This window comes from Leopardus geoffroyi, chromosome D4 (genome assembly GCF_018350155.1).
Source record: "Leopardus geoffroyi isolate Oge1 chromosome D4, O.geoffroyi_Oge1_pat1.0, whole genome shotgun sequence".
Taxonomy (NCBI): Eukaryota; Metazoa; Chordata; class Mammalia; order Carnivora; family Felidae; genus Leopardus; species Leopardus geoffroyi.
Genome location: NC_059342.1, coordinates 21692936 through 21765024, shown reverse-complemented (window position 1 = coordinate 21765024; position 72089 = coordinate 21692936).

Sequence of the window (72089 nt, the reverse complement as noted above, 5' to 3'; positions counted from 1 at the left end):
CACATATCCACCCTTACGGTAGATTTACTGCTCTAGAGGGCCACCTGTGCTCCACTTATTAATCTCTTTCTCCCTCCCCCAACCTCCGGCAACCACTGATCTTTTTACTATTTCTATAGTTTTACCTTTTCTTGAACTTCATATTGTTGGAATCATGCAAGATGTAGCCTTTGAAGATGGCAATTTTCACTTAGCAATATCCATTGAAGCTTCTTCCATCTCTTTTCATGGCTTGATAGCTTTTCTTTTTATTGCTGAATACTATTCCTTTGTATGGATATACCAATGTTTATCCATTCACCAAAAAAAATCTTGGTTGATTCCAACCTTTGGTAATTATGAAAAAAAGCTGTTATAAACACCCATATGCAGATTTTTATATGGACATTACTTTTCAACTTCTTTGGGTAAATTCCAAGAAGCATGATTACTAGATCATATGGTGAGATCATTTAGTTTGGTAAAAACAACAAAACAAAACAAAACAAACAAAACAAGACAAAAAAACCAAAACTGCTAAACATCTCACAAAGCAGCAGTAAGATTTTGCATTCCAACCAGCCATGAATGTGAATACCTGTTGTTCTGCACCTTCACCAAGTCCTGCCACCACACGTTCTGCCAATACTGCTTTTCTCAGGCAAGTGTGCCTAAGGACCAGCACAGGCACGTCCCTTCCCCAGAAGACCAGCAGAAACCCACATGCATAACTGCAACTCCAGGCCAGAGAGTTCTGCAAGGCTTCAGTTCTAGTGGAAGTAGCATCTGGTCTCATGTAACAAGCAGACAAGAGCACACCTAGTAAAACTTCACCACACTGGCCAAGGACCAAACACTGTCCACTGCAGGCAAGAGCTTCTAAAGACAACTGGCCCGAAGGATAGAGCAGCCAAAACATAGCAGTAGAGCTCATGCGGCACACATGAGAGACACTCCCTGAAGCACCAGGCCCTGGACACTATATGACCTCTTCTTCATAAAACCATTACTCTCAGGAGCAGGAAATAAAACAGGCTTTTCTAAAACACAGAAGAAGACAACGACTTGGACAAAATGCCAGGACAAAGGAATTCATCCCAAAAGAAAGAACAAGATAAGGTCATGGCCAGAGATCTAACCAAAACAGGTATAAGTAATATGCTTGATGGATAATTTAAAGCAACAACCATAAGGATACTTGCTGGGCTTGAGAAAAGCAGGGAAGACTTCAGGGAGGCCCTTAGTGCAGAAATAAAAGAGTTAAAAAACAATCAGAAATGAAAAGTGCAATAACTGAGATTCAAAACTAACTGAATGTAATGCCCACAAGGATGGGAGAAACAAAGGAATGAATAAGAAATATAGAAGATAAAATACTGGAAAATAATGAAGCTGAAAAAAAGAGAGAGAGAATAATTATGGATCACAAGAATAGACTTAGAGATCTCCATCACATTTGACTCCATCTAATGTAATAATATTTGTATCATAGAAGTCCCAGAAGAAGAAGAGAGAAAAGGGAGCAGAAAATTTATTAGAGGAAATCATAGCTGAAAACTTCTGTGATCTGGGGAAGGAAACAGATATCAGATCCAGGAGGCACAGAGCAATTCCATCAAAATCAACAAAAGCAGGCAACACCAAGACATATTATAAATAAATTTGCAAAATATAACAATAAAGAAAAAATTCTAAAAGTAGAAAAAAAAAGAAGTCCTTAACTTACAAAGGAAGGCTCATCAGGATAGCTGCAGATCTCTCAACAGAAACTTGGCAAGCCACAAGGGAGTGGCATAATATATTCAATATGCTAAGGGAGAAATATGCAGCTAAGAATACTCTATCCAGAAAGGATATCATTCAGAATAGAAGGAGAGATAAAGAATTTCCCAGTCAAGCAAAAACTAAAGGAGTTTGTGACCACTAAAGCAACTCTGCAAGAAATATTAAAGGGGACTCTCTGAGTGGAGAGGAAAGACCAAAAGTGACAAAACTAGAAAGGAACAGAGACAATCTCCAGAAACAATGATAAAGCAAATAATAAAATGGCACTGAATACATATCTATCAATAATTACTCTGAATGTAAATGGACTGAATGCTCCAATCAAAAGACATAGGGTGTCATAAGGGATAAATAAATAAGACCCATCTATATGCTGCTGATAACAGACTCATTTTAGACCTAAAGACACCTGCAAATTCAAAGTGAGAGGATAGAGAACAATCTATCATGCTAATGAACATCAAAAGAAAGCCAGGGTAGCAAAACTTATATCAGACAAACTAGATTTTAAACCAAAGTGTGTAATAAGAGATAAAGAAGAGCACTGTATCATAATAAAGGGGTCTATCCAACAAAAATATCTAACAATTGTAAGTAAATATTTATGTTCAACATGGAACCACTCAAATATATAAAACAAATAATAACAAACATAAAGGAATTCATTGTTAATAATAAAATAATAAAAGGAAAATATAATTCCCCACTTGTAGCAATGGGAAGATCATCTAAGCAGAAAATCAACAAGGAAACAATGGCTTTGAATGACACACTGGACCAGATGGACTTAACAGATACATCAGAAATGTTACGTTTTAAAGCACCAGAATATATACTCTTTTCAGGGGTACATGAGTCATTCTCCAGAATAGATGATATACTACATCACAAATCAGGCCTCAACAAGTACACAAAGATTGAGATTATACCATGCATATTTTCTGATCACAATGCTATGAAACTTGAAGTCAACTAAAGAAAATTTCGAAACACCACAAATACATGGAGGTTAAACAACATATTACTAAACAATGAATGGGTCAACCAGAAAATCAAAGAAGAAATTTAAAAATACATGGAAACAAATGAAAATGAAAACATGACAGTCCAAAACCTTTGGGATGCAGCAAAAGTAGTCATAAGAGGGAGGTATATAGCAACAGAGGCCTACCTCAAGAAGCAAGAAAAATCTCAAATAAACAACCTAACCACCTAACCTTACACTTGAAGGAACTAGAAAGAGAACAACAAATAAGGCCTAATGCCAACAGCATAAAGGAAATAATAAAGATTAGAGCAGAAATAAATGATACAGAAACTATAATAATAATAATAATAATAATAATAATAATAGAACAGATCAATGAAACCGGAAGCTGCTTATTAGAAAAAATTAATAAAAATTTATAGACTCATCACCAGACTTATCAAAAAGAAAAGAGAAAGGATCCAAATAAATAAAATCACAAATGGGAGAGGGGAAATAACAATTAACACCACAGAAATACAATTATTAGATAATATCATGAAAAAGTATATGCCAGCAAAATGGACAGACTGGAAAAAATGGCTAAATTTCTAGAAACATATAAACTACCAAAACTGAAACAGGAAGAAATAGAAAACTTGAATATACTGATACCCAGCAAAGAAATTGAATCAGTAATCCAAAATCTCCCAAGAAACAAAAGTTCAGGGCCATATGGCTTCATGGGGGAATTCTAGCAAACATTTAAAGAAGAGTTAATATATATTCTTTTTAAACTATTCCAAAAAATAAAAGAAAGAAAACTTCCAAATTCATTCTACAAGGCCAGTATCACTCTATTAACAAAACCAGACAAAGCACTAAAAAAGAGAACTACAGGCCAATATACTTGATGAACATGGATAAAAAAATTCTCAATAAAATACTAGCAAACTGAATCCAACAATCCATTGAAAGAGTCATTCACCATGATCAAGTGGGATATATTCTTGGACTGCAAGAGTGGTTCAATATTTGCAAGTCAATCAATGTGATATATCACATTAATAAAAGAAAGGATAAAAACTATATGATCCTTTCAATAGATGCAGAAAAAGCACTTGACAAAGTACAACACCTATTCATGATTTAAAAAAAAAAAAAAAAACAAACTTAACAAAATAAGGAAAAAGGTTAGAGGGAAAAAAACTTAATAAAGGCCATAAGTGAAAAACCCACAGATAATAATATTAATGGAGAAAAAACTGAGAGCTTTTCCCTAGTGGTCAGGAATGTGACAAAAGATCCACTCTTACCACCATTATTTAACATAGCACTGGAAGTGCTAGCCACAGCAATCAGACAACAAAAAGAAATAAAAGTCATCCAAATTGGCAAAGAAAAAGTTAAACTTTCACTATTTTCAGATGACACAATACTCTATGTAGAAAGCCCAAAAGAATCCACCAAAAATTGCTAGAACGGATACACGAATTCAGTCAAGTTGTAGAATACAAAATCAATGTACAGAATCTGTTGCATTTCTATAGACCAATAATGAAGCAGCAGAAAGAGAAATCAAGGAATCAGCCCCATTTACAATTACACCAAAACCCATAAGATATTTAGGAATAAATCTAACCAAAGAAGTAAAAGATCTATACTCTGAAAACTATACGACACTGATAGAAGAAATTGAAGGTGACACAAAGAAATGGAAAAATATTTCATGTCCATGGTTTGGAGGAACAAACATTGTTAAAATGTCTATATTACCCAAAGCTATCTATACATTTAATGCAATCCCTATCAAAATACTACCACCATTTTTCACAGAGTCAGAGCAAACAGTCCTAAAATTTGTATGGAACCACAAAAGATTAGGCAAAGCAATCTTGAAATAGAAAAGCAAAGCTGGAGGCATCACAATCCCAGACTTCAAGCTATATTACAAAACTGTAGTGATCAAGATATTATGGTACTGGCACAAAAACAGACACATAGATCAATGGAACAGAATAGGAAACCCAGAAATGAACCCACAACTATACAGTCAGTTAATCTTTCACAAAGCATGAAAGACTACCCGATGGAGAAAAGACAGTCTTCTCAACAAATGGTGTTGGGAAAACTACACAGCAACATGAAAAAGAATGAAACTGGATGACTTTCTTACACCATACACAAAAATAAATTCAAATAGATTAAAGACATGAAAAGATGATCAAAATCATTTATCATCAGGTAAATACAAATCAAAACTTCAGTGAGATAACATCTGACACCAGTCAGAATGGCTAAAACACAGGAAACAACAGGTGTTGGTGAGGATATGGAGAAAGGGGAATCCTCTTACACTGCTGGTGGGAATGCAAACTGGTGTAGCCACTCTGGAGAACAGTATGGAGGTTCCTCAGAAAGTTAAAAATAGAACTACCCTGGGGTGCCTGAGTGGCTCCGTGGGTTGGTTGTCCAACTTTGGCCCAGGTCATGATCTCACAGCTTGTGAGTTCGAGCCCCGCATCGGGCTCTGTGCTGACAGCTCGGAGCCTGGAGCCTGCTTCTGGTTCTGTCTCTTCCTCTCTCTCTGCCCCTCCCCTGTTCATGCTCTGTCTCTCAATAATAAATAAACGTTAAAAAAATTAAAAAAAAAAAATAGAACTACCCTAGCATCCAGCAATTGCACTACCAGATATTTACCCGAAGGATACAAAGTTACTAATACGAAGGGATACATATACCCCAGTGTTTATAGCAGTAGTATTATCAGCAATAGCCAAATTACAGAAAGAGCCCAATTGTCCATCAACTGATGAATGGATAAAGCATGTGTGGTATTTATGTATATATATAATGGAATATTACTCAGCCATAAAAATGAAATCTTACATTTGCAATGTAAGTATTATGTCAAGCAAAATAAGTCAGAGAAAGAAAAATACCATATGATTTCACTCATATGTGAAATTTGAGAAAATAAAAGAACATAGCAGGGGGAAAAAAGAGAAGCAAACTGAGAAACAGAATCTTAACTACAGTGAACAAACTGATGGTTACTGGAAGGGAGGTGGATGGGGGGATGGGTTAAATAGGTGATGTGTATTAAGGAGGCCACTTGTGATGAGCACAGGGTATTGTATGGAAGTGATGAATCACTAAATTCTACACCTGAAACCAATATTATACTGTTTGCTAACTAACTGGAATTTAAATAAAAACAAAAAATATCAAATATATCCAGTATATCCAATATCTCATCCTGCTGTGTCTGTTGTTTTTTTCCTTAGTTTTTGATAATTTAGCTTTTTTTCCTGGTATGGCAAGTTATTTTATTTTATTTTATTTTTTGAATACCAGGCTTAATTTTATTTATTTGTTTATTTATTATTTTTTTAATGTTTATTTTTGAGACACAGAGAGAGACAGAGCATGACCATGGGAGAGGCAGAAAGAGACAGACAGACAGACAGAATCGGAAGCAGGCTCCAGGCTCTGAGCTGTCAGCACAGAGCCCGCTGATGTGGGGCTCGAACCCACGAACCATGAGATCATGACCTGAGCCGAAGTTGGATGCTCAACCGACTGAGCCACCCTGGCGTCCCAGTTTGACCTCATTTATAAAGCTAGTCTTCTGTCTTTGTGAAGGCTGATCTAGTTACAGTATGGCCCTTGGGATTACCACTTTTTTTAAAGCCTGATATCCCCCTGCTCCCAAGTACCTTTTACTTGTTGAGCTTTAAACTTCATTGTTTCCCCAGCCCTATGAGATTACCTGAGATACGCTCTGCTTGTCAGTTTCTTAGATGTTGCTTTTTGCTGGAACTCTTGTCACTTGGCTTCTGTGCTTACTATCTTTTGAAGTCCTTGGCTTCTCAGGCCAAGGACTGAATTATTTTTGAAAAAAATTCAAAAGTTTTGAATCAGCAAATGCCCCAGGAGAAAAGCTGTGCCAAATTTCAAGCTTGTGCTTATGTTTTCCCTTCTCTTCAGAATTTGGCCCATATATCTTTGCTTTTTTCTAACATTCTGGTGCCTACAAACAGATGTTCTCTTTCTCTATCCAGTTTTTCTAACATTTCTCAGCCCTCACTAGATCTTATTTTTATTATTGAACTATCACCTCAATTTTTCAAATTTATGAGTTTTATGTTTAAAGTTATTTTTTATTTTCTCTGTTAATTAAATTTCTATAGGGACCTGTTTACCTGATTGTTCAATCTAGTTCCTGGGTTATCAGTGGCATGTAGGTAAGATCATCACGCAGGCTAAGTACATTGGGGAAAATTACAGGTGAGTGATTTGTTCTTTTTTTATTTTTCTTCTCTTTATTTACTCTGGCAACCTAAGTTGGCTTTTTTTGATTTGACCTAATTGCCCAAATAAGAAACCCACAGAGCAAAGACCTGACTTTAACAAATGTCCACATATCAGGAGGAGCCAGATGTGTGACAAGTTTCTCTGTGTGAGGGTTTTGCAGCATTTCTCAAGGTCTTTTAGTTGGCCTCTGCCAACACTGCTCAGGTTGTGGAGATTTTCTAGATTCTGTAGGGCAAGAGTCCCTACTTGCAAACCAGATGAGTTCTTTTCTCTTTTTCGGAGCTCATTTGTGGGCTGGTGGCCCTTATTTCTTCTATTTCCCCATCTAATCATATTTGCTCATCAATTCCACAAAGCTCTCAAAGTACCTTATCCCTCCCCCTCTCTCTCTTTTTCTTTTTATCAACACTGTTAAATATTAATAATGTATTTGCATATTCCTTTCTTAATTACAATGGAAAATTGGAAGAGCAAATCACCAAATATGAGCCCCATTGACCTATGACTCACATAACATCTCTCCCCTGGGCCTAAGCTTATGATATCCATTTGGTTTTCCTATAAGATCTTCTTATAAGATGTATTTCTAAGTTCATAATGGTTTAGCTAATTCCTGAGTTGCGTGACAATTAGAAAGTAGTCATTAGTACTTTAGAGGTACAGCTTAGACCTAGGAACCAGAACCAAGGACTGGAAAACCTATTAACCAGTAAGTTTCATTTGTGCTTTTATGTCTGACAAGTGCTAAGGGTGAATAAGAAGTGAGGGAAAAGCAGATTAATGTAATGTAGTATCACAGATTCTTGCACTGAAAAAGAAAATGGCATTGTTTTTGGTTCAAGTCATTAAGATCTGCTTTTGTAAACAATAATAACACAAATGGAAAGCCAACACTAATTGACGGGAACTGTGGGTAATCAATTACCAGATCAGCGGACACAGATTACACATGCTAGGGAGTTTATCAAAAAAGAATTCCAAAAACTCAGTGAGTTCTTCTGAGAAGCCTTCTGATAAGAGGTAGGGTCCTGGTTGAGTCTTAAACAGTTATGTAAGAAGAACAAAGGGCTGTCAAGGCAGGGAAGCAGCAGTGTCAGAATGAGCATAGGTGGTGAATGAAATAAGGAGCAAACCCGATGACCACAGCAGGCGAGTGTTGGGGAATAGTGGCGGCAAGGCTGGCTGAGATTGGTTAAGTAAAATAGAATTAGACCAAAGAGGAAGTAGGTGGAAAGACAGAGGCTGTGGTTATGTCCCTGAAGGTGTAGATCAGTGTAATGATTTTTAGGAAGCAGTGGTGCTTTGACACGGTATGCTTGTTTTAATTAAGTAGGCCCCATGCCCAATGTGGAGCTTGAACTTATGACCCTTAGATCAAGAGTCACAGGTATATTTGGTTTTAAATAATTAGGGGCACACAATAAAAGAAACACACTACTGATGTACTTGATATGTGCCAAGTTACCAGACTTAAGAGAGTACATGCTATTTCCTAGTATATGGTGCATGGTGATAGAGGTCAGTCTAGGGATTACTTCTGAGGGATATAGGGTGGGAGGAGGTGACAGAGGACAGATCAGGGCACTAAAAGTGTTTTATAATACCTTGACCTGGTGTCAAATGCATGGGTGTACAAAGATGTAAAAATTCACTTATGATCAGTGCAATTGATGTTTATTGTTTCCACTTATACCTTTAAAAAATCCATTAGGGGCGCCTGGGTGGCGCAGTCGGTTAAGCGTCCGACTTCAGCCAGGTCACGATCTCGCGGTCCCTGAGTTCGAGCCCCGCGTCAGGCTCTGGGCTGATGGCTCAGAGCCTGGAGCCTGTTTCCGATTCTGTGTCTCCCTCTCTCGCTGCCCCTCCCCCGTTCATGCTCTGTCTCTCTCTGTCCCAAAAATAAATAAACGTTGAAAAAAATATATAAATAAATAAATAAAAAATCCATTAGGAGAGTGAGGGTGTCAGTTGAGTGAGGAGAGCTTTACCTTAGTCAAGGAATAGCCAAGATATTAATGCAATAATAACTTATAATGTACTCACCATGGAATAGAATGTCACTATTGGAAATAAAGGGCCATGCGGGTAAGAAAAAAGATCAACTTTGGATGGTTGGACGAGCTGGATAAGTTAGATGACTCTACTTTATTTTAAGAACTTTGGCAGTGTTTGGATACCTTTGAACAAAGGAAGGAAATACAATTTTATCAAGAATATGCTACGTGTCAATCCCTGAGCTATGTTTATACACGTCACCTTATTTAATACTGTGTCTTATGACCATAAGACAGTGAACATGAGAGGTAGCTGGTTTTGACACTAGAGGTTAAGAAAACAATTAGCTCCTATTCGTGAGAAGTTTGAAGTCAGAGGAGAGGAATCTGGCAGAAATGAGTGGTAAATGCCCAGTGCCATGAAACGTATTTCAGAACTCTCGGTAACTACGGGAGAGATGAAGACACCAGAATTCTTGAGTTTTTTAAGGGGCGTAATGAGACAAATAAAAGCAGAAGGCTAAAAACCGATTCTTGCAAAGTGACAAATGTTAGGCCATTAAACAGTGAAGTATCATGAGAAAAGAAATTATATGCTTGTCCCAACCCTGAAATACCCTAAGTTCTCTATCAGCATTTCTCAAACTGGCCTTCCACAAAATAGAGTTCCATTAAGCTGATTGGGGGTTTGCTCTGAAAAAAAGGTTCAGTTGTCAAGTAACTTTGACTAAGACGGAATTAAACAAGTTAATTACATTAATTCTTTCCTTCAAAACTTCTCAGAGTCTATAGTGCAACAATGTGTAAGTTGAATATCACGAGGGGATATGGTACACTTTTTTTCCCTCAGATGCTGTTGACTCAGAACTACATTAATATCACTTAAAACCAGTGTTCTGTAGGACAGAGATTGTGAAGTGCTTCTCTCGGGTCGCCTGGGTGGCTCAGTTGGTTAAACGTCCAACTTGGGAGACTGGCTCAGGTCATGATCTCACGATTCATGAGATCAAGCCCCGTGTCAGGCTGTGGGCTGACATCGCCAAGCCTGCTTGGGATTCTTTCTCTCCCTCTCTCTCTGCTCCTCACTCACTTGCTCTCTCTTTCTCTCTCTTCTCTCAAAGTAAATACATGCTAAAATAAAAATAAGATTTAAAAAAAAGAAGAAATGCTTCTCTCCCCATGTAAAAACCACATGCCGTTCCCAAAAGCCATTCTTCCCTCTGCCTTTGCTCACATTGTCCCTGCCACACGAAACACCCCACATAAGGCCCACATGCCAAAATCCTACCTATCTCTTAAAGTTCAAGATATTAGGAAAGACCTTTATTACTAAAAAGGCAGAGAAAGAAATCCATTGATCTACAGTCCCTGTCTAAGAAAAGAGAAAACCTAAAACCATGCCATAGTGACCTTAATTATGTGTGAAGGTATTGTGTTACTTTGTACTGTGAAAGTCATTGTGCTGCAATATATATGGATATGAATGTTTGATCTTTAACAGGACCAGATTAATTATTAAACAAGCCATTGTGTTTGGCTTAGCTTTCAACTCCAGGGAATATTAAGGTTAGAATAGTCCCAGATGTTAGTCAGGCTACCCACATCATATCCCAGATGAGGAAACTGAGGCCTTCATAGATTGTATAATTTATATTGACAAAAGGAAATAAGATATTGGCAGATTTATCTTCTAGATTAAGCATTCTGAGAATTCTGAGAATCCCACTGACACTGGAAAAACATGTTGTTTATTCATCCTTTCCTATTGTACGTACTAAGAGAGGTGGTAGTCAGGAGTTATTCCAAGGAAAAAAACTCCTTTAGAGACTCCCAACTTATATACAAAGGGAAATCCATCATTCATATTATTTAAGCTAATGGAATGCAATTTATCAGCTACATTGGGAAATGGCAAAGCTAGGTTTCTATAGGATTCACATGTCAGTTTGTTCCAAGGGCCCCCCTTCATTCATGTTCAAGTGAGTTGATGATTACTTGATGATGATCAAGTGATGATGAGCACCCAACCCAAGTAAAGTTGGACTAAATCTCTGTCGCATCTCTATTCTTTGGTGACCTTGGCTAGAATTATTTCTCTTACATTTTGACAAATACAAGTATTTAAAAAGGAGTAAGTTTTTGCAAATTCTTTTGCCTGGATATGGGGGGTAAGGAGGATTAGTGGATTAGAGCACTTCTAGATTCAAGCACGGTCAGACTGAAGAAGAAACGTCTTATGCCTGCAGTGAAAGAAAACTAACTAAAATTATATTTAAAAATTTACCTTTCAAATGTTCTGAAATGATGATAGGAAAAGATAGGATTCAGTAGGCAGAGAGGGAAAGGTTAGGACCTGAGGTCCCTGTGTGCGGGGAAAAACACATATTTTGGAACAATGCTGGGAGTGTCTGAGGACAGCAAAAGTCCCCCCAGCGTAAGATTCCTCTTAAGAATGTGATAGACACCACCTATTCTTCCTCAGGTTTCCCTCAGGAATTTGACAAAAGACCCAACTAAAAATAAAACGTATTTTATTATAAGAAGTGATATGGCCAGGGGCGCCTGGGTGGCTCAGTCGGTTAGGTGTCCGACTTCGGCTCAGGTCACAATCTCACGGTTTGTGGGTTCAAGCCCCGCGTTGGGCTCTGTGCTGACAGCTCAGAGCCTGGAGCCTGCTTCAGGTTCCGTGTTTCCCTCTCTCTGCCCCTCCCCTGCTCATGCTCTGTCTCTCTCTGTCTCTCAAAAATAAATGTAAAAAATAAAGAAGTGAGTGTGGGACCCAAGAAATTTAACAAAAATCCCGTACCCCTGGACAAGCAGAGCAAGACTAACTCCATTTTGTGCTACACCCACCATCTCATGTATAACCCCCATATGACCTACTTATTGCTTAAGACACTCCCCCACCCTAGTCAAGCCGCTGAGCACACCCTTACTGGAAACCAGCTCATTTAGGAATGCGGAACCCCTAACCGACAAAAAATGTAAACCCTGCCTTTTGCTCGCCAAACTTGCGCGCCAATTCTGACCAGAGTGATAGGCTAGTTCAAACAGTTACTATAGGGTAAACTGTAATTCAACTGGCCACCTGCGTGTGGACTGACATGAATGTGCAACTTTCTGTGTGTGTTACAATCTCATTGGCCACTGGCCCCCACAAAACTGCTACGCCTCTTAACCTAGGGGTCCAAGTCCCTGCTCCGCTGTGTCGGGTATACTTGGGCCCAAGCTTGAGCTTGCAAATAAACCTTCGTGCATTTGCATCGGTATCGGCTCCTTGGTGGTCTCTCGGATTCGAAATCGGGGACATTACAGTGAGAGGGCCATAGGCCACCCCTCCTACAATGCAACTGAGACAATCAGGATGGACAACCCAGCACCTAGAGTTATCAAGCCAATAAGGGTGGGACCTGAGAGGGAAACGGTGGAGAGGGGAGGGGAGGGCGGATGAGAACTTTATAAAACAAGGAACCTCGCCTATAGCACCAGATAGTCACCTTCAAGTGCCCCCTCTCTGTAAAGAGAGCTTTCATACTATTCTTCCTTTCTGATCTTATACTCTAGTCAACTCTTGCCTGCTGCTCATTTTGCGTCCACCTCTTCATTCTTCAAAACAGTGAGACAATGAACTCCTCGTTTTGAGGTAAAGAATCCTGCAACAAAAGGATCACAAAGTAAATGGGTATGCTAGGAAGTGAGGAAAACAACTAAAAATATTTTCTAAGAACTTGTGGATAGCAGTGAAAAGGACAAGGAAAGTGGAGACCACAGGAGTACTGAAGATCTTTCTGCTTGGCCATAATAATGGAGTCAGAAAGAGAATAAAACGAGTGACAGATCCAATGGTAAAGAGAAAGCAAGGATACAAAAACAAAAAAGGAAAGTAGAAAAATGAGACAATGTAGGTAGAGGGAAGAAAAGAAGAGGAGAGGGGGGAAGGTAGGCCAGATGACACTCAGGAATTAACATGACACACTTTTAAGATCCGCCAACAATGGCCACGGTCATTACCTTCAGTTAGTTTGCAGTGTGTGTTTCAAAGACATGTATAAATAGAAATTTTCATTCAAATGAGATAAGTGCCAAGATAAAGGTATTTACAGAACAGTATGGGAGAATCAAGTGGGGCATTCAGATTAAATCTTGCCTATAGAATCAAGAAAGTCTTTACAGAGGAGATCTTCAAAGCAGATGACTCAGGGCAGGGATTGGGGGAAGAAAAAACAGTACAATAAAAGATAGGAAGAGAGAGGTAAAGAACAGGGAAAGGAGTTTAAAGAAGAAAAGTGGGGAGCACAGAGAAAATACCACAGGATTGTCCTGAGTTCACTGAATGATTGTGGAACATTCATATTTTGAGCATTGCAAAATTTGTGGTTAAAGACAATAGCTATCTTTCTTATGATATGCCAGTGTGTCACATGTATTATTAAATATTTCCTATTCTAGATTTCAAATAGAAATGTTGAATAACTGCTGGCCAGTGGCAGGACAAGGATTTGAATGAATCCATTCTGGTATCTAAACCCACACTTTATTTAGCAAGCTCTAGAGAAGAAAAAACGAAACAGAACAGAACAAAACAAAACAAAACAAAAACCCAAAAATGAAAGACAGAGGGCGACCATTAAAAAAAGAGAGAATAAAGAGAAGAAAAATAAAAATAAAGGTAAACATAGTTATACATTTAAAATAGGTTAATTAAGGGGTGGGTGCCTTGATGGCTCAGTCGGTTAAGTGTTCGACTCTAGGTTTCAGCTCAGGTCATGATCTCATGGTTTGTGGGTTCAAGCCTCGTGGTGGCTCTGCATTGACATTGCAGAGCTTGCTTGGGATTCTCTCTCTCCTTCTCTCTCTCTGCCCCTCCCCCACTTGGACTGTCTCTGTCTCTCTCAAAATAAATAAACTTAAAACAAAATAAAATAGGTTAATTAATGCTAGCTGGGATAAGGCACCCACATCAGAGTTACACCAGCGTTGCAAGACTCTCAATCCACATCCTCCCAGTGCACAGCAAATTCCATCCAAGGCAGATGGTTCTGGAGGACAATTTTCTTGTGGCTCATCCCTGCTTCCTTCCAAATTTTCTTCCTCTTATCCCAAAGCAGAATTATGGAAACAATAAGAGTTAATCAGCTGAGAATTGATTTTGTTTGTTATCTAAGGACCCTATCATTCCACAGAGGTGTCAGTTTGATTGATTATACATTTTTAAGACCATACTAAAGGACCGAGAACAAGATGTTGTTTCCATTATTAAATGCTTACCAGAGTCATTGCACTTACACCTCACCTAATTCTTATAGTAGTATTATACACATTGGTACTAACTTCCTGACTTGGCAGATGAGGAAGCTAAGGCTGGAAGAAGTTTCACCACTTACTCAAGATCACACAGTTGATAAGTGATAGAATAGCTTTAAGTATCCAGAACCATATGACATTCGGTAGCCCAACACTTTGGAGTTTTCAGGAGCTGAACACCCAGGGAGATATAGTACATGGGACAAGCTTTCAAAGAGCTACAACTCCAAGTTTAAACTACAATTATTTTCAGGTATTTTAAGTAAGAGAGGTCAGTAAGGTCAAAGAGTTTTGAAATAAATTGAAATAATTTGAAAAATTTTGTCAGAGCTACATCTTGACCTCCAGTTTAGAAAAAAGACTAGCAACTGTTTTGCCAAATGACATAAGTAAAGCTATGTTAGGCAACTTCCAGAAAAAAAACCCCACAAATCATTAGAGTGTCATCCACAGTGTTTCGGAACAAAAGGTCTTTTCTGGCCATCCATCCAAACTTCTAAGGTCCCTTCCAAATGCATGCATCTAGGATTCTGAAATTAAAGCTCCAAATCATGACTGAAAATTCCTGTGGCTATTGTCCTTTGCCCTCAGGAACGCTCCAGGAGCAATGCCTTGTCTTATTATTTACTATATGGAGTCCTGGCCCCTAGGTTTCAGAGATTTCATGGATTTGCTAAACATGACATCATATGCAATGAGAAAAAGAAGCATAATTTGATCCTTTCTGTAACAATGAACCACAAAACCTGAGGCTACTAATGCAGAAACTCGAACACCATAATTGTTCTGCCATTCAAACTCATTCCAAATTATTGCAAATGCATACCTGGAGACTAAAAATATTGTCTTACAGGTTTTTAAATTTGTAGAGCAGGACGTATGGTTAATTAAAACCTTTTAGTCCAATATTCTTATTTTAGAAAGTGAAAAACTTCTAATGTGAAGGGTGCTGGTGCTGGTTGCGTAATTCTCTTGATTCTTAGGCCTCTTTCCCTTAAATATAAGGGGATTTATATTACTGCTCAGTCAAGGAACTCTCTGTAGGATATTGGCTTTGGTCTATAAAGGAAAGATGATTAGTACCTGGATTAGTACATGGCAGTGACAAGGAGATACCCTCCCAGGACCTGAAAAAGAGAGATAATTAAGAGTGAAACTATGGGATCAATACATTTTTTAAAACGGAGTCGAGAAAGACAAAGTCACCTAAGTGTGAAAGAATGACTCTCAGGGCTGTACATTTTGCCTGTACTCTGATTAATCAGTGGAGTTATTTTATTAATATATATGAAGAAAAAAGATGTCATTAAAAAATTAAGTAAGAATTAGTCCCCTATAAAAATGTAGAAAAAGTAGAGGTAAAAATTGGCAGTGCACATCAAAGTGCTAGCTAGGTGAGAGTTAAATTAGTCAGTGGATTTGAAATTTCTCCTGTCTTTGGCCACGTCATTTTGACTATCATAGCACAAAAGATGAGTGTTGGCAATCCTGAATAATATAGTCTTCGGGAACCATACTAAAAGTGTAAGATTATTCTGTGATTATCTGGTTTAATAAGGATAATGGATCTAGACCACATCTCTGTAGAATAGATACTTCTGCTATTAACCATTCTGATACGAAATTAATCCTATGATAGAGAATTAAGACTTACGGAATTCAGCCTGAGGTTATGACTGGGGACACCATTTGTTCCCTCTGGAGCTTGGAGTGAATTTGGCTTGAACCTCAAGACTTTGGAAGGTTCTATTGCGGATCTGGTATGGAGTGGTAAACTGTCCCTTGACAAACATTGATAGGCTGGGATCCAGGCCAATCATTGTCTGATAAGAGGCCCTGGGGTGATCTAAAGTTATGCGATAGTTTGGAATCTCTTCCATTATCCCTGAGCTTCAGGAAAGCCACATTCAAATGGATTAATCTGGTCTCAGCTGCATTGAGGTGGAACCAAGGCACGGAGCCAAGCAGGGCAGGGGAGAACAACATCCCCTCCCTGGTGGCCATGACCTGAAGTTACAACTGTTGTCACTAGAGAGAGCTAGCCAACCCCAGTGGAAAGATCTCACAAGTTTTTCTCTGACCCGTGGCTGTGGTAGTGGCAATGCTAAGCAGCTGGGTGAAAGGAAGTCAGCAGAATTGTCCCTGGGTACATGTAAGGAGTGGAGGCACATGGAAAGAAGTGGGGGACATTTGAATGGGCTCATTTCTGTGATTGGGAGGTAGGGTGGAGGGGCCATAGACTTATGAAAAGGATGTGAAATTCACTTTAAATCACAGACCACACTCTTGCTTACACAAACATATTCCGGCCACACAGAACCTCTTCAGGTTTGCTGCCTGGCCTAGAATGATTATATTTTCCTTTTCACATGGCTTGCTGCTTTACATCCTTTTTGCCCTCACCGGGTGCTATCTCCTCACTGAAAATTTCACTGAGCCCATGAGCACATGCCCAAATGGACACTGTCTTCCATCTTATCACCCAATTTGTTTTGCTTTAATTCTTTGAAAACACATATTTTCATTGTCGATTTTGCTTCTACTTTGTCTTCCTGAAAGATGATGTCCATTTAGCTTCTGTAGATTACTCCGGGGCCCAGCACAGAGCCTGGCACCTAATATCCATATGCAAGAAAAATATTCATTGAGTGAATGAATGACTAGGTTACAGTTTATATGAGTGTGATGTCATTAAACATCAGATTTACTATTTTATTTTTAAAAATTTTTTTTGGTAATGTTTATTTTTTAGAGAGAGACAGAGAGTGAGCAGGAGAGGGGCAGAGACAGAGGGAGACACAGAATCTGAAGCAGGCTCCAGGCTCTGAGCTGTCAGCACAGAGCCCAACGCGGGGCTCGAACCCACCAAACGTGAGATCATGACCTGAGCCAAAGTCAGAGGCTTAACCAACTGAGTCACCCAGGCGCCCCCAGGTTTGCTATTTTCTGATTTCATGCTCATCTTTTTTTTTTTTTAATTTTTTTTAACCTTTTATTTTTATTTTTGAGACAGAGAGAGACAGAGCATGAACGGGGGAGGGGCAGAGAGAGAGGGAGACACAGAATCGGAAACAGGCTCCAGGCTCCGAGCCATCAGTCCAGAGCCTGACGCGGGGCTCGAACCCACGGACCGCGAGATCGTGACCTGGCTGAAGTTGGACGCTTAACCGACTGTGCCACCCAGGCGCCCCCATGCTCATCTTTTTACTTTGTTTTTGTAAATTTTATTGAGGTATAATATACATACAGAAAAGTTCATGAATCCTGATTACTTTTGACATCCAGATCAGCTCACCCTAAGGGAGAGAAAGTGCAGTTTAAAGAGATACAGAATGTTGTAATTCCTTTTTTTTTTTTTAATGTTTTTTACTTATTTTTGAGAGAGCATGTGAGACTCGGGGAGGGACTGATAGAGAGAGGAGAGAGGGAGACAGAGGATCTCAAGTGGGCTCTATGTTGACAGCAGTGAGCCCGATGTGGGGCTCGAACTCATGAACCGTGAGATCATGACCTGAGCCAAAGTCAGACACCCAACTGACTGAGCCACTAGGTGCCTAGAATATTGTAACTTCTTTATTTTTAATTTATCTTTACATTCATAACTTGGCATTCTATTTTCATACATTATTCGTGTTTGCTAGTTTAATGTGAGTCTTTCCCTTAGAATAGAAATTGCATTCAACATCCTAAAAATTTCATGTTTCCAAGTCTCAGAACTGAAGGAAAGACCATGAGCTTTGGTAAATTCATCTTGATGACAGAATACAGCCTCAGATGAGAGAAGGCCTTCTTTTATTCATATGTTTCTACACAACTCATCTGGCATTGATTTCTTATTTTTAACTTCTAAAGAAAAGACCAAGTATTTATCACAGTTAACATGGGACAGCTCTGTAATAAATATATATTTCATCCACATTAAATATATTACATATTCAATTAGTAGAAATGTATGAGGAATAGGGCTGCAATCTTTATTCCATCTAAAAACTATCTTTAAAAAAGTTTGAGGGGCACCTGAGTGGCTTAGTCGGTGAAGCATCCAACTAGGGCTCAAGTCATGATCTTGCAGTTCATGCATTTGAGCCCCAAGTCAGACTCTGTGCTGACAGCTCAGAGCCTGGAGCCTGCTTCAGATTCTGTCTCTGTCTCTGTCTCCGTCTCTCTCTCTCTCTGCCCCTCCCCCACTTGTGCTGTGTCTCTCTCTCTCTCTCTCTCTCTCAAAAATAAATAAACATGAAAAAAAAGCTGGAGATCATAAATCAGATTTCACTCTTCAATATGAAAGATTTCATACACAGAAATGATCACACAATACTTTCATAACTCCACCACCTTTTTTATCCTCTGGTTCTTATAATAATTATTGAGAGCAATTTTGACATCTTTAATCAAAGGGACGGTACCTTCATTATGGAAACTGTAAGGAAAATATCCATAAGCCTGCTTTTCAAATTTGTATTTTTTTTTCATTCTCATTTCATTCTCCATAGAGATTAGAACTGATGCATCAGTAGTCATCAACTACACAGGGTAGAAATAAAAACTAAAAGCTGAGAAAATGCAACATTTCTCACATTGTAATTAGGAAGTCAGTATTTCCGAACCTTATAATGTTATACATCATAAGAGACACCTAAAGTCAGTTGAAGTCAAACCACTGTCTTTCATCCATAGATAATTAAAATGACCCCATGTTTCAAGACATAAGTCAAGGATTTTCAGGAGTACAGTAATCTCTAATGGCTAACCTTCAGGAAATTTTCTTTGCAACCTGGGAAAGGTACTGAAAAGAAGCTTATGGACCAAGAAGAGAATTTAATGGGCTCTTAACCCCTTTCAATTGAGGTACAAGATGTGGGATTAGGAAATGGAGCAACTATTTAAGTCTCTCCATTCTATTTTTCACTCAGCTCAGAAAGAGTCCAGCTAGCAAAGCACAGTCACTTGAAATTGTACGTGCATCCTTATTCCCTTGAGTATCGAACTTTCACATTTATGAGAGTCTTATAGAGATATTTCTAGAAGCTAAAATCTCATCTTCCTACCTATAAACTAGCATGTTGCGATAATATCAAAAAGACTGATTTTTAATGTTATAACAGTATCAGAATACTACATTGAAATATCTGAATTTCTGCTGTGCTGAGAGTGCTATAAAATTAAAATGCCAACTTTAAATTGTCAAAGAGTTAATTTCCTGACCTTGACTCTGTTTAATTGTTACTAATGTGTGTTATACTAATTAAACATGCCTCCTCAATAATTATATGAAGAAGCTGCAAAGCTTTTAAGACTCCTGCTAATCCAGCACCCTCTGCTTGCTTGTTTCTAATTTGTTCATTTTAACATACCAATTATGCGAATTAGAGCAAATAAACATGTGAAAAATCTCTCTTCTGAGACGCTGACCTCAAAATGTTTTGAATCAGATGGAACAATCCCCGTTCTGGCTTAATTATTCAATTTCTAGAGTAGATTAAAGGATTAAAAGGCTGATTTATTTAATTGTGAATAAGCAGATATAGCTTGAGGTTTTGAAATTTTTATTGTGAATTCTCAAGCACTACGTATTGTTGTCCTGCTCAATCCGAAGAGGACTGAACTCAAGTAAATGTGCAATGAATCAATAAAGAAAAAAGAGCAAGACTGTTTCACACATACAGTCTGTTTATGGCAAGCATTAACAACCCCCCTAAATATCATAGTACCGTTGAGGGGAACGAACGTACTGTATTGCATCGTATCTTTTTAGAGTAAAGAACTTTTAACACACAGTCCTTTTATTTTCTGTTGTCTGATAATATCTGTAGTATATATCGCTCTGTTTAGATCTATCCTTTTTTTTTTTCCCCCCAGGGCTGTATTCCCCACTGAGATGGAGATGAATTTCTTTCAAAGTTTGTAAAGTAGAATATATCCAGAATTGCTAGATCTCCAGCCTTTCCAGGTCACCTAGCAGATAATGATCGTTATCTCCACTTAGTGGATTTAATGGTGCACTCTCCTGCCCAGGGCCCCTACACAAAAAGGGTGGCACACTTTTTTCCCCTATATACTGATACACAGTGGAAAAATTAAAGCTTCCCAGGTAGTAAAACTTCCCTTAGCCCAATAACTGAGTCAATATCTATGGGAAGCGGATTCAATACTTTTTATTGTGTTTCTTTCCCTTTTTGATTATAAAAATATAGCATGTACAATGACAGATTTGGAAACTCCAAAAAGTAATAGTCACATAACTCTACCATCCTGAGGATCCATGATACATAGTTTAATATTGCTTCTACTCCCCCTAGCTTCTTTTTATTTTTTAACATGTTCAAGATCATAACATACGTACTTTGGCAGCTAGTTTAGCTTCCTTTAATATTATAACAGCATTCTCTGATGACATGAATAACGTATGAACAACATAATAACATTTATGGTTTTAAGGCTATAGACCAGTCCACTACATATGATAATGCATAAATTTTTGTTAATTCCTCTACTGTTGTGCAGTGAGATTGTTTCCAGTTTCTTGTGGTTATATGTAACATTACTATGGATACTGCTACATATAAATTTTTGCTAGCAAACAATGTATTTTGATTTTTTTAAGTTTATTTATTTATTTTGAGGGAGAGAGAGAGAGAAAGGCAGAAAGAGAGAGGGAGGTATAGAATTCCAAGCAGGTTCCACGCTGTCAGTGCAGAGCCCAAAGTGGCGCTTGATCTCATGAAAAATGAGACCATGACCTGAGCCGAGATCAAGAGTTGGACACAAGTGACTGAGCCACCCAGGTGCCCCAGTATTCTGTTATTTTTGAATAGGGAATGCCTATATATTTATATTTCCTGGCCATATGGTGAGTTTTCAGTAGCTGCCCTAGGCATCATCTTCCTGGAAGCAGACATATATGACTGAATAAAAAGTGTCATTAGACGTTTCCTACACATCAGTGTGGTTGGCCTAAGTGAGATACTAGTAGCCATCCCTATGGTTTCCTTCCAGGAAGCAGCAATTATTTCCGAAAATATTGGCTAGAATTCCTAAATCTCTCTCTTTAATTATGAATTCCTATCTGAGTCCTTATTTCTTGTAAATCACCCCTATTGAATTCCAAAATATATATTGAGCCCCTCAGAATATGTCTTTTCCTCTTCTTCATCTGTATGTCCTAGTAGTATATATTATGTTCCATAACATTACAAAGAAATCAATTCCTCCTTAAGGAGTATCATAGTGAAGCATATATCCCTCCAGTAATGAAAAATTTGATAATGCTAATAGTTGAGGTAAGCTGAAAAGTGGTCCCCAAATATATCTGTATTCTGTACTAATCCCAGAAAACTGTGAATGCTACTTTATTTGACAAAAGAAACTTTGTGGGTCTCATTGAACTAAGGATCTTCAGATAGGAGGATTATCCTGGGTCATCCCCGGGACTCGATAATCCAGAACGATGTGATTGCCCTCACATCATCCTTAGAGGGGGGTCAGAGTCCGAGAAGAAGGTGATGTGCTGGTGGAAGCAGAGTGTTCTTTACAGATGGAAAAATATAAATGGCCACAAGCCAAGGAGTATAGGTGGTAATAGAAGTTTTAAAAAGGCAAGGGAACAGATTTTCCCTCAGCACTTCCACGAGGAACTACTGACACCTTGGTTTTAGCCAACGAAACCGATTCTGGACTTTGGACCTCCATTGTAAGAAAATAAATTGGTGTCATTCACATTTTTTTAAATGTTCATTTATTTTTGAGAGAGAGAGAAAGAGAGACAGACAGAACACAAGCGAGGGAGGGGCAGAGAGAGAGGGAAACACAGAATCGGAAGCAGGTTCCAGGCTCCAAGCTGTTCACACAGAGCCTGACGCGGGGCTTGAAACCATGAACTGTGAGATCGTGACCTGAGCTGAAGTCAGACATTTAACCAACTGAGCCACCCAGGCACCTCACATTGGTGTTATTTTAAGCCACCAAGTTGGTGATAATTTAAGCAATAATAGGAAAGTAATCCAATAGTTATCTATGTTCATTCATGTTAGAAAATCTGGTAAAGAAGAAGGAAATAGAAATAAACCATGAGCAAATCATAGTTAACATGTTGGTTCATTTTCTTCTGTATACATCTTTTATCAACATATAGATCCAGCTGCATACACACAAATACATAATGCACGTATGCACATATACACCCAGAATCATGTATTCTAGGGGCACCTTGCTGGCTCAGTCTGTGGAGCATAAGACTCTTGATCTTGGGGGTGGAGCATAAGACTCTTGATCTTGGGGGTTATAAATTCAAACTCCATGTTGGATGTTGTAGAGATTACTGAAAAATAGAATCTAAAAAAAAAATCATATTTTATTGATCATCTTATATTGTACTTTCTTCATGTAATAAAATAATTTTGATTCTCAAGTTATTAATTTTATTACTTAATATTGTATCTATTTATATAGCATGATTTACTTAACCAATTTCTTATTTTATTTTATTGTTTTTAAAGTTTATTTTATTCATTTATTTTGAGAGAGAAAGAGCAGGGGAGAGGTAGAGAGAGGGAGAGAGAGAATAACAAGCAGGCTCCGTGCTGTCAGCACAGAACCTGATTTTGACCTGAGCCAAAGTCAAGAGTCTGGAGCTTAACCAACTGAGCCAATGAGGCATGGCTTAACCAACTCCTTATTTTAGGTCAAAGGCTATTTTTTAAATTCTTATATTAAATATGTGTATATATTGATATATCATAATACATATTATTTTTCTCATATTAAATAATGTTGAAATCAACACCATCATAAATCTTTGTCCACCTCTGATTATTTGCTAAAGTTAATTCCTAGAAATAGAGTACTAGTTCAAAGGTTATATATGTTTTTAATATATTTGATACAAGTTTTTCCTTCAAAAATTCTTTCTCAATTTACATGTTGTCAAGCAGGCAATTAGACTATCTATATTTGCCAACCATTCTAATTATTTTCATCTCAATATGTCATTTTGAAAGGAAAAATGGTTTATTACTTCTATTATTTTTTTAAGTTTTTTTTCTAGAGAGGTTGAACATTTCTTTCATCATTATTGGTAGTTTGTACTTTTTCATGTGTGAATTTCCATTCATAACCTATGCCTGTTTTACCATTGAGATATTTTTTATTATTTTGTAAGAGTGCTTTAGATAATTATAATACTAATAATTTTATTCAGTATATGTTATAACATATTATTTATGATATGTTCTCCCTTTTTTTAATTTACCATGATTTTGAATGTATGCTCTTTGCTTTTACAACCTAAAAACCCTAATGTAAGGAAAATGTGTATATCTATCTATCTATATAATTTTATATCATGGCTTTTCTTTAACATTAAGCTCTTAAAACCATTGAAAAGTATGAGGAATTGTTCTTTTTTCATTTATTTAATTCTCTCCTTTCTAAAAGAAAATGATGACATCTTTCTCTTCCTTTCCCTGCCCTGTTTTTTTTTTTTTAAGTTTATTTATTTTGAGAGAGAGAGGGAGAGAATCTCAAGCAAGATCCATTTTGTCAGCTCAGAGCCATACACGGGGCTCAATCTCAAACCGTGAGATCATGACCTGAGCCGAAATCAAGAGTCGGACACTCAACCAACTCAGCCACCCAGGCGCCCCAGACCCCTACCCTTTTTGAACAATACAATTTTAGAGATATTGATGGACTCAAGAAAGGCAGGCATCTACTTGAGGTGAAAGCACCAGCAGCCCAAGCAGGGAGGGTATCCAAGCCCAAGAAGAATGAGAAGGGCAAATATGGAAAAGGGCTCTCCAGAGCAGTGTGGCAGAATGTAAGCAGGGTAAGGAAGCTATCTTTTAAGGGCAGCCTGCTATAGTCAAGCAGACTGCCACTGGGATGAGGAGAAGAGAAATCGTGTCGGTTGATTGCCTGCCATGAGGTGTGAAACCCAGGCTTGGTAAAGAAGGATCTTGCAGGGTGGCATATCCCTGTGTGGGGCATCAGAGTACAGGTGGGGTGAGAAGGGTGCTGACCAGGTGTAGAGAGTTAGAGCACTAGTGGGATGAAGAGGGATCTCCAGGGGTGGGAATGGCAGCGGCAGTGGGAGATTTGTTCCATACTGGGAGATTAATCACATCAGTAAATTAAGGGTGTTGGGGGTCAGTTATCTCATTACTGGAGAAGACAGCTACAAATACAGAAAGGGAGAAACTAGTATGAATTCTTCAGTGGTGGAATGCTAATAGGTGTCGGTATGTGCTCATTGTTTTCAAGTAGATAGATTAGAATAGATGATAGATAGATAGATAGATAGATATGTAGTAATATCTACATACTAGGTTTGTGAATACAAACCTAAAGATCTCTGCAGCCCTTTCCACAGAAAGAAAGAATCTGGGAACAGCAATAGCCTAACAGCAAGGAGGGCACCTAGCACCCAGGTCTTGATTCTACTAAAAGGAATCTGGACATCTTAGTTGAGGTAAGCTGAAAAGTGGCCCCCAAATATATCTGTATTCTGTACTGATCCCACAGCTGGGGGAGAGAAATCACAAGATGGGATCAGAATATACTCTCATGTCAGAATGTAAAAGTGCTTAAAGAATGATAGGGACACATCAAAGGGACACAGGAGCTAGGTCAAAGGGGCTCCTACCTCTCAATCTGGGACAATTTGAGCTTTAAAATAAATATAGAAGGGCACCTGGGTGGCTCAGTTGGTTAAGTGCCCGACTTCCGTTCAGGTCATGATCTGATGGTTCATGAGTTCCAGCCCGGCGTCAGGCTCTCTGCTGTCAGCACAGAACCTTTTTGGAATTTTCTGCCTTTCTTCCTCTCCCCCATGTGTGCATGCATGTGTGTGAGCAACGCCCCCTCAAAAATAAATACAAACATTAAACAAAACAAATAAATATAGAAACAAATTATAACCATTGAACAAAATAGAGTACCATGAATCTATACCAATATAAATAAATAAATGAATAAATAGAAAGTTTGATGGAGAACAGAATATTTTTATTGTTCCTAAGTACCTTCCCGACAATATTTATAAATTACAAAAGGAAAAGTGATAACTTTAGAATGGAATAACCCGACCAACACCACTTTAATCAACTTATCAAAGGTGTAATTATTAGTAAGGCAAAGGAAAAATGTGTGTATCTGACACGATGAGATAAAATGAGAGCACGTTATTTCTAAAATAGTCTATCCAGAGATGTGAAACTTGACTCTAATGTGAGGAAATACCAGACACATCCAAATTAAGAGATATTCTACAAAATAAGTAATATATAATTTTCAAAAGTGTCGAGATAGAAAATACAAATAAAAAATGAGGTACTGGGATGCCTGGGTGGCTCAGCTGGTTGAGCGTCCATCTTTGGCTCGGGTCACAATCTCGTGGTTCATGAGTTCCAACCCCGCATGGGGATAGTTGCTGTCAGTGTGGAACCTAAATCAGATCCTCTGTCCCCCTCTCCCCCACTTGCACTCTCTCTATCTCTCTCAAAATAAATAAATACATAAATAAACAAACAAACAAATATTAAAAAAAAAAGAATGAGGTACTATTTCAGATTGAAGAAAAATGAAGAGACATGATAAGTAAATGCAACATGTAACACCCTTTTGCTGACTGAGGAAATTTGACTGGGGTCCAAAGATCAGATCATGATAATATATTAATGTTCATTTCCTGATTTAGTTTGTTTTCAAGAAATATACTCATGTAATCTGAAAATAATAATTTTATATTTTCCTTTTAAAATTTTTCATGTCCTATTCCATTGACCAGAGCTTTTACAAACCTTTCTTTTTAAATATTCATTACAATAATAGGCATTTTCTCATTACTTACGACTTCCATGAAATTATCTCTGATGTTTTCAGCTGTGAAAAAATGCTGGATGTTGGCATCATACTAAGGATTTCCCTTCCTATTTCTTCCTATTTTTCTATCATAAAAAAGACCAACTGTTTTTCTGTATCTATTGAGATTAATATATTCCTTCTTGTTTTGACTTGTATGATGTGAATAGGTATAATAACATATTTACTTATGATAAATAATTTATATATCCCTGGAGTATACCTTAACTTGCTGAAGTTTATTCATAGTTAAGTATACTGCCCAGTTAGATTTGCTAATGTTTTCTTAGAATTTTTCACCTGTATGCTGGGCTGCCTGGGTGGCTCAGTCAGTTAAACGTGTGACTCTTGATTTCGCCTCAGGTCATGATCTCACGGTTGTGAGATCCGTGCTGGACGTGGAACCTGCTTAAGATTCTCTCTCCCACTCCCTCTGTCCCTCCTCTGTTTGCACTATCTCTCTCGCTCAAAAAAAAAAAAAAAAAATTTCCACCCATAGGTAAAAAAATTATCTGTATATTTAAAATTTTTTTTTTATGTTTATTTACTTTTGAGACAGAGAGAAACAGAGCATGAGTTGGGGAGGGTCAGAGAGAGGGAAAGACACAGAATCTGAAGCAGGCTTCAGGCTCCGAGCTGTCAGCACAGAACCTGACACGGGGCTCAAACCCACGAACCATGAGATCACGACCTGAACCAAAGTTGGATGCTTAACCTACTGAGCCACCAAGGTGCCCCTCTATATTTTTAAAATTATGCTTTTTACCTAATGGGGTTTTTTTTTTTTTTGAGAAAATGCTAACAAAATAAGATTTATAACATCACTCAGTTTTCTATGTGCTTAAACAACAATTGATGTATCTCTCCATTTTATAGTCTTTTCTGCTACCCACATTATTTGTTTCTCGTTTCATTTTTAATAATCCCTTTCTCTGCATACTTTAGATTAAGAACCAGCAAACTTTTTCTGTAAAGGGCATATAGTAACGGGCTGTGTGACTTTGCAGGCCAAATGGCTTCTTTCACAGCTACTCAGCTCTGCCCTTGAAGCACAAAAAGAAACATAGACAACTCAGAAATGAATGAGCACGGCCATGTTCCAGTAACCAGCTTATTTACCAAAACAGATGGTGGGCTGAAATTGGCCACTAGACTGAAGTTTGCCAATCCCCGCTTTATTTTAGATATTCTTTTTGTAACTTCTTAAATGAAATTTATAATTTAAAATTTTTACTGTTTTTCTGTAATCTTTGAAACACATAGAGACATTTATTTTCCTCTGAGTAGAGTCTTGGAAATCTCTCATAAATTTTGATATGTAAAGTTTGCACTGCTGACATTTTCCTGCATATTATATAATTTACATTTATATTTTCTTGTGGTCTAAGAATTATTTAGAAAAGTTGTCCGTTTAACTTTTAAATGCTAGAAAATGAAAAAGGCTTTGAAAATAGGGTCATGCATAAAAATAAATAAGCACAACTAAGTGGCATTTTAGGGCGGGCAATGGCACATGTCATTCAGGGCAAATGTGACAGGCTCAGGGATTTAGCTCATTGTCTTGTGCTGCCGGAGCTACAGCTATTTGGATACATAGTGGCCAAAAAGAATTCCGGTGTAGATGTTATTAACTACCTAAAAAAGTACTGGATGATGCCAGTGGGGTGGCCACAGAGAATGGTTTTAGATTAAGAAATTCTCTGCAAGAATATGCAAAGAAATGCTCCTGGAAATAGAGAGTCATAACATAATCCTGCAAAACGCAGAAGACAGTCAGGTTATTGCGTCTTGTTAATTTTATTTTGCTATTCTTTTCTTGTATTATGGTCAGAGAATGTATCCACTACAATGGCAGCATTTTGCAAGGTTTTGGACTGTCCAAAACCCTTAGCTTAGTACCCAATCAGTTCTTTGCAAGTGTTTTATGAGTGTTGGGAAAGAAATGCTAAATCTCTTTTGGACATTGATGTATTAATGAATTTATTTACGTGTTACAGATACCTCCAGAATGATACAAAATGTATTCGTCTTCCATTATATTCTTTTCAACTTCTTTTGGATTTCTACCATCCGCACATTTTGACTATTTTACCTATTTTGCTATTGGTTACTTTTATGCGAAGAACACAGCTTTTAAAATTTTCTTTGAATATTGTCCCTTTCATCAATAATACGGTGTTGTGAGTGCATTTAATATGTTTGGCATTGAATTTTATCTTGTTTGGCATTGATGTTGCCACCTTTACTTTCTTTTCATTTCAATGAGTGTTGTCTATCTTTGTCCATCTTTTGCTTTTAACTTTTGTGAAGATTTTTTGAGTGTATAATCTTCCTTTTCTTTTAGATGGCACAGTTTTATAATCTTTTCTTTCAGTAAAAAAAAATGTTGATGTGAGTTTTTCCCCTTAATTAAACTAATTTCCTACCGTTAAACTTATTTGGTCATTTTAATCAAGAATTGAGGAGAGAAATAGACACCAGCACTCATGTGAACATATTACCTTGAATTTAACTGATAATCTCTTTTTCTACCATAAACGCATGCAGGTTTTACGGACTCAATCTTTTATTTCAACTTCTGATTGGAAATTCTCAGACAAAAATCTCATCATTGGTTTTTGATGAATCACTCACAGCAAGATTTACATACAGAAGCCTAATAATGGCTGGTTGTCAGTGAATCAGGTTTATGCATTGTGTGGTCTTTAACATCTCTGAGTAGGTTATTAATAAACAGTTATGGGGGTGGAAATAAAAGCACTGGATATCTTACAATTTTTTCCCCAAATCTTGAAAATGCTGGCCTCCATCAAGTATACTCCATCAAGTTACATATGTTTCTGCTACCAAGAGCGTACAATGGGACAAGAGAGCAAATCAGAGGTGTGAAGGAAAGCAAGTGGTTTTCTTTAAAAACATGAAATATCAAGACCCCCGGGAAACACTAGGATAGACAAGAGAAAATAAATCCAGCTTTTTTTTTTCTTCTCATTCAAATCAAACGTAGAGGAAATTGTTGGCTTCTCCCTCCTCCATGGTATATATTTTCACTTAATTATTTTCTGTAACAGTGACCCAGACTGAGCCACCCTCTGGGAACTGTCCATCTACTCGGAAATTCACAAAGCAAGCCCCATGAAGGTTAGCTGTTAAAAGCTTTATGGATAAGAACTGAGATGGTTTCTGGTTGTAAACTCTATGGCCACATCATCGATTTAGTGGCTCTATTCTCGAATTCTATGCGAGTTGAATTATGGAGACTGAACTTGTTCTACCTCTGCCAGACCATATTCCTCTAACCTTTCCGAACATGATGATGTCTAGCTCCCACATTACAATCTCAGGAGACTGTGTTTTTTCCTAAGTGTGTACCTAATTCTTATAGGAGCTCAAAAGATTAAAAAAAAATGTGAGCAGAAAGAGAGTAATTCAGAGCTATAGCCACAATTCAAAATAGAGAAAATTTGTCAATTTACTGTGTTCTTTTATGACTTTCTATCAGGCTATTTCCATCATAAAAAAAAAAAAAAAAAAAGAAAGAAAGAAAGCTCCCAGATGCATAAAGTGAATGTCACTAAGGCACACTATCTCAAGGTACTATAGTGCTGAAGAGCTCTGGAATTCCTGAAGAGGTAGGCATTCAACAAAGGAATTACATTAGGGGAGGCAGCAAGCTATAAAACCCTGTTTTCCCTTTTGGAAAGGTCATTATGGCAAACTTTTCCTCCTTTATGATAGGAAGATGCAATCAAAGGGCAGATTCCTAGACACTAACACTGCGATCCTATTGCCATGATTAGCTTTCCCCGTCTGAGGGTCTAGTTGGGGGTGGGGGGGAAGGGATGATGACCCACAAGTCCAATATATGTTGTACATAAACAGTAATGCAATAACAGTATCAAATTTTTTTGTCAGGCAATTAAACTTTATGCCAAACTAATTCAATTTTGCTCCTGTTTTATTAAGTCTTACAAAAAAAAAAAAAAAAGAAAAGAAATCTGTTCTCACTGGTAAATCACAAGTTTCACAACACATTTCTTAATACAAGCTCCTTGTTCTGCTATTTTGATATATTAAATATCCAGCAACGAATTTCTGGGGTCATAAATCTACAGTGATAAAATTAATCCTATTGCTGAAGACAAATAAATATTTTATTGCAGTTTTATGAGCTTTTGTTCCCTCTTCACTTGCAAGTAGATGTTGTTTAGTGGTACAAAGACATTTTGCTTTTGTAAAATGTGCTAGAAACAATAGAGTAATAATAGAATTCATATCTACAAAACTTGTTGTGCACCCTTAAGATTGAAAGTCAGGCACATCGGTCCCCCCCCAAATTTATAAAGAATAGTTTGCCAATGGAAAATATCCCGTTGCTATGTTCAACTCGATTTATATTCTGAAATCTTTTCATCTCAAGTGTGGGCACTAATTCTTTTCCATGACACTTTTGTTATTGTTGTTATTAGCAAAAAAAATTTGAGTTGTAGAAGGGGAGAAGGTGCAACAAACCAAATACTCACCAAGATGTAATTCTTCTAATTTTTCAGATTGTGCACATCCTGGAGGTTACAATGAAAGTTTTATATGCAGAACGGAGTGTAAGCAAGAGTTGTAAGGATTAGGAAAGGGGAAAGCTCCAGGATAAACTGGCCCTCTGACATCTGTAGAAACTTTAATAGGGTTGCCTACTTTCAGAAAACCTTCCACAAAAACATAGAAATTTAGTATGGAGAACATCAAGTAGTTTATTCCCTCCCATATACAATCGTTAAAAGGAAACAGGTTTAGAAATGGTAGATTACCTACCCTGAAAATATTTTATGCCAGAACTAGGACCAGACTTGAGTAATCTGCCTGCCAATCCTTTAAATTGAGTAGTTTAAAAAAAATGATAATGCATTAATTGCTAAAAATTTTACAAGACATTTTGCAAATTTCGATTAGGCAAAAAATCCACAAGAGTGTTATCCCATGAGTACTCCAATCTAACCTGTTCATCATGCACTTTGGCCTTTCTAAAACGACCTTTGCTGTTTCTTTTCTTTTTTTTTTTTTAATATGAAACTTATTGTCAAATTGGTTTCCATGCAACACCCAGTGCTCATCGCAACAGGTGCCCTCCTCAATACCCATCACCTTTGCTTGAGATATTGCTTACTGCTTTCCTAGGTTCATAATCTTTCACTTCAGATACATTTTCTTCTTTTATATTAAAGTCTTTTATTTTTATTTTTTTTTTTAAATTTTTTTTTCAATGTTTATTTATTTTTGGGACAGAGAGAGACAGAGCATGAACGGGGGAGGGGCAGAGAGAGAGGGAGACACAGAATCGGAAGCAGGCTCCAGGCTCTGAGCCATCAGCCCAGAGCCTGACGCGGGGCTCAAACTCACGGACCGCGAGATCGTGACCTGGCTGAAGTCGGACGCTTAACCGACTGCGCCACCCAGGCGCCCCTATATTAAAGTCTTTTAAATGTTTTATGTATTTTTGACAGAGGGTCAGAGCGTGTGTGGGGGAAGGGCAAGGAGAGGGAGACACAGAATTGAAAGCAGGCTTCAGGCTCTGAGCTGTCAGCAGAGAGCCCTGACATCGGGCTCGAACCCTCGAACCATGAGATCATGATCTGAGCTGAAGTCAGCTACTTAATCGACTGAGCCACCCTGGTGCCCCCAGATACATCCTCTTCTTGAACCAATCCCCATCTCTCCAGGCCCAAATCATGCAGGCAGAGAGACATAATTAGAAATGAGACTATTCAAAAGCACTTTTATCTCTGGCAAGAAGTAATGTGTATATGCTGACTTCACTTTATATTCTAGCAAACTGAAAAGAATACCAAAATAATTTGCAAAGCACCGTGTAGATGAAAGAGATGGGATATAATAATAAATAGTGGGGGTGGGGGGAGTGAATAGGGTAGGGAACTTTCACTTCTAGCCAAGACAAAATACCAGAGACCTGATTAACCTTTCCCACCAGAAACACACAAACAATAAAAGGAAATAAAACATGAAACACACGATTTTGAGATCCTGGATATCAGGCAATGAAGGAAAGTGATCCTTTAAAATGAGAAACAAAAAAGGTGAGCCCTAAAATTTCCCCAGCCCACTGACCTGAGAAAGAGTCCAGGTTGTAATGCATGAGGGCAAACCCAGGTTGCACCCAGGAAATTCCTTGAGTTGAAAAGTGTTGAGAGTCTGGAGGAAGATCGCTAGAGGTCCCAGCAAAGAGTATCAGAGAAAAGAGAGGTGCCCAGAAAGAGAACTCTTTAATAAGAACCAGCCAAACACTATATTCCCTAGTCTCTTTTTTTCATCTGCTTTGGCCAATGAGATAGAAGGAAATGCTATATGTAGAACTTAACAGATAAAGAAGACCTTTTCCTACTGGCTAGAAATTTAGTGTGATAGTTCGTTAGAGCAATCTTCTTGGACAATGAAGCCAATGTGCAGAACCACAAACATCTAAACCTTTGTGTCTTTAACCCATAGTGATAATCTGCAGAGACATCCACCATTCTATTTGGGGTTCGGCTGTTCACCCACACAGGTTCCCAAGGTCACATAAGTCAATTTCACATACATCATCTGTTCACATCTGAGAGCTCTCTTTCTTGCTACTCACCTTCCTTACCTGCACATTGGGCACATTGGAGAGACTGTATTCTGTTGCTTCCACAACATCACGTTAAGATATGGGAAGCTCAGTGGAAAGGTAGAAGACCTTTACACAACAGAGCATTTTTATTCTTGTAACATGCTGTCTCTGTAAGATCTACCTGGGAACTGAGACATAAACCTACTTGGGGATTTTCTACCCTTCCCTCAACTTTTCTGGTAAACAACCCATGCAGGGTGGCACAGTGATCTTACCTAGGGGACCTACTACTGTCGATTTCTTTTCTGTCTCTTGTTTTTCTTAGTGGGCAGCAAGAATGTTTTGCTCTTACTAAAGTATTATCCAAAAATACTTTGTCTATGCCTGGAGCCATTTCTATTTCAACAAGGATCCAGGTTTTTGAAAATTGGAAGTCAAGAGAAGACAATACATTTGACCCTGATTTCTATTGTTAAATCCTTTCCTTGATTCACTGAGCAGAGAAAAAAAATGGCTAAGATAAAAAAAGAAAGTTGGAAATTTCAGGAGAAATGAATCAGGGAAGATATGAAAATATTATCCTCCCACAGTAGATTTCATCATCCTCAAGCTCTCCCCCTGGTTTTTGAACTCATGGGTGTTCTGATCTGGAGAAGGGATGATTAACAATTTTGGCAGCTTTCTCCTTTTACCTTTTTAGAAAATGTTCCCTTTTGTTTTCTAATAAATAAAAATAGTTTATAATGAGTGCTTAGCTTCCCTTACAGTGAAAAGTTGCCCTTTCTGCTCTGGTGGTGCAGACTTTCAGACATACTAAAAAATAAGTTATGAAACAATCAAGTGGAACTCACTTAAAAAGGCAGGGAATGACAATGCTCAACGAAAGCCCATGCAGACGGGATGAAGAAACCACAACATCTACAAATGCACGGAAGATGAACATGGTGTGGCAGAGACATTTAGGGAACTCTGGACCCATCATCCAGGAATGGAAACTCTGAGAAGAGCTAAGGAAAAACAGGTTGCACAAATCACTACTTTAAAAGAAAACCTATGAAAGCAAAGTAACTCATTCCTTTATTCTTCTTTCTCTTCTCAATTACATTTGGTTTTTACAGAAAAAAAGAACCAAGCAAGCTTTCACCAGCAGCCACCCTCTCCCCACCCTACCATCCCACAGTCGCCCTCTTCAATAAAAAGATCATGTGATTTGCTGAGCAATTCTAAAGTCATAGCAGGGTAATATTTTGAAATGTTACTTGACATGTCTTTGTCCAAGTTTTGTTGTGCTCATTGACTGCCCTACTGTCAATGGTTCGGCCATTCTAGAAGCTTTCGTTATGCCTTGCCCTTCAGGGTAGGCAGAAATAAGCAGCCACATTCTTTGTTGGGTTATTGAAAACTTACTGAAAAGGCAATTTATTGAAAATAAAAACCTTTGTGGTTTCTAACACTTGTGATTTTTGAGAGAGCAAGTGATTGTGGGTTTAAGAGGTTTAAGCAAGGGTTTGTGGATTTAACACAGCTTTTATTTAAAAACAGAACAAAGCCAAAACAGAGTATGGAAGATATGGGTTGATGAAATGAGAGCTGTTTTCCCACCATACGGCAAAGAGAGAGATAGAAACATTTCCTGGACTAGAGTAATGATCTTGAAGAGGACTAGAAACTAGGGCTAGAAAAATTAAGCGTCTGGCTTGGGTCTCTATTCTGTTTATGCCCATGTTTAGTACCTGCCAAAACTGTGGTTGAAACTTTAATTAACGATGGAAATAAGAAAGCAGAAAAGACTTATGTCTCGATGCCCAACTGGAAGTCTTGGAAGAGACGGTCTCCCAACATGAATGATGATCATAATAGCTTACAAACGCTCTGTTAAGATAAAAGCTTTTTGAACAATAATCAGAGATAGAAAAAGTATTTAAATGTAAGGATGTATAAATAGTGATAACATCTATACAAAATAATACCAGGTCAGAAGCACTTCTAGAATAGCGATGTGAGGAGCTCTGTAGATCCTTTCCCAGTAAACTAAAATAACATGAAAAGCTAAAAAAAACCTTTTAAAGCCTCTGAAAGTCATTCAGTAAGTGGAGAAATATTTATTCAACAAAAGCTAAATCTTGGCAGCAAGAACAGAGTCAGTAAATTTGAACCATGACTTGCTGCCTTTGTCTCTCCAGATCAGAATGATGAAAGCTCTACTCTAAGCATGTGAAGCTAAGAGGATGAGGTGCTCTTTCACTACAGCTCCAACTCTAGTGTTATGGTATCTCCCCAAGAGGGGCAGGCTACCAGTATTTCTCATCCCTGCCTCTCCCAGCTCCATGTTGCAGAAGCTCTATTCCAGCCAAAAAAGGCACAGAAGTTAAGAGTCCTCTTTCTCCCCCAGTCCCTTGTCATAGGAAGTTCTTTACTAGGCATGAAAGGCTGCGAATACTGGGTCCTAATCATCCTTGACCCATTTCATGTGTATAGCAAAGGTTACATGATGAGAGAAGAAAGCCAAGAAGACCAGAGGCTTTCTTTGCCTAGAACTCTGTTCATAGAACATGGACGTCCCTGTAAGTGAAATGGGTTGCTGTCTTCACCCCACCTCTGGAGCACTAGCATCCATGTTCTTCCCAGGGGGAAGAGGAAGTTCATAAGGACAAACTCTCCATAGTTCTCCATAAAAGATGCACTTCATATGGAACAGGGTGTGGAGAAGTTCAAGTTTAAGGGCATGATAGAAAACAACGGAGATTTTGACAGTGAGCAATTAGTAGGGGGCTTGTAACTCTGTAACAGCAGTAAGAGAAAAGACAAAACAGCTAGAAGGTTAACAGAAATAAGTGAAGAAAGAAGCAGCAAAGAAGGGCTCTCCTGGGATTGAGGAAGCCTTAAGGTTTAGCCTCAAAGACTCTTCCTACAAACAGGAGTCAGACCATTTCTGTTCAGACAGGATTGGGTCAGGCTTCAGAGTCATTTATTTATCAGCGGGTTGCCAAAAACAATAGAGCAATCAGCTAGAAATGAGCGTAGACTAACTGCTGGGTCTGATACCAATACAGGCAGACAGAGCCAGTAGCTTAAGAGGGAATTCATGGAAAGAGACAGTCAAAGTAAAACCATTGTCAAGCCAGTGGGGTAGAAGTTAGGGTACCTGTGTACATGGCCACAGTTGCACTCTCTGAGAAGCAACATCAGAGGTGGCACATTTTGGGAAAAATAGTTTTCACTCAACTAGTTCAGTCATGTACCCCCCAAAATAAACAAGTAAGCAAACAACAATGACAGCCCTGGAGGTGGAGTGACAGTATCAGAGTTTCTACAATATATTACCAAAATATCCAGTTTTGAACAAAAAAAAAATGGTGAATTATGAGACAAGCAAATAAACAAGAAGGTGTAACCTACGCTCAGGATTTAAAAGTGTAAGCAACAGAAACCACCTCTAGTGGAGCCTGAATGTTGTACTTAGCAGACAATAGCTATTATAAATACGTTCAAAGAACTAAAGGAATCCATGCTTAAAGAATTAGAGGAAGGTATGATGCTAACGTCTCATCTATTAGAGAATATTAATGAAAAATAAAAGTTATAAAATAAACCAAAAGGAAATTCTGGAGTTCAGAAGTCTAATGACCAAATTACAAAATGTGCTTGAGGGGCTCAAGAGTATACAGAGAGAAGAACAAATCAGTAACCATGAAGCTAGATTAATAAGGATCATCCAATCTGAGAGCAGAAAGAAAAAAAGAATGAGGAAAAAATAACAAGAGCCCTGGAGAAATGGAGCATCCAATTAAACACACTAACATACAGTTCATCCTCATTATTCATGGATTCTGTATTTGTGAAATTGACTACTCGCTAAAATTTATTTGTAATCCCCCAAATTAACATCCATGGCAATTTTCAGTCATTCACCGACATGTGCCGAGCAATGAAAGATTTGAGGCACCCGACATACACATTCTCACACACATTCTTTTTTGTTTTTAATGTTTTTTAATATTGACAGACAGAGAGAGACAGAGCATGAGTGGGGGAGGGGCAGAGAGAGAGAGGGAGACACAGAACCTGAAGCAGACTCCAGGGAGCCATCAGCACAGACCCTGACGCAGGGCTCGAACCACAAACCGCGAGATCATGACCTGAGCTGAAGTCGGATGCTTAACTGACTTAGCCACCCAAGCGCCCCTCACACACATTCTTAAACACATTCCGAGGTCACTGAAGGCAACGTGCTGCCTTATTGTTTAGGTGTTCATACCTTAAACAGTGTCCTTTTTGATGTATATTAAATGCCAAGTCTTTTGCAGTTTTGTATTTTTGTTGTGATTTTGCATTTTAAACTCTCTTCAAGTGTAGTTCTAGAGTTCTGTTTAGTATCCCTTAGCACAAGAAGGCTGTGAAGTGCCTTCTTAGAAAATATGTGTTAGATAGGCTTCATTCAGGCTTGAGTTACAGTGGTGTTTACCATGTGTTCAATGTTAATGATTCAACAATGCATTACATTCAGGAAAAAGAAGAGGAAATCTGCTATCTCGTAATGGGACTGCTTCAGAAAGTGCTAAAGTAATATGTATAGTACATAATGAAGCTACGGAAAAGGTAGAAAAGCAGCTAAATTTGTGGATTCAAGAATTGATGATCAAGAAAAAAATCTTCTTTTAAATTTTTTTTAATGTTTATTTATTTTTGAGAGAGAGAGACAGAGAGAGACAGAGCATGTGTGGGAGAGGGACAGAGAGAGAAGGAGACACAGAATCTCAAACAGGCTCCAGGCTCTGAGCTGTCAGCACAGAGCCCAAAGCTGGGGCTTGAACCCATGAACTATGAGATCATGACCTGAGCTGAAGTCAGACGCTCAACGCTTAACCAACTGAGCCATCCAGGCCCCCCAAGAAAAAGATGTCTCTTATATCTTTAATATTTGAGGAATATCTGTCTTGCACCTGAGAACATTTAAGGAATAAAAGATTCATAAATGTAGCTAACAACCCCTTGTATGGTTTTGTGGACCATTTGGATGTGGGATTTGATCTATTCTCGAGATTTCATTTGTGGACTCTTTATGGCTGGCCTAGAAGTGGCCTACAGTCTGATAATAATAATTCAGATTAGTATTTGTGTCACAGCACCCAGATGTGTAATAATCTCCAGAGTCTTAAATGTTGCTTCATAGCTATAGTTCTAGCAAACAATTCAATAAAGTATCTTCCAACAAATATAGAAGAAAGTCTGAAACTTAAGTTGAAATGATCATTGACAGAAACATTATACACAACCACGACCATAAAAAATATACAGATATAGATTTATCCTGTGTTCAGATGACAATAGAGTCTTCCTCAGCTAACACTGATGAATTAAGAAAAGGAAGGGCTGAAACCTGATACCAAAATGATTTTCTGTTCCTGTGTGGTTTTTAAAAAACGTTTATTTATTTATTTTGAAAAAGAAAGAGAGAGAGAGAGGGAGAGCTGGTGCCCATGAGTTGGGAGGAGGGCAAAGAGAAAGGGAGAGAGAATCCCAAGCAGGTTCCATGCTGACAGCACAGAGCCCCACGTGGCACTTGATCCCACAAATCATGAGATTGTGACCTGAGTCAAAATCAAGAGTTGGTCGCTTAACCAACTGAGCCACCCAGGCATCCCATCTATTCCTGTGTTAAACAATACTGGGGCTAGGCATACTTCCTCTGACTCCATTAAATAATAAACTTAGGTACCTGCTCCAGGAAATACTTGCTCCTGGGAGATAGGACTATAAACAAACAAGAATAGCTTACTTACAGAGACTAACAGCTTTACTCATCATACCCACTTCAAGACCCTCACTTCTCTGTGCGTGCCAATCGAAAATAGTCATTTCATAAACTCTGCCCAGTCCCAACCAGTTCCCCTCCTGGTAAGACCCAACTTAAAATTCCCCCTTTCATACCCTAAAAGTACACAAATATTACCCACCTCCCAGATTTTCCCCTTCCGAAGTGCCACAAAGACTCTGTCAAAGTTGTAGTTTCCTTTATTGCAGTAGGTCTAATAAACTTAGCTTCGTTGGATTAACAGAATTTTCTCCTGGTCTTTCGGAGAATTGACAGTTGTCATACTGATTTTTATATCCTATTAGACAAAGATAGGCTCTTAAGCTCTATTCTCTCGGTATATGTCAGGAAGTGCCAAAAAATAATTGCCGCGTTTACCAGACAGAGAAACCTATTGAACTGAAACATTGCCTTATATTTTTACTAACAGCTATAGTGCAAAAATAAAAGCGTTATATGCTCATGCTTTTGAGACTACAAATATTTTGTTTCATTGCTTTTTAATTAATGTGGAAACTATCTAACATGGAAAAATGAAACTCAGAGAATCATATCAGCCCAGAGAGAAGACATAAAAATTGCTAGGTTTTAGGAAGATACAGTTTAAAAAGAAAAAGAGAGACCATGTAGAAGGACTTTGAACTAAACCATTCATGATGTGATAAGTAATCTGTTCCTAAGAGGGGCGTAAAGATATCTGAAGGCACGGGAATGTATTTATTTGTTCAATAAATATGTTTTAATAGCTACTACAGGCTGAATACAATTTTTGAAATTGTATGGCGGTGTAAGGCGGTGAATAAAACAAACATGTTCCCTAACTACATGGGACTTGTGTTTTAGTGGTGAAAAGGCAATCTTTAAAAAGGAAATATGCACATATATATAGAATTACGATTTTTGGGAAGTACTAGGAAGTAAAAGAGACTCAAAATAGACTCAAAGGTACCGGGAAATTAAGTAAACTTTGTGGAAGGCACGGCATAAGATTAAGTTGGGATGTAGATTTTTTTTTTTTTCTATTTTGACTAGAAGGACTAGGGCTAAATTTCCTAGCAGTTGGAAATGTGCAAATCTCCCAAACACTGAGAACGGAAATGAAAGCAAAAGCAGATTTTTCAATTGTCTTACATAATGGGAAGTAACAGATAACAGGAATGAGATCTATTTTATCAGTCCAGAATCCAATGATGCACTAGGTTTGGAGAGAAAGGATTGAGAGTGTATAAAACTGCCACCACTAGAAATTTCTGTTCTCGTGTACCATTTTCAAACACTTAGGCAAAGTTATTGCAAAAGAAGTTGGAATTAGGACCTATTATGAAACCCTAAAGGAAACCAAGTTTACTGGTATAACAATCTAACTTACTGATTTAATTACACATTATCAGTAAATGCATTTCACGTTGCTTATCTAAAATGTCCAGGACATAACTTGTTGTGTATTAATGAATTTAGATATCTTACCTCCAAAAGAATGCACAAATAGGATAAAAAGCATTTTAGCATGAAATGACACACAAATACACACACACATTCACCCAATCACAATTTAATGCTTTTAAAAGCGTTTAAATTTTAAAAAACTGGACCTTATATGCATGATAAAATGACAGGTGTTTTATAAGATGTTCAGTAAATCCCACCATTCAATAATGCCACTTACAAAGGAGGAAATTGCAGCTGAAAAATGAAATAAATTCCCGAAGGTCCACAGCTAAGTAATTGGGTAAATGAGTTTTGATGTCAGGCTTGTTTGGATGCAAGAGCGTGTGCTTTCTTTTCTTGGCTACTTGTTCTCACGGAGTAATGCTGAACTTAACATTTGTCAAAAATTCCTAGGTATGATCCACCAGGATATAAAAGTGGGAGAAAGTAAGACCCAACCTATGATACCTTTAGGCAAACAGACTACCACAACATACAGAGTTTTCACTGCCACATCAGCAAAACTCAAAAAGTTTGAGAACACACCTTTGATTTGCAAATTGTTGATAGAAGTGTGAATTTGTGAAATTCCTAAGGAGATAAAGTTGGCAGAATCTATTAAAATGACAAATACAGAAACCTTGGAACCAAGGATTGTAAATTTGAGCTTGTCATGCCCCTGGCCTTCTGGGAAAGGAATCCTTTTCTGATCCTCTGTCCTGCTCTTTCCTACAAGCCTGCTCAGTATTTTCACCAGCTTCTCGGTAACTGGATTGGTGGTCTTCTGCATACACTTGTCACCTAGAACCATGTTCCCAGTAGTCTTGACCTTGATTATTTCCTAGAATCTCTGGCCACCCTGCCCAATTCACTTGATAAGACTCCTTAGAGACACTTGCCCGAAAAAAGTGTGAACCCATCATAACCTTTTCATGATAAGCAGTGGCTGTGGGTTACTGCTCCCCAGTAGCCAGATTTATAACCCTCCCTCCAACTCTGTTCCCTTTGTGCAGTGCGATGGACAGATTGGAGCATACTCTGCAACTGGGTTTGCTCAGTAAAAATACTGACTCTACTGCACCCCATCAGGCACGACACTAACTCACTGAAGTCAAAGAAAGGAATATTTTTGAAATATTTTCTATAAGGTTAAGTCCTCCGCTAGCAAACTTCTACATATATTATCTGATTCAATCTCCATTGCAGACCGGTAGTGTAGCTATTATTATCTTCATTTTCTGTTGAATAAACCAAGACCTAGAGACAGTACCTTTTTAAGGTCATATGTTAAAGATTGAGCTGGGATTAGAGCCGTGATCTTCACTTTCAATCCAGTGCCATTTTTTAATTAAACCTCATGGCCTCTAAACCACCTCCCTTTTAATCAGAAAGGGATATTCAATCAAAAGTCAAGTTTCCATTTCAGCAGATTTAATGAATATAGAAGATGTTTTCTCTATACAATTTCATGACTCCTCAGATACTATATAAATTCATTGTCCAATGGCTTTTAATATCTTTTGTATATTCCTTTGTGTTGTGTTACTTTGGCCTTTTGTTTTTGTTTTTTGTTTTCCACCACATCAAATCTCGGTCTAAGTCAAAACATGATTAATTTCTTCATTTATGAAATATCCTAGAGTATTTTTCTTTGCAAATCAGTTATATGCTATGCCTTTTGTAGGTCTGAAACACAGCCAATCTCTGTATTTTGGCAGTAGGTGACTTACGAAGCCCTACAAATGGAACTTGCCATCTGTGTGATAGCTGAGGATTTCGGGCTTGATTTGTCAAAAAGATATTTAATCTGTATTGATAAGTATAGGTTTATATAGTCATTTTTAACTTTTATGAGTTTAGAGGATATCTCTGTACATGACTTTGCTCTTCATCTTGGTTTTTTGAATTTAGATTGCTCCTGGCTCTTAACACAAGTCCAGTTGGTGTGGTCTACCCCATCTTGTCTATCTACCTTGTTTGAGACACTTCGATTTGAACTGCTCCATTTCCACTTTAGATTTTCTCATTAGTGTTAAAGTTACCTTTCAGATAACTGAACTTCTTTTGTTTATTTTATTCTTCAGTCTTTCATTCAATAGAAATGTGGGCAGAGATGTTCCATTCACAGTGTTAGGGGATTTAGCTTCATCTTATGCATTCCTTTTCACAATGAGGTGCTTTAAATATTTTATTCCCATTTTAGATATGAGAACACTAAAGCTTAACCTACTGATGGCATTTTCGTGGGATACATGTTGTTGCAAACTTCCTGGACTTTATTCCAATGTTGTATCTTCCGTATTGGATACACAGTGACATGATGTGCTATCAGAAGGCAGAGGGTAAATGCCACATTACCTGGGTCATCAATTAAAAAAAAAAAATTTTTTTTAACATTTGTTCATTTTTGAGAGACAGAGTGTGAGTGGTGGAGGGGCAGAGAGAGAGGGAGGCATAGAATCCGAAGCAGATGCCAGGCTTTGGGATGTCAACACAGATCCTGACATGGGGCTCAAACTTGAGGACCACAAGATCATGACCTGACCTGAAATCGGATGCTTAACTGACTGAGCCACCCAGGCGCCACCCCCCCCCCCACACCCAGGTCATCAATTTTACTTTAGGTATATTATGGAATAAAAAATAAAATGTTTGAGTTTTCAAAATAAAATAAGAAACTGAAGAAATTTAAAGTTTGCTGTTAATTATGTAAATTGCTCATATTTTTTTTTTTTGCTATAGGGTGTACGTACCAGATAAGAACTTAGGTCAGCCACATTAAAGAGAAATCTGCAATATCAGTGGCTTGTATGAGATAGAGGTGTTATTTATCGGGTAATGAGAAGTCAAGAGTGAGTTAGGGAGTCCAGTGTTGGTGCAGACTGTCAGGAAGCACCTTCTGCCATGGTGCTCAGCCAGCCTACATGGGCCACAAGATGATTCCTACTCTGTATCATCATTGAATCTATATTCCAGAAATAAAGGAACGTGGAAAAGACGAAAGGATAACAGACAAGCCAGCCAAGTTTGTCCCATTTTAAATGTCTCATTGGAAGCACCCAACAAAATTTTCTTTCAAATTCGTTGGTGAGAACTGTTTCACATGGGAAATGTTAGCTACAAGGAGGTTGGGGAAAGTAAGGTTTTTTAGCTGGACAATTGCCACACCCAATAGAATTGATATTGTGTTAGTAAGGAAGTAAATGAGAAATGGGTATTGAGTAGGTAACAGTTGCCCACCCAAATAATTGAATGTGATGGCTAAAAAAGTTTCCATCATGCCTTGGAAACATGTCTGTTGGTCACCACAGAGGGCCCACCCTAAGAATTGGGCCTCATAGAAATGAAATGAGTTTTAGTTTCCAGTTTTGGGAAGGACTGATTTACAATATATACCATCTGGGTGGCCCTTCACCTTGCAAAATCTATTGACTGCTACTTCAACTCGCAAGCAAATGATCGATTTAACCCCCTATAAATTAAGCTTAGACTACTCATGTCTGAAATCGCTAGAGATGTTCAAGCTACGAATTCTCCATTTTCTGCTGAACTTGTGAGTGGTCTGTGTCTGCTTCTTGTTGGAGCATTTACACTAAAATTGTTCTAATTTCTGAGAATTTGAATGAAAGAATTCAACTGTTGAGTGGCTTTACCTGGACCATGAAAATACCAAATGCATTTTAGTTAGGAGAACTCTACTGTGGACAAATGGACTCAGAAGAGCCCAAATTGGCTCAGTTATGGTGCTCTGAGGTCGGAGCAGCTGTGCCTCGGAAAGTATTTGTGTTTCCCTTAGAAAATTAAAATCTCCAAACCAAGAGTCCCCAGGTGCTTTTGAATATTCTTATTATTTAATTGCATTGTGGTTGGTGAACCCAGGCCCTGCTGATGATAGAGAGGATAGCATCTTGTTTTTCAAAAATCTATTATGTTTATGTCAGAATAGAAGGAATACTTTTCATTATACAAGTCCCAAGATTTGGATGTTCAGCACCAAACTCTGTGATGTGCTTAGACCTGGCGACTTTAGGGGAAAACAAATGTCACTTTTCTTTTTTCTTTTAATTTTTTTTAATGTTTATTTTTGAGAACGAGAAAGAGAGAGAGAAACAGAGCATGAGCAGGGGAGGGGCAGAGAGAGAGGGAGGCACAGAATCTGAAGCAGGCTCCAGTCTCTGAGCTGTCAGCACAGAACCCAACGCGGGGCTCGAACCCAGCAACCATGAGAACATAACCTGAGCTGAGGTTGGACGCTTAACCTACTGAGCCACTCAGGGACCCCTGAATGTCACTCTTCATAGTGGAGGCGGGATTCGGTTACATTTCCCAGATGAAGCCCCCACTATAATCCAGTGTTTTCAATTTACCCAAATCCCACCAGAAAACATAGAATTTGAAGGGCACAGGAAATACGTGGAGTCAAAGTAGTTAGACAAAAACCATTATGAGGCTGAAAACTCCATAATTAACAGTGTAATACTTCATGTCTCACAGAAACACAGATAATTAAAATGGACCAACTACTAACAACTCAAAGGAACAAACAAGGCGAAGATGGCCTCACAGTGCCCCCTAGCAAACATTGCAAAATTCCTCTTTGTTATCATAAATCTGGGAGAAGCTATTTTGAAGGCACAGTCCAGACATTTGTTGTTCCTAATCACTATTGAAAGTTTGAAAATTATGAAGATATATGTTGATGGGCACTTAATACTAAACAAACAAAACATAATAATATTCTTTGATTGTAATCTGCAACTACATACTTATATGACTGCTGTCTTTCTTCCTTCCATCTGTCCTTTCCATTCTTCCTTCCTTTCTTCAGTTTAAAAAAAATTTTTCCTTAGCCTGTATTCTTGAATGTGAAGCACAATAAAAGTAAAAGCAAAGCTAATAAGATTTCAAAGCTGTTTTTCTCTCTTCCAGAAATTCACATGTGTTAACTTGGATCATCATTCAATTCTGCTAAGCCAACTCTTTTTATATGGGACTAGCTGAATTTTACAGCCTATTCATCTTACACCTTTTAATTAAATGGCCTCTACCCGGTGCCCGGTCCTTAGTCCACTGTCTTACATAATGTATCTGCTTGCATTTTTCCTTCTGATTAAGAATAAGAAATGGTTATAGGGAGTGGAGTAGAAATATGTGAGGATTGCAACAAGGCAAAGCAATTTCATTTTTCACCTGGATGTGTCCTGAGCTTTTCATTCAGGTCAGCTGAGCTTCTAAATGCCGTGAGTGATTACTAATTCCGCTTGGTTTTCCCAGCAAAGCTGAAGGTAATGAGAGGAAGAGATTTTGTGACAACCACAAGGTGGATAGAAGCATAAAACAATAGTGTTCAATTTTGAGAAAGTCAACAGAAATGTTAAAAATTAGCTAACTCTTCTGGGTGTTCTGGAAAATTGGAGAGTGGAAATAATAGGTAGATGACATGTGATTAAATATTTAATTAAGCTAAATACATATACACCTCTTAATTCTGAATGTGTTCTGTAGAATCGTATTCCACCAAAGTGAAGTAGAGAAACATTTTAAACAACTCTCTCTTCTGATTATATTTAATTGCTGACTTGATCAGGCTATAACACATCATCCAACATTACTCTCAAATCAAGTCACGTTTCATATCACTATTCCACTTATCAGACCCAGTTTTGCAGATGGGATGATGCTCAGGGTACGAATTTCCCCTGCTTAGTCACCATATTGACTTATTAACATTTCGCCTTCTTGATTAATTTAAATGGCTTTGCAGAGGTTTACCCTTTGGCACTCAGGGACCAACATAATTGCATCATAGGCCACTCTTGTCAATGCTGATGCTCAAGAAGATAGAAATGCAATGATGCTTTTCTGGACAAGGACAACTCTGGAAGAATGGGGGAACATCCCTGATTAGATTTTGAAGCTCAGTGCTTTTTAGTTAAAGGAAACTCCTGAGTGGAGATCTAGCACCTTGTCCCATCAAGTTTTACTCCAGGAGATATTCACACAAATGCACCAATACTCCTGTTTCCAGAAGACTATTCAAAATCACTGGAGGAATTCAAAATCACTAGAAAGTGGTTAAAGAGAGATGCATGAGTAGAAAAGGTATTTAAAAATGTTTCAAAATTAAGAAGTGCTTTAAACTTTTGCATATACATTTGTGAGCGTATTAACTCCAGATATAGAAAGTTACAGCTACGGTCGTCGTGGTGTTTTCTTTCCTACTGGTATGCTTAATTAATCATATGTTTATTTCTCCTACTAGACTGTGACTCTTGCAGGACAGGAACTGAGTCGTAGGCAAATTGTATTGCAAGTAGTGTACTTGCACAATGTAATTGGTACACGATTACTGATTGAATTGGATGGAATTGAATGAACTTAATACTGGTAAATGTCACTATCCAATCAGTCAGCAAGCACTGGAGGCTTGTACTAGGGAAACAAAACACTGGCTGGCCCTGGGACTAGGTATTCTCTAAAAAGAAGGTTGGTTATATGATTTTGATTAAAGCTAATATTGGATTTTTCTAAGCATAGTAATGAGTAGTTAACTGATTCTGCATTTCCCCTCGATCCCAAAGGAAACTGGGTACCTATTATGCAATCTTCAACATTCTAGTGCCTTCCCTTTTCCATCGCATAAAATAAGCTATACCTACAGAGACCATTTATGAGTGTACTTTGTTTTAAAAGCACATCTGTCTTGCAAATCAGTATTACAGGTGCTGTATTTTAGAGGGCCATTGACCTCGAAATAGTTCCAGAACACTTGACACTCAGCAACCATTTTCTTCGTGCCATAGCATGTGGTGCACTAAAAGAAAAAAATCATAATTGCAAGGTTACAGCATAATCAAACAAACAGGAATGCTAACACAATCAAAATAACTAAATAAAGGCACTTAACGAAAGAATTAAGAAGAAATCTTGCGAGGCAGATGAAGTGGTCCGTGTTGTGATTAAGAGGTGGGTTCAAAGCTGAACTCTGAATCATGAGAGAGGATTTAAATTAGGCTCTTTGTCTACTGATGTGTGTGTGTGTGGGGGGGGCTCACCCCTGTGGCTGCTGCTCTGAGCAATATGCAGAGAAATAGGCTGGAGGGGAACTGAGCAAACCATGTACCACTGAGGGTGAGAACAAAGGGAAAGAAACTAGAAACAATGCAGAAATGCTGTCAGCGTAACTGGTAAAACCTCAAAAGACAGAGCCACTGGACCGATTTAATGGCACAAAGAGAGAGTTTCCTCTGATAACGCATTACCCAAAAGTAAAGAATGCTGTGGAGTGGAACATAGTTCATCCGTAAGCCCTCGGGATCAGAAGCATCAATAGTAATCCTTGGGGTACAGGAAAGTTATGTGAGTCTTGTCATCGTGTCTGCCCCTCTTCATTCCTCCGCCGCGCACGCACACACACACACACACACACACACACACACACACACAGAGTTTATCTCAGGGCTGGTTTGATATTATGAATTACAATACATCAATGTTTGGATTTTAATCACCTTAGTTAGGATTATTCACCAATTTAATTAATATCTCTCAAAAATTCATCAAAATCTGAATAATATGCAACCCCCTGGGCAGATGTCATACATTCAAATCCTGTAAATCCCTTACCCAATTCCTTGTGATAGAACAAACTTCTTCCTTGTTTTTTTTTTTAAGTCATTTACAGGAAATCAAGGTGTAAATCAGGATCATTTTCTTTTTTTCCTTTTTTTAAATGTTATTTTTCATTTTTGAGAGAGAGAAAGAGAGAGAAAGAGAGAGCAAGTTGGGGAGGGGCAGAGAGAGAGAGGGACAGAGGATCCAAAGCGGGCTCTGCGCTGACAGCAGAAAGCCCAATTCGGGGCTCAAACTCATGAACAGTGAGATCATGACCTGAGCTGAAGTTGAATGCTTAACCAACTGAGCCACCCAAGTGCCCTGTAGGATGATTTTCTTAAGCCCAAGCAGCATATTTTGTCTCACAATCTTGAGTGGTATTGATAGCATAAAAAAAAACCCTACATTCATATTAGTAGATTAAAACATTACAATTGGTAGTAGTTTGTTTATTTCTTTTTAAAATTATGTTTATTTTAAAGTAATGAATGAAATTATTTCAAATCACATATTTTCTTTTTAAAAAATTTAAAAAATGTTTTTATTTATTTTTGAGAGAGAGAGACATAGCACAGTGGCAAAGGGGGAGAGAGAGGGAGACACTGAATCCGAAGCAGGCTCCAGGCTCTGAGCTGCGAGCACAGAGCCCAATGCAAGGCTTGAACCCATGAACTATGAGATCGTGAGCTGAAGTCAAACGCTTAACTGGAGCCATCCGGGAACCCCTCACGTCACATATTTTCTACAAGTTTTTAAATATAAATTGCAGTCCCCTCCACTTTTTCTATGTCCCAACCTTGTCCCCTAAAGGTTTTAATTCTTCTGGCTGTTTCTTCTTCTATTTATCTCAATATTCTAAAATAATTGACTTGCATTACCATTTATTCAATCATCCATTTCAGATATTATCACTTTATTTTTGTTATGGCAATTAAGTCCACCCTGCCTCAGTCACACACAAATAAGCATGTAGACACACACACACACACACACACACACACACACACACACACATTCTTCCCTTTCCCTCATTCTCCCAATGTGGTTTAACATTATGTTTTTAGGGGCGCCTGGGTGGCTCAGTTGGTTAAGCATCCTACTGCGGCTCAGGTCATGATCTAACGGTTCATGAGTTCAAGCTCTGCATTAGGCTTCATGCTGACAGTGGGAAGCCTGCTTGGGATTCTCTCTCTCCCTCTCTTTCTGCCCCTCCCCTGCTCACTCTCTCTGTCTCTCTCTCTCAAAAAAAAAAAAAATTAAACAGGAAGTCAAGGCTTACATTACTTGGTAGGCCTTGATAGTATATACATGATAGCATTTTTTCTCTTACATTTTGCCTGTGGAATTAATTAATCATTGTCTTTCCTCCCCCTATTTTCCCAGTTTCATTTGGATTCATTACTACATTTTCCAAATATTCCAACAGATCTTTCAAATGCCTATTGGTAAATTTTTCAGTCGACTGAACAGAATTCCTTTTTTTATTTGGCCTTGATTGTTTTCTGGAAGACCTTCACTCTGCAGGTGTCTGTCCCCTGCTCTGGCTTCCTTGGGTCTCCTGTGCTGTTCAGATTCTCCCTTAGCTAGAGTTCATGTCCTTCTCATTTTTCATTTTCTCTCTTGTTTTTCTGATACATATCCCACAGTAGCTTCCTAAGAGGAGGATCTAAAGAGATAAATTTTAAGAACTTGTATACCTGAAAATTAATTTATTTTCACTTCCCATTTTATTGATAATTTGCCTGAGTATAGAATTCTGGATTGAAAATACTTTCCTTCAGAAGTTACTTCCCTATTTTATAACATCCCACATTTTTATTAAGAAATCTGATGGCAGGTGAATTCTATTTTGTTATGTTTGATAACAATTGTTTTCCTCACACCAAAAGCTTCTAGGACTTCCTCTTTTTCTTTACCATTTTTAGATTTTCTGATAGGTTTCAGTATTTTTTAGTTTTATTTTATTTATTTGCTTGATATCCCGTGAGCTTTTCTTTTTTTTTTTTTTTAATTTTTTTTCTTTCAACGTTTATTTTTTTTTATTTTTGGGACAGAGAGAGACAGAGCATGAATGGCGGAGGGGCAGAGAGAGAGGGAGACACAGAATCGGAAACAGGCTCCAGGCTCTGAGCCATCAGCCCAGAGCCCGACGCGGGGCTCGAACTCACGGACCGCGAGATCGTGACCTGGCTGAAGTCGGACGCTTAACCGACTGCGCCACCCAGGCGCCCCTCCCGTGAGCTTTTCTAATCTGACGATGTGTGCCTTTCGGTTCTGGAAATTTTCTTGTCGAATTTATTTGCAATTGTTTTCCCTTTTATATATTCTGTTGGCCTTTCTCTAAGCACTAATGGTGAAACTCCTGGGATCATCCTTTTTCTTTTCTCATGTATTCTATTCTTTTCATGTCTTTTTTTTTTTTTTTTTTTTTTCAATTTTCTGGGCGATTCCTCTGGCTTCATTTTTTTTTTTTTTTTTTTTTTTTAATTTTTTTTCAACGTTTATTTTGGGGACAGAGAGAGACAGAGCATGAACAGGGGAGGGGCAGAGAGAGAGGGAGACACAGAATCGGAAACAGGCTCCAGGCTCCGAGCCATCAGCCCAGAGCCCGACGCGGGGCTCAAACTCACGGACCGCGAGATCGTGACCTGGCTGAAGTCGGACGCTCAACCGACTGCGCCACCCAGGCGCCCCTGGCTTCATTTTTTAAGAAATTAATATACATACATTAGTTTGTCTGCCTTGTGTCTATTTATTGTAAGCCCTTTTATTTCTGTTTGTTTGTTCCCTCATTGATATAGCTTCTCCTCTCAGAGGACCTGCACCATGGCACATTTATATTTAGATATAAATATACATTTGGTACTCTTCTCACCTTCGTGTTTGAATGACATCAATGTCAGAGCTGATAGAAGGAGGGGAAAATAAAACACAAATGTGAAGTGCTAAAAAAGAGCAAGTTAGAGCAGTGTACGTGTTGCTGAGTTATGAGTGTTCAAACTTCCCTCTTTTATGTAGTTATCACTTCTTCACATTCGTAAAAATGGATTTTACTGACAGTTTAAAAGTCAAAACATAGGAATTCATACATAATTCAAAATACATAGGAGTTTGTTACAGAATTCAGTTGCTGAAATAAGAAAAATAAAAAGAACCTAGCTGTCCCACTAATTCTATGACTAGATCATACTAAACCAAATCAAAACAAAAACCTCTCCCAATGGCGGGGAAGGCTATTTTCCACGATCTTCTTGGGGACTTGAAAACACTTACGCCTTTGCCATTTCATTCCAATTCTGAGTCTTTTTTGTTTCCACCCCCAGAACACTAACCAACAAGCAGACACGAAACACTGAAACAAGGAGGATGAGGGATGATACCGGAACATCAAGCTTAGACCGGAAATCGAAGTGATGGCCGTGTCTTTCTACATGTGTTGGTTGCAAGGTTCATAGCAAAAGGGTTGCCCCTGAGGGAAAGCCCAGCCATTGACTCCACCTGGTACTCGAGGAGCCACCTAGCCATAAATGCGGAGACTCCAAATGCCACACATTTATTTCCTGCAGAGTGAGACCTGTGTTGCAAACCCTGTTTGGAAGTCAGCCAAACCCTGTTGTGAAATTGCCCCGGCACCAGACGTACAGATCCGAGAACTCTGCCATTTCTGATGGTCACCGCAGGGACTCCGCTCGGAGTAAGGTCTCACACATGCTCCTGGTGAAGAGCAGTGAAGGAAGTGGGTTCAGTAATCACTTTTCCAAAGACAGAGGTAGTATTTTAAACTACTCTAAAGTGCATAACCAGATTGAAATTGAGGGGAGGCAAAACAAAACAAACCAATACAAAAAAAAAAAAATCCATTACTCTAATAATTCAGAACCAACTAGGCAACTTCCATTGTTCCCCTTCTCATTTTGGGATGAACATTCTAGCTCTCATCTCTTGTTCTATTATTTTATACCCCCATCTTTTCTTCTTCTCTCCTTTTTTATACTTTTTTTTCCTTTAAGCTTCTCCTCCTCTTGTTTTCTGTTTATGTCTCCCCATCCACTCTGCCTCTCTCTCCTTGATTGATTTCCTTTATGTTTCATTCCATAGCTGCCATAACATTGATATAAGGATCTGAAATGTGTGTTTGTGTTTGTGTGTTACATCTAACTGAGCATTATACTCATGGAATACAAGCTAATATTTTTTTCTTTTTAAAGTGAAAAATTTTGTAATTTAAATGGCTTCTTCCCTCATCCCTTTAAAAACTAAATCCTAATTCACTTAATTACTTTAAAACACCTACATGATGCTCAATTGATTTGCTTAATATATTAGTGGTTAACACAGAGTAACTGTTTTTTACTTCTAAGAGGATTCACAAAATCCTAAGAAAGATGACCAGTTCTTTTTGCTATGAATGTCATATAGCACACTTTATTTAATAGGTATAAAAAGGGATTGCTATCCATATATGAAAATTATTGCCCATATTCATCCAGATCTGCCCACTATTTATAAGATGATCTACTGTAACTTCATGGAGAGAAATTTTCTATAGACTTTCCTAATAGATGGACATTTTCCCCCCTAACTTCTTTCTGTTAGTGCCATGGAAAACCAGAAGTTGTTTTTTTTTTTAAGTATTTATTTTTGAGAGAGAGAGAGAAAGACAGACAGAGACAGAGCATGATCAGGCAGAGAGAGAGGGAGAGAGAATCCCAAGCAGGCTCAGTGCTGTCAGCACAGAGACCGACACGAGGCTTGATCCCAGGAACCATGAGATCATGACCTGAGCCAAAATCAAGAGTCAGACGCTTAACTGACTGAGCCATCCAGGCGCCCCAGGTATTTTACTTCATAAACTAGATCAGGGACTTTGCATTTGCTGTTCCCTGTGCGTGGGATAGTCTTTGTACTCCTTCACTTCATTGTTCTTTCTCTTCCTTTAGAATTCTGCCTACGTGTCGTATCAGGGAAGCTTTCTCCATGCACCTAAATAATAGCAGTCACTATTATTTCCCTCCCTCCCCACTTATGGGATTTCATTGGATTTTCAATTCCAACTTAATTACAGAAGAGATCACTATCTCCTATTATTCTCTACGTCTATTTCACAGTTTTCTTTCAGCAATTCTTTTTCACTCTTGCCAGAATAGTATAGACCAGTACTTCTTAAACCTAGGGATCTTGTTAAAATGAAGATTTTTTTTAAAGTAGACTCCACGCCCAACATGGGGCTTGAACTCACCACCCTGAGATTATGAGTCACATACTCTACCCACTGAGCCAACCAGGCACTCCTACAATGAAGATTCTAATGTAGCAAGTCTGAGATGGGACTGGGATTTTACATTTTTAATGAATTCCCAGGGAAAGTCAATACTACTAGCCCGAGGGCCACACTTTGAGTAACACGTGTGTAGAAACAGTAACAGGAACATATAAGCCAGTGCCCAATTCTTAGGAATCTGGACAGTGGTAGTAAAAAATTGACACAGAATGTCTGCAAATCATCTTGGGTCTTTTCCTACAGAGGGCTTGGTCTCTAGCTAGAAGATGCAGATGCTCAGAGTCTCTGTCCTGGTTTAAGTAAGAGGATCAGAGAAACAGGCTGCATAGAGTATATTCAATACCAGTGTAAATATTCTTGATGTAATGGCAGGAAAAGCCAGAATCATTTATTATTCATCTACGTGTCTACAGTCTCTGGAACAGAACCTTTCACTAAGTAAAAGTTCAATAAATGTTTGTTAAATTAGAATATCAATAAAATTTTTCTGCTCTAGTATTTCTAGTTGCCACCTTGGTTAAATGTATTAAGAATCCTAGTGACATATGGCTGATTCTCCAAGAGTGCAATTGCTGGAATCAGGCTTCTGCATTCTTTCTGTTCATACAGACAAGAAATGTCTCAACATTTTTGTCAAGTTGAACTTAGCAGCACTTAAATTAAACGCTTACTAGTGTTCTTATGTCAGATAGAGCTAAGTTTACTAATATCCTAAATAATAACATGGGTAAATCACAAAAGCTTATCCTATTTTGTGTCTCTTATCATCACAAATTCCTGGTTGTAAAGAACTACTTATTAAAAATCCCACAGCAATCTGTGACTATATTAGCGCTTCTCAATAAAAGGATTCATTAAACAATACATTAACAATGTCACTATTTCCTTAGAATTTTATGTAATGATGAAGTGCCCTGAGTTTATTGTGATAGTCTAGATTAAAAGCCCAGCTCTGCCATGTTTTTGCAGTGTTGACCCACTGTAAAATGGCAAGAAATATGTACACTGGTTTCCTGCCCTCCTGCCTGGTACAAAGCTCCTAAAATCTTTGTAATAAGCATGCTAGTAGGATATTTTGTTCTAATATTTAGTCTCTGACCCTGGGTCCTGATGCAGAGCTCCTAAATCCCTTGGAGTTTCCTGGGTGATAAGGATGTCTTCTGTTCTAATGAGAGGACTTTTGGTGAGCTCCTGGATGGAAGCTGGTCACCAGACAGGCCAAGCCATGATTAGAAGATTGGAACTTTTAGCCCACCCCCTACTCTCCAGAGATGGGAGAAGAACCAGAAGTCAAGTTAATAATCAATCATGCCTACAGGATGAAAACTCCATAAAAACTCCAAAAGTACAGGGTTCTGAGAGCTTTCAGGCTGGTAAACCCATCTATGTGCCTGGAGGGTGGTGCATCCCAACCTCACAAGGAAGATCTCATGTACTTGGGATCCTTTCAGAGCTCACACTATGTATATCTTCATTGGATTTCATTTGTATCCGTTAAAACTATCTTTTAATTATAAATTGGCAGTAATAAATAAACTGTTTTCCTGGGTTCCATGAGCCGCTCTAGCAAATTTTTGAAACTGAAGCAGGGGAGGGTTGTAAGAACCTTCAGTTTGTAGCCAAGTTGGACAGAGGTTGTGGGTAATCTAGGGACCTACTAGTCATGATTGGCACCTGAAGGGAGGGAGTCTTGTGGGACTGAGCCCTTAACCTGTGGGGTCTACACTAACTCTGGGTAGAGTCACAATTGAATTGAATTATAGAACACCCAGCCAGTGCTGGGGAATTGGTCAGTGTGGGAAAAATCCCGCACATTTGGTGTCAGAAATGTTGGGAGTATGAGTAATGGAAAAACACAGTGAGTTTTCCCCTAGACACCCACCTGTCACGTGACAATCATCACCGTCCACATTTGGACCCTCATGTCAAGCAAAAATAATTGCACAAAGTCTTTCTAAGAATTAACGGATTCATAAATGTGAAAAATATACCAACTCAGTGCTTGGCACAAGACTCAGGGTTTTGGTTTTTCCAAAGCACTTGCACATTCCTCATCCTGTTTGAACTTCCCTAAGAGCATTTTGTAGTGTCAGAGTAAAGGAAGGGGCATTATGAGCATCCTATGTTATATAGGAAAATACATATATACAAATATACTAAAGCCCTAAAAGGTTAAGTCTAAAAGTGGGAGAACTCTTCTTTGGGAATTATTAGTGTATCATATTGGTGTTTTTTGAAAGAGGTGAGCAATGTTTTGTCATTTTTTTTCACAATCTGATTATTTTATTTTTAAATGCCTTTCTAATATGCTCAAATACCTAAGGTCAATAAATAAACTAGCATGCTCCAAAAAGAAATTCCCATTGAGGCAAACATTGCTTGCCAATTTGCTTTCTATCATTATCTATTAACATGTGCTATGCCAATGACCTATTGATACATAATATGACAACGGTTAATAAATATTAGTGATTTGATGTCGTTACAAACCTCTGTTTCTCTACTCTCACACATCCATATAAGTAGACTTTATATTCAAATAAATAGAATCTGTTTAATTGTTTTCAAAATTGAAATAATAGTACTTATAATAGTGAGAAAGCTATAATTTATTTCAAACTATTTTGAGAAAATCCAATTTTTGAAATGTTAGTGTGACAGTGATATAAATTAGCTACCCCTCAGTTTTGGAATTTTGGCCCAGAGTTTTTAATCCTGAAACAAATTACAACCACATTCCATAGAACTCTTCGTATATATGGCATTAGAGTATATCAAATAAAAAGAAAGAAAAACTAATCTAAAGCAAGAAGCAATAGTCTTATGACTCACGATATACTTATTGGTAATTTCTGATCAACTATGGCATATTTAATATTTTGATCACATGAATGGTGTAGGACTATTTCTGCCTCTGTCTTACAATGGAAAATAAACCAAGTTATTATGCATGCCTCCTTCCTATTCCTGTATAATGCATCTTCCACATGTATTATGGAGCCCAAACCTGACATGAAAGTTTATGACAGAGCGAGATTGTAAAAATGTATTTTTTTTATTTGAGACAATTTTGCTATAAAAGCACATTTCAGTCCTTTAAAATAACAGTCAAGATTTACTGTATCAAATGTAAGTTTCACACCTCAGTCAGTGGTAGATTTCAAACAAACCCCAGCAGCTGAGCTGAAATTGGCTTTTAAAATCTTTAAGTTAGTTTGTTCCCAGATGAACATCACTTTTTTTTTTAACTTGAAAAATCACACTTATCATGCAGCCCACAAATTCTTTGGTTTGCATTTACCCATTTTATTATCCTTTTCTTATTGACAGAGACAGGAGCCAAGTTCGTGTGCTACGTTAATCCAGAAACTAAAAATAAGTAGGCAATATTGTGAATATTAATGCAAGGTGGAAGCTCTCATTGTGTCCCTCCCCAGCCTAGTTTTCATTTGGACCGATTTGTACAAATGTCTTTAAAAATCAGAAACCTAAAAACAACCAATTTTCAACTCATTGACCTATAAATGTGCCTTTGATTACAGTGCACTTTTGCTGTAGCCGGAAGAAGAGGAGGGCATACTGAGACTGTGCATTCCCTGGGGAGGGTGTAGTCACATGCTGACAACGCACGGGGGCCCTTTAATGTCCAGGGTGGAAATTGGAGGACATCTAGCCAGTTTATGAGTCCCGAGAGAGGGGAGAAATGGCTGTCAATAACCATAACACCTCACTCTATGGGGAGCTTGTCTAGTTCTTGGCAAGAATCTCAAGCTTAATGTTTCCTGGATAGCTTTCCCTTCTTCTCTTTGTCTCTTTCACTCTCTTGTTGTCTAAGTAAATAAAAGTAGACTTAAAGTACACTCACCGAGAAAGAGAGAGAGAGAGAGAGAGAGAGAGAGAATTAAAGGCAGAAAGTCCCCACAGAGTTGAGTTTAGATTTGTTTTAGCTCTCACGAATATTTGGCCTTAACCTTCACTTGCTTTGTAAGTTTGTCCCTGATAATGACCAGCATTTGTGTAATGCTTTTAGAATTCCCAAAAGCTTTCACATTATATGATATGTGCACAATAAAACATTTTTGAGGCAGGACTGTAACTCCATCATACAGATTGCAAAATGGAGCCTTGAAGAAGTTGTTTAAACTAAGTCCCTGAGATAGGAGTTAAAAATCACTTTTTCTGGCTTCAAGGCCCAGTGCTCTTTGTCTATACTAAATTGATATTTTCATCTTTAAAATATTTATTGGGGCACATGGGTGGCTCAGTCGGTTGAGTGTCCGACTTCTGTTCAGGTCATGATAACACAATTCGTGGGTTTGAGCCCCGCGTCGGGCTCTGTGCTGACACCTCAGAGCCTGGAGCCTGCTTCGGATTCTGTGTCTTCCTTTCTCTCTCTCTGCCCTTCCCAGCTCACACTGTGTCAATCTCTCTCTCTCAAAAAATAAACATTAAAAAATTTTTTTAAATGAAATATCTATCAATTTCTGTATGTTTTCTGTAAAAAAGTTAAAATTTTTTTTAATGTTTATTTATTTACAAGAGAGAGAGAGACAGAGCATGAGTGGGGGAGGGAAAAGAGAGAGGGAGACACAGAATCCGAAGCAGGCTCTAGGTTCTGAGTTGTCAGCACACAGCCAGATGTGGGGCTTGAACTCACAAACTGCAAGATTACGACCTGAGCCGAAGTCAGACGTTTAACCAACTGAGCCACCCAGGCGCCCCTGCAAAAAAAGAAGCTTAAAACTAAGTTTCCTTTGTTTAGCATATTTAAAAAGGTAGATCTATCTATATAGAGGATCCGAGTAATAAAGATACTTGTTATCTCTATTTGTAAAAGCAGACAGAGATGCCTGGGTGGCTCAGTCAGTGAAACGTCTGACTCTTGGTTTCAGCTCAGGTCATGATCTCATGGTTCATAAGTTTGAGCCCCGCGTCAGGCTTTGTGCTGACAGAGCAGAGCCTGCTTGGGTTTCTCTTTCTCCCTCTCTCTCTCTGTCCCTTCCCTACTCTTTCTCTAAATAAATAAATAGATAAATAAATAAATAAATAAATAAATAGAAAACAAATAAATAACTTTTAAAAAGGGCAGATAGAATACTGGTGCCAAATGCCCTCTGATCCCCTCTGTTCCTGTGGGAATAGCTCTACGGAAGTGTGAAGGATTGAGACATAGAGGAAGATGTTGAGCGTGAGACACTTTCTCATAGGCCTTATCTTCCGTGTGCTTTGGTTTTCATTTTTAGCAAAATGTGGGATTCAAACTGCTGCCGATTATTCCTGAGGACCCAAAGTGAAAACTACCCAAGTGCCCATCAGCAGCAGAATGTATTAATACACTGTGATTTGTACCAGCAAGAAGATAACATAAAGCCATGAAAAAGAACAATCTTCAGCTACATACAACGGTATGAATGAATTTCTTAAACATGACAATAAGCAGAAAAAGACACGAAAGAACGTAGTGTATTATTAAATTTATGTAGAGTACAACATGGTGAAACTAGTCTATAGTCTATAGCTTAAAAGTTGGAGGTTAGAAGGGGTTAACTGTGGAGGGGAATTTGTAACTGATGGGAGAGTAGGTCTTTATCGGGGGGGCTGGTTACACAGTGGTGCTTAATGAAAATCTTTGAAGCCAAACATGCGTAATATGTGTACTTCCCTGTGCATATAATCTATTTCAAGAAAACCTTTGAAGAAAAAATGCAACTGAATCTTAGGATTGCCCTTGTAGCCATCATGGATATATTGGAGCTATTAACTTTAGGCTTTATCAGGCAGAAGGGCAGTGGAAAAGCATGGGCATTACATTCAGATGCCTGAGCTGGACGTCTTCATTCGACTATGACACTTATTAGCAGTGTGTCCTAAGGGAAGTTTACTAAGTCTCTGTTGCCCCACTAACATTCCTATGGATTTGCCCCTCTCCCTACTTCATCGTGTTATGTAAGTTCCAAAGGGAAACACTGTAAACTGGGAGACCACAAATAAATGTATGGCATTCTTCTTCTTTTTTTTTTTTTTTTTTTTTTTTTTTAGAGTTTATTTTTGAGAGAGAGAGAGAGAGAGAGAATGCAGGGGAGGGGCAGAGACAGAGAATCCCAAGCAGGCTCGGAACTGTCATCACACAGTCCAAAGTGGGCTTGACCCCATGAACCGTGAAGTCATGACCCGAGTCAAGATCAAGAGTCGGATGCTTAACTGACTGAGCCACCCAGGTGCCCCAAATTTATGGCATTATTCTTCAATAGCCCTTAAATATCTGGAGCTTGTGCTGTATCAGCAAAGAAAGTTGGATTCCGCATTAGAAAGATTAAGTGGTATTTTAGTAGAGCCACCAACCCTCCATAGATCAGTGGCTTCACACAATAGATATTATTTCTGACTCATATAGGGTCCACTTGAGTCTGTTTTCTGGTTTCATGGTCTTCAGGCATCCTGTCCTCATCTAGGTCTTTGGGCTCCTCTCCACTTATTTCTGTATTAAAAAAAGACACCATAGAGAAGGTACACCTACTTAACTGCTTTGTTCCCGAAGAGGTATGCATCATTTCCACTCACATTCTTTCAGGGGGAAGTGGCCATAGGGCCCCATCAAGTTGCAAACGAGCTAAGGAAAGTATGAATCTTTATTGGTCCATTAGCCGTGTCTGCCACGTTGCCCTTTCGTCCTCCTCCACAAACCACAAATCAATTTTTGAGGCTCTGTCAGCTGAGCATTTCACACCAAAATTCATAGAAACACAGAGATCATTTGATCTACAAACACATGTAACTCTCTGGAACCTATCTTCCCAGTAGTTGACTTTAAACTCAATCTGAATACCGGGGATTTGCTCACCACTTCTGTAAGATAGCTTACATTCATGAACAAACATTAGTTATGCCTAACTCTCAATACCTAGGTGTCAGCTCATACCAATCTGAATTGAACACACTCTACTCTTTTGATTTTTAAGGTGAGAGACATCTTGGTATAGTAGAAAGCGCCCAGTGTGGATAACTGGGGTCATGACCTACCTTCTAAATTTATAATCAAATGTAAATACTTGAGATGAGAGAAAATTCTGATTTAGGACTTTTTTAACCTTCATAAATTTAATTTACCAAAACTTATTGTTAAATATTGTCCTTTAAAACTTCAGAAATGAAAGCTTTGCTTTTATAATAGAAGGCACACATAAGATATGTGACTTAGCCCAAATCACAAAATTTGAACCAAAATTTAGGGCTCAATATTACCATTCTGCTACTTAGTTCTCATTAAAGTAGGAAAAATGTCATAAAATAAAACTATAATTATATCTGTGTGTAGGCTACTCCAAAGATCAAGTTTAAGAAAAGATTTAATAAATCTAGTGGACTGTTTTACTGCTTAAATTGGTTATCTGCTCTCTGATAGTTGACCCCAGTGGTACCAGGAACTGTAATTCTACCAATAATCAGTGTAAATTGTATTTGTTCCTCATTTTTTCAATCTCTGTTTTGTACTTGCAGACTTAAGATTGCACAACATAATGTGAAAGGTATCACTTTGGGGAGTTTTCATCATATGTAGTCTTTTGCTCCCAGGAAATGGTTATTTCATTTTAATAGTCCTGTTTCTCCCCCCACCCCTCCTTTCTCTCTCTCTCATATATATATATATATATATATATATATATATATATATATATGTATATATATATATATATATATATATATATATTTAGGTCTTTCATGCCTGAAATGAATTTTCAAGACTCAATGTCTTTATGCTAAGTATTCAGCACTCCAAAAACTACTGCTTCTGAAAGTGTGTGTGGGCCAGGAATGAAGTGTTCTATTTTTACAATGAGATGCAGATTTCCTATTAAAAAGTAAAGCTTTCATTTCCAATGTTATAAAGGACAGTATTTGAGTTTTGGTGAATTAATTTAGGAAGTTAAAGTAGTCCCATATAAGAATTTTCTCTAGTCTATGTATTTATATTTGATTATAAATTTGAACATTATTTGAACATTGACTCTGGGTATTTGAGTCAAATAAATATTGGTAGCTGATATTTAAGTGATCAATTTTTGTAGCATTGTTTCCAATTAAATTTGGTCTCATACCATCTCAGTACTGATTTTCAAAATATATTGATATTCTGTTTTCATTTGTCTCTATGTCTCGATAATGCTTTTTTTTTTTTTTTTTTAAATCCTTTCTTCCTTAAAGCAAAAAATAGGATGGACACATAGTAAGAGTGAGGAGATATTTATTTCAGGATAGAAGGATGAAGAAAGAAGAATTGTTCCTATGTTTCATCCAGCTTTAAATAGCATTTCAGACTATACTTACTGAGTGTGCCGTGTGGGGCACTGTGGGCTCGAGGTCTCTACTATTTCCCTGGTACATTGTAGGGTCCATGGTCACAAGTAAAAATAAGTAGGTGGTGGGGCGCCTGGGTGGCTCAGTCGGTTGAGCGTCCGACTTCGGCTCAGGTCACGATCTCGCGGTATGTGAGTTCGAGCCCCACGTCGGGCTCTGTGCTGACAGCTCAGAGCAGAGCCTGGAGCCTGTTTCAGATTCTGTGTCTCCCTCTCTCTCTGACCCTCCCCCGTTCATGCTCTGTCTCTCTCTGTCTCAAAAATAAATAAACGTTTAAAAAAAAATTAAAAAAAAAATAAGTAGGTGGTAAGCTGCATTCCCATCTTTATTAACAACTGTGTAGCTATCAATGAGCACGATGCCTAGCACATAATAGGTGATTAAAAATCAATCAAGTATGAATGGTAGGAATTTTTCTACCTCTTGGCCACTTATGACCTGTAACATATGACCTGCCAATATTGCAGGCAGGCCAAGTAGGCAATCTCCCTAAGCTCCTTAAATGCCCAACAAAACCACTAATATCCCAAACTATAATTTTTCATCTGAAATTCTTTTATGCTTCATTCACTTAGCTAAAAATGTCATTCTTATTAAAGTGCAAAACAAAAAAATATATAAATCCAGGGTCAATAACATTTGAAGTCATTTTTAATTATTTACACATAATGACAAATGAGTATCAGATTTTTTTTTTTTTCCAATGGCGTTAAGTTGCAAGAGGGAATCTTTCTGTGGTCTTTGGACATCTGAAGTAGGTTGAGAAAAACACAAGTCGGTAAGATGAGATTAGATGAGTGAGAAACACCAAGAAAACCTCTGCTTTTCTCACACTATTGTTGCCTATGGGTGACATAATACTAAAAGCGTAGAGATGAGCGGGTTAGCACCAGCACTTGTGTGTAAAGAAAATAAGAGCCACAGACGTAAACTACATTTTATTATTGTCTGTGCTCTCGAGGTTATTTACCTGTATTGAACGTGTATGGTGGAAATACCGTATAAAATATGCTTTCGCACATCTCTTCCCAAGTCGGCCTTTAGTGATGTCACATTGATAACTTGAAATTGGCCATGGGGGGGCATTCATTCCACAGATATTGACAAACACCACAATTGTGACTTCGTTTTCACAGCAAACCAGTTGCTAAACATTTGCCAGCACATCAGTGAGTTGATGCTTTGTCAAGGTCCGGTGAGGGTGATCTGATCCCAAGGTAATGTCAGTTACTGAGGCAGAAGAAGAGGAAAATAGTTACAACTTGAATACAGTACCTGTGGAATAGTAAGATTTAAAAATATGTTGTGTCTATGGAGAGTGGACCATGATATTCTGGAATCACTCCCACCTTTGAAGGGATCATTCCAGTCTGATCAAACAGCATTGGCAGGAATGATCTTTGCAATTGAAGACCAAGTCTCTCCCACTTTTCCTGGTACAGTAGAAAAGCTTCAGATTTTTCTACAAACTAAGGAGAGTTTCCCCGCTATTGGATGATACTGAACATCTCCCAAACTTGGTGATTTGTATCTGGATCCAAAATAAATTTTATAAATTATAGAAAACCCTCAAAATTTATGACATTATTTGAACCCTTAGTTTTGTGTAATGATTCATACTTGTTATATTATGGGGGAACATGCCCTATAAGAAAAAAATAGATGTGTTGATTATAAAATATATTTGTTTCTAAGTGTCATACAGACCAAATACCTGAAATATTTATATCGTCAGAGAACACGTAGAAGTATGGCTGACACTTTGAGTGGGTGTAGCTGATTCTAGAACCTATGTTTCATCCTCTCAATCCCTCTTCCATATTTTAGATATTACTAGGTTAAAAGATGATTTTTACATGTCACATTGGGAGGGAACTTTGTGAAGACGGTGGAGTGGGCACACGACCCCTCTCAAGATCTTTAAAATCATGCTGCCTCGGGGCATCTGGGTGCCTCAGTCAAGTAAGTGCCCAACTTAAGCTCAGGTCATGATCTTGCAGTTCGTGGGTTCGAGCCCCGTGTTGGGCTCTGTGCTGACAGCTCAGAGCCTGGACCCCGATTCGGATCTTCTGTCTCCCTCTCTCTCTGCCCCTCCGCCGCTCCTGCTCTGTCTCTGTCAAAATAAATAAATGTTAAAAAATTTTTTTTAAAAATCATGCTACCTCAGAGACATTCTAAAGATGGCTGGGATATTACAGTTGGTCGATGTAGCTATAAACTTGTAAATTCAGGATATTAAAGTTTGGGAATTGGTTGGTACCCACTGATTAGTGAGTGAGTCATGAGAGAAATGTCCTACCCATTGTATCCCAGAATCTAGTCAGGGAAATACAACCATTGCACATGCTAAAATAAAGGGAGTTTAGTGCAGAAAATTGGTTACACAGGTCATGAAAGAACTTTAAGACCAAACAAGGGATGTCGAGGCAATCCAGAGGTTATTAAGAACAGGAAGCTCCTACCCTCTTGTGCTGGAGGGCCAGAGGGAGCAGGTGATGTTGCAAAAACCCAGGGTTCAGGATCACCTGGCGGGCAGGCTTTTCAGGATCAGGAGCCCCAGAGGTGATAACACCACTGCTAGAGATGCCACCAGGACAGAGACAAAGGGAGAGAGAAAAACACTATGACATCTCTCTTCTTCAGCTCTTGGTCTTACACCAGGGATTCTCGTTACACTTAACCTTGAGCCGGTTAACAGTAGACCCTTGTATATGTAGCTTCCAAGGGTCAGCAGAACAAGAAAAGGAGACGAACAGTTCTTAGGGAGAGCAGGCACAGGATGAACAAATCCACAAAATCCAAAATACCTACACCTGTACCTGGATGGATGGATGCATGCATGCATAGGTAGGTAGATTTCACGGATTTCCTCCAAAGTCCATTACTGTTATGTCGGGGAAAAAAGGGAAAGTTTCCTTGCCCAGGTATATTATCTGAACAAGCATTTAATTACTTACTGAATTAGAAGTTTACACACTTCTGATTATTGTCACTATTCAATTGTTGTTTAGCTTCCAAAATGAGCACAAGATTGCCCAAATATAGAGAGCATATTACTGATCCAAGAGACTCTTATCTTCCATTATTCTAAAGCTCTCTGTCTATAGTCATACTGTGAGAGGCACTCCAAAGTGGAAAACTGGATTGGTTGGATGGCTAGCCCGCTATTTTCACCTTGCCTTCTTTCAGATGTGCTGAGAAACATGAAATGCCCAAAAGGCAAGAAGGAAGCAAAAGAGTAAGAACACTCTACAACAGGAATGAATTGCGCCAAATAATTGAGAGCCAGCTGTCTTTGCAAAATGCTTTTATTAACCCACATTTTATCTTTGCATCTCCCCCTCCTCGCCAAAAAACAGCTTGCTGTAACATGTCAATATTATTATTGCTGCCTTCTCCATATTCTTATCTTACCAGCACAAAAATCAGAAAATTCCTAACATTACCCAGTACTTGGTTTTATCCTTCTGAAAGTTACTTCTGCTTTATGCAGACCCTTTTCTTTTAAGTTTATTTATCTATTTTGAGAGAGAGAGAGAGCACATGCGAGGGCAGGGGAGAGGCAGAGAGAGGGAGAGAGAGAGAATCCCAAACAGGAGCTGGATGCTGGGCTTGAACTCACCAACAGTGCCATCATGGCCTGAGCTGAAATCAAGAGTCAGATGATTAAACAACCGAGCCACCCAGGCGTCCCTATGCAGACTCTTTTTATAAAGCTATTCAGAGGGTCCTCTTTGGTGTCATAAACTTAAACTAAGGAAACCACCTTTCCTTCCTCCCTGACACATTATTTCATGAGGAATGCATCCTGTTGCTTACATAGACAAGCAGAATTCTTTCCAAGCAGAAAAACCATCAATTCTGCTTGCTTGTGTGTGCTGTCTATATTCTACAAATTTGTCTTCAACTACACAAATTTGTTGTAGAAAACTGGCAACTCAAAAACATAAGCAAACCTTATTTTATTCAAATAACCCGTAAACTATTTAAAAAATATATTGCTTTAATAAGTTAGAGTATAAAAATAAATACACATTAAGAAAGAAAGAAAGAAAGAAAGAAAGAAAGAAAGAAAGAAAGAAAAGGGGCGCCTGGGTGGCTCAGTTGGTTAAATGTCCGACTTTGGCTCAGGTCATGATCTCACAGTTCGTGGGTTTAAGCCCCATGTCCGGTTCTGTGCTGACAGCTCAGAGCCTGGAGCCTATTTCAGATTCCATGTCTCCCCCTCTCTCTCTCTGCCCCTCCCCTGCTCGTGCTTTGTCTCTCTCTGTCTCAAAAATAAATAAATATTAAAAAAAAAAAGAAGTTAGAGTATTAAAAAAAAAAACACACAAAAGAATTCAGCACCCTCCCCCACCAGATTCTCTAACTTTTAGCCACAAGGACAGAATTCACAGTGAACTCTGGTTTACGAGTAAAAGACAAGTCAACTTTACAGGTGATCATAGATGACAGTGTTTCTTCTCCATGTGCCTGCTTTGGAGCTGTATTGCTGCTGAGCACGCAAAACTCTCCTCGTGAGTATTTTATGATATATTGGAGCCAGAAATAAGAGATGTTAGTGCTGAAAGGGATGGCCGGTGGGCTCTGATTCAATTCACATATCCTTGCTGCACCAGGCTCTTTAAGATCATCATTGAGTTAGTCTAAGAATTTTGAAGCTGTACAATTCAGAGCAGTACATTACAATATGCCAATATTACTATTCTCCTGCTCTGACATTCTCCATTGATTGACAGATGAAGGAGAAGGAAGGGCAGTCACCATTAACTGAGAGTAAATGAAACTGGAATATTAAAATTCAGGATTATTTGAGTGACTGAATCGGCTGGCAGAGTGTTCGCCAGTTAAGGGTGGGGAAAGATTAATTCTGCACATGACACCACTCCGTATTTATACAAGTCTACTGGGACAATTGTTTGCCTTGAATTGTTTTCTTCATTCATTTCATTCAGACGGTTGTGTTGACTGATTTTTCTTTTTGATGTATGGAATGACTGTTTGACTGAATTTACCATTTAATTTCCACTAATGCACTGTAAAAACAATACATTAGTCAAATTAGATTGGCAGGTATGAAAAGCTTACCCCAGAACTAGAGAGAAATACAATATTGCTTTCTATAGATTTGTAAGACATATGTTCTGGGTTCAGGGGAATCGTTCCAGTTTTAGCTCTTTTGCCACATGCCTTGGTTTTAGTTTCCAAAATGTAGGGCCACTGATCCCATAGGAAAAATAAGAACTGGGGTGCCTGGGTGGCTCAGTCAGTTAAGAGTCTGACTCTTGATTTTGACTCAAGTCATGATTTCATAGTCGTGAGATCAAGCCCTCCATCAAGCTCCTCTCTGGGCATGGAACCTGCTTAAGAGTCTCTCCTATTCTCTCTGCCTCTCACCCGCATGCGTGTGCCCTCCTGCCTCTCTCTCTCTCTCACACACACAAAAGAACTGTGAAGTCCAGATAAAAATAATTTTGTATGAATATGAGAATCACATAACAGAATCAGAAAAAAAAATGATTATGAGATAAATTTATAGAGTTTCCTACTTACCAGGACATGTTGCTATGTTAACCTTTTGGGTATTATTCTAGAAGTTTGTTAGGAACAAATACTTCAAATATATTATAGGAAATTTTACTTTTTAAATATTTATTTATTTATTTTGAGAGAGAGAAAGAGCACGAGCATGAGCAGAAGAGGAACAGAGAGGGAGGGAGAGAAAAAAATCCCAAGCAAGCTCTGTACTATCAGCACGGAGCCCAATTCAGGAAATGATCCCACGAACTGGGAGATTATGACCCGAGCTGAAATCAGGAGGTGGGTGCTCAACCGACTGAGGTACCCAGGCACATCCTAGAACATTTTATTTATTTACAATTTAATTCTTCTCATATTTAGAGTTACTATGACAGGCCATCTCTTCATGTCCCATCCTATAACTTGCTGCTTTTATTGAACATTGGGGAATTGGTGACAAAGGTAGGAAAGAGAGATGATTTTCTAGTACTTGATTGTTCTTCAATAATGCCGAGTTTATAAAGTGTTTTCCTCCATAGTTGACTAATTTATCATGGCAAAGATGGTTAGATACTACTCTTGGAAATGAAAAAGATCTTTAGAAGTTTTCCCTATTCCGTTCACCACTCTCTATTCTTGTTCGAAGAAAAATTAATACCTTGCAAAATTAACACAGCAGCTTAATTATAATTTTTAATCTTAAAATTTTTAATCTCTGAAAATGGGAAATTTTTGGTAGGACAAAGCTATGGAAGATGAGAGAAAACAATCGTAGAATTCAGAAGACAAAAAAACAGATTTTTAAAATGATGGGTAAGGACTTCTGTTTCCAATTATATCAGCTTACCCTGGAAAATAACCAACAAGAAAAGCTAGAATAATTATAAACCACATTTGACTGTGGGCATTAGAAAGCTACTGCGGTAGCCAAGACCTAGAAAAGTAAACTAGGGAAAGAAACTGAAGTAAGAATAATGTTCTGTACATGCTTTTCTAGTCCAGGCATTTTGAAAGTATTGATGAAGAACAAGAATCTGAATATAATATTGTATGTCAACTATACTTCAATTAAAAATAAATAGAATTTAAAAGTAACCAAACACCATAAGAGTCTTAAAAGCCTAACTGAATGTAGCTCTTAAGAAGCAGAAAGCCACTAGATCTCAGGGCAATATCATCAGACTAGGAGACCAAAGTGGGAATTTGGGGTTAACAAGGCAGCAAGAATTTTAAGCACCAAGATCCCAGAGAAAAAAGAGGTTCAGAAAATCGGGCTGCATGTTCAGTAACAGTTTTTCCTTTAGGTATTTTTTGACTTAGGTAGACAAGGCAAGACACTGAGAAGGTAAACAAAAGCTAACTGAAGTCAAAGCAAAGATTTATCAGGTTCATCACACTGGAGAGATAAAATTGAGGTACAGAACCCACCAAGAAACAGTGGACCAGTGGAAAACTAAGGATATGAGTTGGGATCATTGAAAGTCTGTGAGTGTGTGTGTGTGTGTGTGTGTGTGTGTGTGTGTGTCTTAGTACAGTTGATGAAACAGATCTAAACTGAACTTTATAAAAAAAGAAAATGAGTATCAAGTTTATTGAGTGATTAAGGTGATCTGCCCCTCAGCTTCCCACCTGAAAACAGGAAATTCTCTCCAGAGGAAAATAACATCGTCCAGATTTTCTACAATATTTCATATCCCAGGTCTGGTATTCATTGGAAAGTCACCAAGACCACCAAGGAAAGAATAAGAATTAAAAATAACAACAATATCTATTATACGCAAATTATGGAAACAGCCCAAATTTCCGTCGACTGATGAATGGAAAAAGAAGATGTGGTGTGTGTGTATACACACACACACACACACACACACACACACACACACACAAAGACACAGCAATATTACTCATTTGCAACGGTATGAATGGAACTAGAGTATGTTATGCTAAGTGAAATAAGTCAATCAGAGAAAAATAAATATTATATGATTCCTCTTGTGTGGAATTTAAAAAACAAAATAAATGATCACAAGGGGGAAAAAAAAAGAGAGAGGCAAACCAAGAAACAGACCCTTAACTATAGAGAACCAACTAATGGTTACCAGAGAGGTGGTGGGTGAAGCGATGTGTTAAACAGGAAGTTCAAGAAAATAGATGGCAAGTTGGTGCATTTACAAGACGAGAAACTATGATATGTGTGAAGTTAAAATGAAAAAATTAAAAAATATATTTACTAAAGTTAAAACTCAGTAACAGTGTGGACATGGGTGAAGAGAAACTAGTGAAATGAAGATACAGTAGTAAAAATAGTAAGACTGAAGCAGGAAAACTAAAAAAACAAAAAGTACAGAAGACAGCATTTGAGACATATGGGGCCTAGTCAACATTTTTTATCATATGTTTAATTGGAGTCAAATAAAAAAGAAGAGAGAGATTGGGGAGAAAGTAATATTTTAGAAATAACAGCTGAAAGTTTTCTAAAACAAACAAACAAAAAAAGAATATTTCAAGCCAGAAATTCAACAAGCACTGAAAAATGGAAACGAGAGTAAATACGAAGAAAATCATTCCTAGGACCATCACGGTATAATTCATAAATAGCAAAGAGAAATAGAAAAAAAGTAGCCAGAGGGAAAAGAGAGATAATACTTTCAAAGGAACAACAGTAACATTAAGGTTACAGCCTATTATTTCTAAACAAAAATGATGGATACTAGGAAATAATGGAATAATATTTTTAAGTACCAAAGGAAAGTAACTACCAGTCTAGAATTCTAGAGACAGAGAAATGTTGTTTGAAAGAAAAGATGAAATAAAGAAATTTTCCGACAAGCAAAACCTAAATACCCAAAGGACAAAGTTTATTGAAACAAAGACAATTGCCAATTCCATGTCACTTACAAAAGACAAGAATCGTTATAAGGAAAGTGAAAGATTGAAAGCTGACAGATGGAAACATTATGTCATGAAAATGAAAAATAAAATTGAAGAAGGTATTCTGATGTCAAAGTAGACTTGAAAGCAAAGAGTATCACTAGGGATAAGGCAGGATGATGAAATCAACTATTAATTTACAAGGAGCATATTATAAATCTAAACTTCAATGCAATATATGAAGTAGAAAAATCTAAATTACTGTAGTAGTAACATAGAACAAAATAAATCAGTAAATGACAGAGAATCTGAATATCATTATTAAAAGACTTGGCCTAAAAATTACATAAAGCAACACATAAACACAGGAAACACATATTAAATTAATATACAAATTTTTTTAGGTACAACATGGCACATTTATAAAAATTGGCCTTATGCTGGTTATAAAGCAAGCTTCAATGCATGTCAAAGGTTGAATGTATTAAAAGTATTTTTTCAAAGAAAGAACCCAACAAGAAATTAAAAAATACATTAACTAATATTTTTTAAATATTTGGATGTTAAAAACACATCTAATCAGTACACAAGTGGAGGATGAAGTCACAATGGAATTAGAATTTTATTAAATGAATGATAATAAAAATATTTCATATCAAAACCTGTGGGTTGTAAATAAAGCTGTGGTTACAGAAAAATTTAAGTGTTAAAATTTATATTAGAAGAAAAGAAGAGCTGTAAATTAGCAAATATACATCAAAGTATTTTCAAAAATAGTAACAAATTAAATCCAAAATTTTAGAAAAAGGAAATACATACAGAGCAAAACTTAATAGAAAGGAGGATAAACATGTAATAGAGAATATTAAAAAGCTAATGATTTTTTTAAAAGATAAATATGGTTGAAAAATCTCTAACAATACAAATTTAAAAAAATGGGAACATTATTACAGTTCCCATAGAAATTAAAAATATAAAAAGGATACTACTACGCAGTTTCAAATTAATCAATTTGATAATTAAAAATTTTCAAATCACTGGAGGAGCTCCTAGATGGTTGTCAGTTAAGCATCTGACTTTGGCTCAGGGCACGATCTCCTGATTTGTGAGTTCCAGCCCCACATCAGGCTCTGTGCTGACAGCTCAGAGCCTGGAGCCTGTTTCAGATTCTGTGTCTTCCTCTCTCTCTCTGTCCCTCCCTTGCTCATGCTCTCTCTCTCTCAAAAATAAATAGACATTTAAAAATTAATAAAATGAAATAAAATAAAATAAAATGTCTTTAAAAAATGAGGTGGCTGGGTGGTTCAGTCCATTAAGCATCCCACTTCAGCTCAGGTCATGATCTCATTGTCCCTGAGTTTGAGCCACTCTTCAGGGTCCATGCTGACAGCTCAGAGCCTGCTTCGGATTCTGTGTCTCCTTCTGTCTCTGCACCTCCCCTGCTTGCACTAGGTCTCTCTCTCTTTCAAAAATAAATAAACATTAAAAAATAAAATAAAATAAAATATCTTAAAAAAATAACCTTTCCAGAACCATTTGTATTCACCAATAAATTCTTCCAAATATTTAAAAAAGAAAAAAAAAAAAAATCTTAGAAAAGTTCTTCCAGAGAAGTGAAGAGGGGCTATTTTTCCAACTCTTCTTATTAAGCTAGCATAAACTTGATATCATAAATTGACAATAAAATTAAGTGAAAGAAAACACATAAAAACAATAAAATGTCTAAGCAAAATAAGATTTGTTTCTGAAATAAATAAGAATGATTTAACATTAAAAATTCTATCAATAAAATTCAACACACTGACAAAATGATCTCAATAAATGCAGAGAATGTTTGATAATTGGATAAAATTCAACATTAAAATATTATCTAAAAATCTCAGAGAAAACTAGAAAAGTAAGAAAACTTTCTTAAGCTAATAAAGAGCATCTACATACAAATTCTATAGCAAAACTTTTAAGCCTTTAAAATAATAAAGGCTTCACTCCAAGATAAGAAATAATAAAATGATGACCACTCTCCCACCTTCTATTATGTGGGAGAAATAGATGGGCAGTACAATAAAAAAAAAAAGGGGGGAGCAAAGGCATAATAATTGGGGGAGAACTTTTTTTTAATATGACATTTATTGTCAAATTGGTTTCCATACAACACCCAGTGCTCATCCCAAAAGGTGCCCTCCTCAATACCCATCACCCACCCTCCCCTCACTCCCACCCCCCATCAACCCTCAGTTTGTTCTCAGGTTTTTAAGTCTCTTATGCTTTGGCTCTCTCCCTCTCTAACCTCTTTCTTCTTCTTCTTCTTCTTCTTCTTCTTCTTCTTCTTCTTCTTCTCCTTCTGGGGGAGAACTTTTTATTACTTATCAATGTCAAAACAGACATAGAAAATTCTCCCA